The sequence below is a fragment of the Lagenorhynchus albirostris genome, chromosome 13 (assembly GCF_949774975.1).
Source record: "Lagenorhynchus albirostris chromosome 13, mLagAlb1.1, whole genome shotgun sequence".
Classification (NCBI taxonomy): Eukaryota; Metazoa; Chordata; class Mammalia; order Artiodactyla; family Delphinidae; genus Lagenorhynchus; species Lagenorhynchus albirostris.
The window spans coordinates 83,971,894-84,043,982 of NC_083107.1; positions in this window are offsets into that span (position 1 = coordinate 83,971,894).

Genomic DNA, 72,089 nt, shown 5'->3' on the forward strand with positions numbered 1-72,089 from the left:
CATCATGGTCATCAATTTGTTTTTTATTTTTAAAACTGGTGATTTCCAATAATGTGTAGTAATCTTTTAAGCATATAGACCTCAGTGTTTTATTGATTCACTTGTTGATTTATTTGCTCACTCTTGTAATCATCCATTGACGTATTCACTTGGTCTTCTTTCCTCATTTCTCAGTAAATATGTGTCCTCACTCAGTTAGGCTCTGCAGATACAGAGGTAAGAAAGAGCCCCTACCTTCCTGCCTTTGTAGAGTTCAGAGATTAGTGGGAAAGACCTGCATGGACAAGATCAGATGCGATGACCTGTGTCAGGAACTGAGATGTAGGCGTGTGTGCCACCACGGTGACACATAGGGGGGCCACAGTGCCTCGTGGAAACATCGACCAGACTCTCTGGCACCAGAGGCTGGAGTTATATTATTCCACTCATTATAAAAAATCCATGATGGGAGAGGAGGCTGTACATCTACACACCACCTACTAATGGTGGACCTGTAGTCACACCCAGACCTGGGCTCCATCTTTCTCATGATGTCTCCAGATTGATGAGGAGAGGTAGAAATTTATCACAAACTTGCTCCAAATTAGAGACTCATGTTCTTTTTTTCCCATAATCTCATTCATAATGAGCCAAGAATTCATGAAATCATTTCTTCAATAATTTTTCAATACACAGTGTTGAATAGTGAATATGGAGAACCACCACCTCCAACCGTCTTTCTCCTTGTCTTCCTAAAGATGACCGCTGCTAACAGTACACAATACATTCTTCTGGGTCTTTTTTAGGCATTTACAAAACGTGCAGGGACAAGCCCATATATACACATATCCCCCATGTCATTGTAAATCACACAACAGACTTTGAGGGCTTATGAGTTGATGAACAAGGCTCTATCTCTCCCCATTTCTTTTACCAATGTAACTTTTCCACAGGACAAAAATTATTTCTATATTTTATCTGCTTTGGTAGAGGTATCCTCAAGCAAAAAAGCAGGAGACCATCACAACCTAAGAGCTTGGCCACGTTTAACTGTTTGTGAGGGTAAAACAACATGTCCCATGCTGTATGTTCAATAATCCTGAGCATACATCTCCTGGGAGCAAAGGACACCCACTGTGCAAAAGTCTGCTCTAGTGGAATTAATAAATAACACAACTGCTTCCTTTTGATGCCACATATCCTCCAAGCCAGGTGGCAAGCTCAGGACAGGCAGCCTTTTCTCTTGGAATGCTTTGGTCTCCAGCCATGAGAGGTGATCCACTGGGGGATCCACACCTGTCAGACTGGAGTGGTTGTCATTGATTAGACCATCCCTCCAGGCTGGCTGGAGCCATAAGTGCATCTCATAGAGGAAGGGACAAAGGCTTCCCAGAACAGATGTTGCTGCTGGAAGAGAGTGAAATTTCACCCTCTGCCTAGTGCTGCTGGAGCCCAGCTGGGCTCACGAGCCAGGTTCCAGGCACACACATGCCCTGGGCTCCAGCCCCTTGCAGGTAGCCAGGCATGCAGAAGCCAGCAGATGAAAGGCTGTGCTCCAGATGTCCCCTGCTGAGGGTGAGACAGCCTGTCCAGATATGGCACGCTTGGCAGCTGGTGAAAACGTCCTCCTACTGCTACTGGCTCACGGCTCCTACGGGGCAGGAGAGATGCTTGCAATAAAGTCTCCTAAAGAGACAACATTCAAGGGAAAGTTTGGCTTCACTCATACTGATCCTAAGCTGACGATGTGATGTGCTTTCTTGGTATCTTGTTAATGGCATTTTATGTCATGAGAGCCATAGTAACTTTGCTTAAATGTCTATCTGATCATGTTATCCATCCATGGCTTCCCAGGTGGTGGGTGCCAGGAGAGAATTCAACTAGCTTTCAGGGCTGTAGTTACAGGATCGTACCTCTCACCCACTCTAGAGTCACATTTGTAAATCAAGTGTAGTCTTTTGATTTTCTTCCTTATGAGCCCTCACCCTGCTGGGCAGCAGAAAAACTTAAGGATTTGCCAGTTCATGAGTTTGCAGTCTCTTCTAGTCTGAACACATACTTTTCGTTGACCTGTTGTCTTTTATCAAAAATTCAACTCATTGCATCTTTCAGTGGCTGCTTTCAGATACTGTGGTGTCTTGTAAATGCTCAGATTTTTCAAGACGCACTTTCTATCTCTTCTCCCCGGGATGGCGCGTGGGCGAATGAGGGCACCTGCTTGTTCTCATGGGAATCGGGAAGAAAAGGGTCTTGGGTCTGTGGACCCTCATTTGTATCTTTGCTGTTTTCTGCTTCAGGGTCTTCCTGGTTTGCTCTCTGGACTGGTGACCACAAAGTACTATTTGGCCTTTTAAGTAATTTGCTGTCACCCATTGCAGATGCGGACCCACCTTTAATCCTGGTCTAGAAGCTCCAAGTATTTCATCCTCTCCAGCTCTGATCAGAAGCCTCTTTGTCCTCCCAGCTTTCCAGAACCTGTGCACATCCTAGTTGGGCCCATGGAGACTTCTGGATGCTATGTATGGCCATGGGGGCAGAAACCTGCATGCAGCTCATCCATCGGTCACCCCAGCCAGCTCCTCTGCACCACTGCTTCTGCTGGACCTGGTGCAGGTTCCCTTCTGGGTGTGCAACCTGCCCTACCATGTTCTTGCTCTGACAGGTGGGTCACTAGCCCGGGTGATTTTATGCTATTTTCTGCTTATCTAGATATTTCTAAAGCCAACCCTATTTCCCAAGATTCAACCCTGCCTGGCCTGATGGATTAAGAACCTGAAGTCTGACCTCACTGCATTTGTTTCCTTCCTTCTTCCCACAGATTCCTTGAGTTGATGGCTCAGAATGTGTCTAAACATCATGTCTTCTTTCCTAGTTCAAAGCTCATGGGTACTGGAGGAGAATCTGATTCTCAGAAAACATTTCAAAAATAATATATACATATGTATGTACATATGTATTATGTTGCTTTACACACACACACACACACACACACACACACACACACACACACGTCTACCTCCTTTAATTTCTTAGCCCCACCCCATCTTCCCCTCTCCTTCTCCCATCATTTGTGCTTTATCTGCACTGATTTTGCTCAGAGCTGCTCTGTGTTCTCGTCTCTAGGACGTCACAGCTGTTCTTTCCTCCTCATCCTCTGGCTCACTGCTTCTCACCCTCCAAATCACACCAGAGTGGCTCTTTTCTAGGTGTCCTTTCCTGAACCAGGGGAGGCTAGGAATGGGCTACGTCCCTTCCTGACTCTGTGTTCCCCTAAGAAGACGCATCCCACGCCTTGTTGGCATTGTTCATGTAACGTCCCCATTAACTGTCCAAATAAAGGGGCCACTCCTATTTTGATGACCTCCACATTACCCATGCCTGATATGGACTGGCCTAAGGACACATGAATAAATAAATCAAAGAACTGACACAAGTCACAGAGAGACAGTAGTGGTTGTGTCTACAGGGCTCATCCAGGGGCTTGACCAGGTGGTGGTTTTTAGGAGTCTGAGCGGGTGGGGGGAGAGGGGAACTCGGATTACAGAACGTCCTTGTGATACAACCTCGAGGACCTTGAATGTCTGGTTTTCTTTTTTTGTGGTTGTTGTTGTTTCCTTTTTGGGGGTTTGTTTCTAGAAATGTGAGTCAAAAACTCGCCATCACCAGACAGCTCATTCTGTGCTCGGGGGTGGAGGCGGCAGGTTCCTCTGCGAAGTGTGTGTCCAGCTGGAATCTGGTGGGAGAGCAAGGGAGGGGCAGGAAGCGAGGGCCGAGGTGGAGAAAGGTACTGGAAAAGAATGTGACTCACAGAAAACATTTCAAAAATGATATGTCATCATAATTTTCTTCTTAATAATTTTTTAAATAAAACATTTCACATCAACTTGATAAGAAACAAAAATTTCAATCTGTTGCTATTTGCCTCTTTAGTTTTCCTTGAAATATTAAAAAAATACACTAATAGCTAACACTTAATTGATGTTTGTTACCATCCTAAGTATCTTATATTCATGTATCATGTAATCCTCACAACTGTTTGAGGTAGGTCTTCTTATTACCCGTTTACAGATGAGGAAAACCAAAGCACAGAGAAGTTAAACAACTTCGCTGAGGTCACACAGCTAATAAGTGCTGAGATCATGCTTCAAACATGGTGATCTGGGTCAGAGGCTGTGTTCCTCACAGACTTGCTATATTGTCTTTCAAGAGAAGATTCTAAATTATGTCATTTCCAGGAGAGTGGCCATGACTACTGGTTAGTTTGCTCTCTATGGGATGAGAAAATGAGCTGGTGTCTTTTCTCTCTCTGCCTTTTAAGGGGAGTAGCTAGATGCTTTATAATAGTCAGGAAACCCAGAGGCTCACTGAGACAGCCCCTAGAAGAAGCTTAATAAACCAAAGTTCACACATGCTACAGAAGGCCCTGGGGACCAAAACACAGCTCGAGAGAAGGACTTCCTTGTCTCTTGGCACTAGATCCTACATGCCAACTGGAAGGATGCTCTGCCCTGAAGCAGGATGAAGGCCCAGTCCCTCAAGGTTGGACCAATGGGCATCAACTCTGAAGTGGGGAAGACTGCACACACAGCACAATGGAGGAAGCAGGGCCAACTGGGAAGGTGAAGCGGGGATTTCCCATGAACTGTTTCACTCTGCACAGCCTGGTCATGGCTTCCTGCAGTGGAACCATTCCGTCCCAGCTGCATACTTATTGTAGTAAAAGGTCTGAGTAGGAAATGACCAGCGTTCTTGACAGGCACAGGCAAACGGGCATACCAAGGTGGGCCTCTGTTGTCTATACTTCTCACTCACATGGAGACCTTCGTCATGATAATCATGGAGAGCAGAATAAGGACCACGGTATTTGTTCCTTTTTGCCCATTCCATGTGTCACATGGCAGGCTGGATGCTCTCACAGCAGTGGCTACATTTATTCACATCACAACTCTCTAAGGTGGCATCACTGGCTTCCTTGTCTCGGATAAAGAAACAGTCTCAGACACTTAAACATCACATCTGAGTAACCAAGTGTCAGAGCCAGGATGAGCTTTTCAGGTCCCACAGACCCCAAACCCCTGCTTCTCCCCGCTTACCACGAGAATAACCCAGAGTAAACAATGGTGAAGGATGGAGGGTTTATTTTTCTATTTTAAGAGGAATCTGAGCCCCTCAAACCAGAGCGATAACACTGATAAGCTCTCCCTCTTCTACAGAGAAACAAAACTTGATTTTCTCCAGGCCTATTAATTCTCCACTTCTGTGTTATAGAGAGATATGACACAACAGAGGAAAAAATTAAAAAGACAATAAGTGCTCACACCCTCCGTGGCTGACTCAAAAATTTCTACAAGTGCCCTGTATTTATAGCTGGAAAGAGGGAAGCAGAGAGAAGCAGCTGCTAGCTGTTATTTCGAAGAACTTCAGGCTTCTGACCAAAATAGTCTCTGAACTTTTGAAACTCCCATTCTAATAGTCTTGAGGAGGAGTGAACCAATATCCTAGAATTTGAGATGATATTTTTAGTCTTGAAATCATTTGTGCACTTTCCCCCCTCTCCTCGTCACTATTTCCTCCGGCTTGTGCTGCGCTCTGTGGTTCTACAGGGAGGAGGGTCTCTTGCGGGACCAGTGCCGCGTGAAACGTGGATTAGGGCTCCATTTAAAGAAAAAAAAAAGAAAGAAAGAGAAGAAGACCTCAAAATATTTGTAAATTAAAACAATGCTCTGTTGAGTCAAGAAATAATTTAAAATATGTTCATTGAATGAAAAAAAAATAAGTAGGAAAGCTTGCTTTTAAGCTTAATAAAAGTGCCTATTAAAATAGATTTGCAGATGCTGTGGTCCATATGCATATTGCATATCTCTGTTCCCTATATGAATATATTAAGCTCAAAATGTTGTATGCCATATGCACATATTCTTTCCTTTATTAAAGGCGGTACTAGCAATAGGATTAAGATGAATCGCATGCAACTGAGTCCATTGATTATCATCTTCGGCTAGAAACACTGGCATCATACTTTATTCTTCCCCCTTGTTAACTCCTACAGGTAGCCCATCAGTAAGACCCGCCGATTCTCCTTCTAAACACTTTCAAATCTGCCCTCATGTATTTTCCTCCTCTGCCATCTTTTAGTTCAGGTCACCTTTAGCTCCTGCCTGGATCTGTGAAGCAACTGATCACTTCTTTTCCACTCCTGATTCTCTCCACCCCGTTATCCCCAAATCAGTAAACCTGATGGCAGTCAGTGCTGACTGTGTTTGCTTTCTATGGATCACAACTCCTGATTTGGGCAACGACACTGTAACTGTCCCTTGAGAACTGTCCTCCTCCACTGCAGCAGCCTTAGTGGGGCTGTTGACTGAGGAGCCCCCATCTCCTCCTCTAGCAGAGGGTGGGGAGCATGTGATTTAAGTTAGACAATCAGATGCTGATTCTGGACCTGGAATCTGGAGCAAAGGCAGCAAGAGCTGGAGGTGTTTGAAGCTGAGGGTCCATTCTTCCTGCTGCTTAGATGCCCAGAGTGCCTTGGTTCCCAGACTTTACAGCTGCTTGTTCAGAGATTTTATCATTTCAGATTTCTTCCCTTTATCTACCCAGAGTTGATTTCTTTTGTTTGTAATTGAAAACCCTAACTGATCTAGGAATCTTTGAGAATGTAGCAGGGAATATTACTCCTCTGTTCAAAACTTTAATGGCTTCCCAACGTAGAATACAATGCAAGTATTATCACAGTGAGGGATGATCCGGCCCTGCCTATGCCCCCTGTGGAAGAGTTGATGATCAGATGCCTTCAATGTCTTGTACTAAATTATACAACTAACTACTACAAGCAATAGAGCAGAGATTGAAATCTTTCTGACTCCAAAATTATATTAGTCGAGAAAAAGAATGAATAGATTATATCTATATCTCTATATCTACAGGTTTGGAGACCAAGAAGTCCCATGGTCTGTCATCTGCAAGTTGGAGAACAAAGAAAGCTGGTGGGGGGGGGCGGTCATTCAGTCTGAGTCAAAAAGCCTGAGGACCAGGAGTGAGGATGACTGAGGGCAGGAGAAGATGGATGTCCCAGCTTAAGCTCAGAGCAAATTCTTTCCCTCTACCTCTTGTTCTATTCAGCTCCTCACTGGATTGGATGGTGCCCACGGCATTGGTTAAGGAGCTTGTTTTTACTCCATCTACTGATTCAAATGTTAGTGTCTTCTGGAAACACCCTCCCAGACACACCCAGAAATGTTTACCATTTGTCTGGGTATCCCTCAGCCCAGCCAAGCTGACACATAAAATTAGCCATCACAAAACTCTTCGCTCTTTTTTTCATTTCATAAGATATTTGGTCTCTTTTTCTCACTAACTATTCCCTAGGAAGAGAGCACTGCAAGCCACATTTGAGTTTTGCATGTGGCAGGTCTTATTTTCAGAGGTTCTGGAAGAACTTATGTATCTTTTTTCTACCAAATTCAATGGCTGTCAAATGGCCCCAAACTTCAAATTCCTTGAAAGTTTACCCTCATATCAAGTTACCTGTTTAGTTTGTGTAACATTTTTGAAGATGCTGTGTAAATCTTTTTAATTACATGGACAATTATGTTTGTGACAGAGCAATTATGGAGGAATTAGTTCAACATGGCACCCTTTGGGGGTATGAAATAGGCATGGTAGAGACCATGTCACAGACCTCAGAGTGTAAGGGCAATGGCAAATGCTTCCACACTTATAATCCCTAGCTTTCCTTTCTTGGATACATTATTTGCATAAAAATTTAAAGAAGACTTTATGGGAACCAAGGCTGGGAACAAAATGGGCCACGTCTCTGCCAAATAATCTGTAAATTATAGTCCATTGCCGTTTTTTCATTAATTGCACATATTCTTTTTCATTTGGCTGCAAATTCCATCACTTTTGCCAAAAATGTGTACTTCTGCGACAGCACAAAGTAAGCACTTTGAAAGGACAAGCAGTTCAGAGAGAGTAGGTAATTATACCAAGGAAACCAAATGCAATAGGAGAATAAAGCCCCCAAGACTGAAGTGAGAGAAAATGATTAAATACTATGAAGTCACCTTACAGCATTTTAAAGAACCAGATGAATGGGCGAGAGTGAAGGGTCAAATGTGCCTGCTTGCCTCCCTCCCTCGTCTTAGTGTTTCCTTGTCTGTGCAGAGGGATTCTTCCCTTTCATCATCCTTTCTCTAGGAACAGGTGCAACAGAAACAACTTTGCCTGAGAAATGCAGCATTGGATCCACCCCAGTGGCTCTGGGTCATCTTTGAACACCTTCCGCATGTGAAAGACTTCACTCTGTGCCGTGTGTGCAAAGCAGCCTGTAATTCTCTCCATGAACTGAGTATTAGCCATGATTGTGACCATCTTTTTTCTAAAGAGAAAATTGAGAGTTAGAAACACTAATGAATTTTCCCAAGAATTCACTGAGCAATCTGACAGAATCAGGCTTTTAGCCTGGATGGTCTGACTCCAGGGCTGGGAAGACCTATTACTTGAGCTCTGAATGCCTTTTTCTTCTCTCATTGAAAATCCCCAGAGACAGTGCTGGATGACTTGGGGAAAATGCGTCGGCTCATTTTTCCAAAGAAGGATATCTATGTTTCAAATCAGCCAATTAAATTGTCTTGTGCTTTTGAAGGGGTGTGGGTGGGGCAGGGTAGGATGAACTGTGCTCTATCTTTATTTTACTGCCTTTGTCCAAACTTGCAAACTCTACATTGAAAAGGTGAAGTTTACTCTATGAAAATTATACCTTAATTATAAAAATAGAAATAAACATCTCATGATTATTCCTTTTTAAGAGACAAGACCAGAGCTGGCCAACACTAGCCCTGTTATTGAGCAGAGTCTGAGTCGAGTTCCCACAAGAGATGAAATCATCCTTTGTTCCACGTCTTACCCCCTGAGCCTGGACACCTTTGCAAACTCAGTCTTGCTGGAAAAGAATACGATTTATAGTTGGTTAAAAGCCAATACAAATCCTCTAATCTGTAGTCCTGGTCCATCCAAGAGAGAAGAACAATTTTTTTTTCCTATTTAAACAAACTATTTGAGTTGCATAGGATTAGTAGACTGGAAATGTTTTGCAGGACATTACTTTCCCATGTTTAATCACATAATTATATGTGTTTTAAAGGAAAGCTAATTTGTAATTTCTAAACAATCAACATCCTGCTGGGTAAGGGCTTTGGGAACAGTGGAGCAGTTTTCCTTGACATAGTACACTTTTCCCAGAGTGTACAGAGCTCATTCCACAATACCAAGAGAGAAGGGAAAAGCCATTTTATGTTTCCATGTAACTTCTCACTCCTTTTAGAAAGTTCAGAGTAGAGAAAGACCAATAATGTCTGAACTTTACAGACATGTTGGATCTTTATGGCTTCCTAAACGTGAAACCTTATTGAAAAAGAAAATGTGTGCACACAACTTCCAAATGCTCCAGGGATAAGAGACCTGATACACCATGAAATGTTCTCAGGATAATTTTCTAAGCCAACATTGATTTGCTTTTTATTGGCATTCACTTCTTTTACTATGCTGAGGGCTTTCCTTCCTTAAGACCTTCGCACATCATATTGGTGTGGGTTTGGATAGGAAAATAGAGCCACGGTAAATATTCTGGGAATAAAGGTGCTTAACATGGACATTGGAGCTTACAGGACGACTGGGAGAACTCTGGGAGAAAAGAGAGGGAGAACTCCAGCTGGAAGATGAGAACAGACCCTGAGGCCTCAGCCTGAAATATCCAAGATGGTTGTTTCCCACAGCTCCCTGGAAAACGCTATGATTTTCAAAAGTGCCTGAGAAAGCTCCTGCTAACTGCCTTGGTCTGTGGCAGTGAGGCAGTGTGTCCCAAATGCCTGTGGAGAAGCCTCTGTGAATCCCACCTCTGCTCTCAGGTTTGATGCAACCGCCTTTGGAGAACGGTGGTGTCAGCTCCTCTTCTGTTTCCAGAGCTTGTCCTCCCATTGAAGAGGGGGCTTGGGTGGGCAATGACTTGCAACTGATCCTCCATCACACACTTGCTCTTCCATCCTCATGGAACACTGTTCCTCTCACTCCTACCTGTCAAGTCTCACCGTAACTTACGGCAACCTCCCTGGACAACCCAATCTAATGCCTGTACTTTCTGTTAAACTCTCACTGAACCTTAGTTTTTCCCACATAGAGCTTACTGCAATTTGCAATATGTGATTGCTGGTTTATTGTTTGGTGTCTATCTCCACTGTAGAATGCAAATTTCCATGAGGGCAGGTACCAAATTGGCTTTGTCTAATTCATAGCACAGTATTTATAAACAAATGTATGTTGATTAAATTTCTGAATTTTATTTTTTAAGGTATATGTACCTATCTAAACAGTGTAAGAAGATAAGAAGAACTATTAAACATCACTTATTTGCAAGACAATCTTCTAGATACTATAGGAGGGGACACGCAGAGCCTAAACAGAACATGGTTCATGTACAGCTTTTAAGTAATTTAGTCTTGAACACATTGTTTCCAGCATAACTAAAGACCTCACCCAAAGAAAGCCTTTTAGTTGTTTCCTAATAAGTTTGATATGGCCTGTATGTTTCATAGAAAAATATGACTCTTTAATATATGTAGTTTCTGCAATGGTCCAGAGTAGAAGAGCTTACATTAGCTTCCAAGTTTGGGAACAGAATATATGAGCTGAGACATTTGGAATCAGTCTGTGTAGCCAGGGTTTCTGACCAACACAAATACTATTGCCCAGAAAAAAAAAGTGCTTATAAAAAGCATCCCTATGGTGCCAGCTTGCTGGGTCTTGAAGCTACATATTACTATTTCAAACTTAGTTTCAGTCACGTTTAGTTAGTTCTTGACTTGGGGAGAAAATGAATATCTTCTTTGGTTTTTGCATAACACAGAAATACTGTAACTTCAAGTTGTTTTTTTTTTCCTGTGAGAGTGGGGGAGATTAAAAAAATGTCTTTCTTCAGATGTGGTATCATGGCATCTACCCACCAGGTTAGATGTCTATCTAGTTAAGAGGGGGATTTTAATTAAAGAACATAAAATTTAAATGGTTTGGAAAATGTCAACATGGTTTCCTATTTTGAGCCCAACACAGATGATAGAACAAGAGGGTATAAATGAAAATTAAAGAAAAACAAATTCAGAACAGATGTCAGGAAGTGTTTCTTTTTTTTTTTTTTTCCCATGCGGAGAATCATAACTGTGTGGAATAGCTTACCAGGCAAGATAGTTAAGGCAAAAAGAAAGAGGTCATTAAATAAACAATTAGATTGCAAATAGATTGCAAAAACAATGAGATGTGGTCTATCTCTTTTCGGTGTTTGGATGTTTTGGGATAAAATGAAACCTTTGGCCATCCCTCAAGCCTTAAATGTCTAGAGCATGCAAAGAGAACTTGCAAATATTCTAATGTCTTTATTTCTACGCTTCCAGTGTGAGATTGTTGAGTGTCATCTTGAAGATTTTCATGTTGGAATTCTTCCACTCAAACACATGTGCCTCAGGAGAAACACGAAGTGTGAAAACATTAAGTTCCAAGTAAGAGACTGAAATGATGGATAGAGATAGATGGAGAGCTGCATCAACTGCCTCAATTAAAGAATCATACTTAATCTTAACTTTTTAGCTAATTACATTTGTGATTATTCATGTTGAAGTAAGTAACATATTGACAAAACATCTACTAGTAATGCCTATTGTAGGGTTACATGTCCTGTATTTAATGATTTTGTCTTGTGTCCTATGCTGACTTTGTCAGGAAGTCCTAAATGTTCCCTATTCAGCTTTTATCAATAAATTTTGAAAGTCATCAGAGTTAATTTCCCACCTCAGTAATTGGGGCTTTGATTACAAATGGCCTCACTAGCTGACAATCATATCTCTACACAGAGATTTCTGGACAATCTTTGTGGTCTCTCCCACAGGTTTGGCTGAGGGAAAACCAAAAGAGGGGAATGAGAATAATTTAAAAGACCTTTTTTTTTATGTTTAAGAAAGGAAAAGATTGTTCTTTGGCCTAAGTCCGAACTTATGAACAAGTAACCATTGTTAATTAAAGATAACCTTACATCACTACACCTGTTCTGTAAATTAGCCAATCTATACCACCTCAGTCCCATGTGGGGTCATGCTTCTGAAAATCAGCAACTCGATAGCAGCCCCACACTTTTCTAAGTCAACCAAAGACAGCTCTGCAACTGTAGACAACAGTCCATAGCAAATGCTTCATTCCAGGGACCTTGCTTCTAAAAGCCAGCCTTACTCCAGGGGTCACAAGTGGCACAGCTGAAAGTTCTCAAAGCCAAAATATGTCCATCCACTTCTCAAAGTCCACCAACCCTTGCAGGTTGGTCCTCCCCAAACCTCCTACAAGACCAGCTCCGACTTTGTTTGGGACACTGTGTACAATTCTCCCTTGCAAGTGAGCTGGGAAGTTCACTGCTTTCCCCTCAGATATAGAGATTAATTTATTGTTAGTTTGCAAATTTTCAAACCTTTTAACAATTCATTCAGCCCCCGTTTATTGTTATTTATGAATTCAGACTTGTGAGTGACAGACAAATTGATGTGGTACTGATATGCTCAAATTCAATCTTTTCAATTCCTGTAGTGGATACTATTTTCCTTTTTTTAAGACATGATTTTTTAGAGCAATTTTATGTTCACAGTAAAATTGAGAGGAAGGTACAAAGATTTCCCATATAACCCCTGCCATCACACATGGACAGCCACCCCATTATCACCATCCCCTACCAGAGGGTACATTTGTTACAACTGAGGAATCTACATTGACACATCATAATTGTCTAAAGTTCATAGTTTACATTAGGGGTCATTCTTGGTGTTGTACATGCTACAGCCTTGGACAAATGGATAATGACATGTATCAAGCATTATGGTATCATATAAAGTATTTTCACTGTCCTAAAATTCCTCTGTGTTCTGCCTATTCATCCCTTCTCCATCCCCCAACCCCTGGCAACCACTGATCTTTTTACTGTCTCCATAGTTTTGTCTCCCAGAATGTCATATAGTTGGAGTCATTCAGTATGTAGTCTTTTCAGATTGGAATCTTTCAGTTAGTAATATGCATTTAACGTTTCTCCATGTATTTTCAAGGCTTGATAACTCATTTCAATTTAGCTCTGAATAATATTCCACTGACTAGATGTACCCACAGTTGATGTATCCATTCACCCACTGAAGGACATCTTTGTTGCTTCCAAGTTTTGGCAATTGTGAATAAAGCTGATATAAACAACTGTGTGCAGATTTTTGTTTGAACATACGTTTTCAACTCCTTTGGGTAAATACCAAACAATACAACTGCAGTGTTGTATGATAAGAGTGTTTCATTTTGTAAGAAACCATTAGATTGTCTTCCACAGTGGCTATATTTTGCATTTCCACTAATAATGAGTAAGAGTTCTTGTTGCTCCACATCCTTACTAGCATTTGGTGTTGTCAGTGTTCCTGATTTTGTCCATTTATATAGGTGTGCAGTGGTATCTTGTTTAATTCACATTTCCTTGATGGCATACGACGTGAAGTATCTTTTCATGTGCCTATTTGCCATCTGTATATCTTCTTTGGTGAGGTGTCTGTTCAGGTCTTTGGTACATTTTAAAATTAGGTTGTCTGTTTTCTTATTGCTAAGTTTAAAGTGTTGTTTGTATAGTTTGGATAACTGTCCTTTATCAAATATGTCTTTTGCAAATATTTCTCTCAGTGTCTTGTCTTCACCTTCTCTTGATACTGTCTTTCACAGAGCAGACATTTTTAATTTTAATGAAGTCCAACTTACCAATTACTTCTTTCGTGGATCATATCTTTGGTGTCATATATAAAAAGGCATCACCATACCCAAGGTCATCTAAGTTTATTGATATTGAGTCTTCCTATCCATGAACATGGAATATCTCTTCATTTATTTAATTCTTCTTTGATTTTGCTCTTCAGAGTTTTGTAGTTTTCCTCATATATGTCTTATATTTATTTTGTTAGACTCATGCTTTAGTATTTCTTTTTGGGGGAGTATTAATATAAATGGTATTATGTTTTTAATTTCAAATTCCACTTGTTCATTGCTGGTATATTGGAAAGTGTTTGACCTTTGTATATTAACCTTGTACCCTCTATAATAACTTATTAGTTCCAGGAATTTTTCTTGATTTTTTTTTACAGATTTCCTGTATAGATGATCATGTCATCCATGAAAAAAGATAGTTTTATTTCTTCCTTCCTAACCTGTAAACTTTTCATTTCTTTTTCTTTTCTTGTTGCATTAGCAAGAATTTTCACTACAATGTTGAAAAGGAGTAATGAGAGGGAACATCTTTGACTTTCACCTGATATTAGTGGGAAAGTTTCACGTTTCTCACCATTAGGTATAATGTAAGCTGTAGGTTTTCTTGGTAAATATTCTTTATCAATTCAGATCATTCCCCTTTGGTTCTAGTTTATTGGGTTTTTTTTTTATTTTATTTTTTATCATGAATGAGTGTTGAATTTTTAAACACTCATCAAATGCTTTTTCTGTATCTGCTGATATAATCATGCAGTTTTTACTTTTTAGTCTGTGATATAATGGATTACATTGCTTCTGGAATGTTGAAGCAGACTTGCATAACTGGAAGAAATCCCACTTGGTTGTGGTGTAAAAAAAATTTCCACATTGTTGGGTTCAGTATTTTGTTGAGGATGTTTGCATCTATGTGTATAAAAGATATTGGTCTGTAGTTTTCTTATATTGTAATATCCTTGTCTGGCTTTAGTATTAGGGTAATGCTGGCCTCATAAAATTAGCTAGGAAGTCTATAATGCAGTTTTGTATCTGTATATCTGAGCTCCAAAATGTAAGTGTAAACTTAATAATGAATTTTCTGAACAATTAACGTTATTAAACAAGAAAACGTCCTTCTGAAGTTTTTTATACAGTATACAATTTTTCATGGTAGAAAGTAAGATACACACCAACAAATACTAATAGCTAAACATACAATATGTATAATTTCCTCAACCAGTATCAAAGAAAAAGGTAAATAACAAATTTTTTGCTTAAGGGAAATTTAGACGAAGAAAGGAAAGAACAAGAGCAGGAAATTTAATGACCTTACACTATATCGTCATCAGTATTTCAGTTTAAATGTGTATTTGAATGTTTTTCTACCAAAAGTACTTCCTGATTCCAAAATTGCAAACAAATTTTTAAGTGCCAAGACAAAACTTACTTCAATAATAAAGCATATAATAGTTCCACTTACTATTACAGAGATTATCAAAGATCTAAATGCCTCACCTTTTTTATGGCAAACCACAGGTGCAAGTGATCACAATGTAGAAAAAATGTTTTCTTATGCAATATTTTTTCCTTTACAAAATGTTATTCTTATAAGGCTATTGAAAGTAAAAATCCTTCCAGATGACTCTTTAGAAACAATAGTAAAATTTTGCAGAGACTCATGTGTAGTGTTAAGGAAGGGAATAAAAACTGGTATATATATATATATATATATATATATATATATTTATTTATTTATATTTGTCAGTGAATAATATTTTTAAAAGTTGATCAAGATATTCAATGTAATCCTGAAGAATAAAATTTTAAAAAAGTTATGCTGTAAAAGATGGCATTATGCACTTGAGCAAATCAAATTTGAGGAGCAATTCTCAGAGTGTCAGTGTATGTTCAGTATATGGTTTATAATACTAATATTGAGTGTGATTTTCAAAGCACAAAGAATGAACTCAGTTGGCTATGACCATTGTAGGAGCCAGGCTGCCGTGTAGATAGGCAGAGACTTTAAATGGAAGGAGTTGCTATGAAAGTTTCTCAGGAGCAAGTCATTGAGGCAGAGGAGGTGGATGCTTGCACGGGTGAGACTGGGTGGCAGTTGGGACTCCTCACTGTGGTTTACAGGTGAGGTGAGAGTGTTACTGACTATGGGATAGATTTTGAAATGGACAGTTTCCACAGTCTAGATTGGAGGGCTATGTCCAGAACTTTGAGGGCTCTGTTTGAAATTTTTATCTAAACATTCTAATTAGGAGAGAGCAGTCTAGAGCTGGAGATGCAAAGACAGCAAGCGGAGTTGCTGCTATGAATCCTCCCCCTGGTGATGGTGGGAGATGCTGAGTCCCAAGCAGTTTGAGAGACAGAAGGGCAAGGATGATAGGATCTCTACTAAGTCCAACCTTGGAGGCATTTGCACTGGAGTGTAAGACAGAAATATCCTCCTTGTGCCATCCCAAGTGTAAGAATATTTTTTTCTGTACCCAAATCAGTATGCCCCCAAACCCCTGAACTGATGTCAGACTCGGTGTGTGGGAAGTAGGATTCCTTAGCATAAGCACAAATGCAGGAGCAGAGGCTTGAGTCGTCTGTCCTTAGTAAACTGGCCTTGTGTTTCTATCCCACTGTTTCAAGCACCAATTCGGCCCCACCATTTGTGGCAGCTCCTTGTTTTGAGATCAGTATTATAGAATTATGGGCTCTCCAGGAAAATAAGACATATAAAAGAAAGTAGTGAAAGATAGAGCCTGCTACTCTGATATTTAAAGGCGATTAACTTTGTCTAGAGATCTTTATAAACAAGGCCAGGAACAATTAGGGAATAAAATATCTAAATATCATGAAGTTAATTGTTCATTCCTGCTCATACCTTCCAAGTAAGTATCTCAGGCATTTCTCAGAGATTGCATTTTTTAATTTTGAGAGTTGGTTTTTAGGGGAATGTTTTAAACATTGATTCTCACGTTATCATTCTCCTAATGCAATCTGCCAGGATGTTCCATTCAGCTGCCACAATCTGCTCATCCCTGTTTTATAAGGGGGAAGCTATTCTGAAACTCTCTCTCTCTCTCTCTCTCTCTGCACAAAGAAATAAAGGTGTCAAATTTCAATTTTCTTTTAATCTAAAAATTCAAGCATTTCCTAAAACCTGTCTTTAGATGATCAAACTCAAGTTGTTTCTTTATATATTTTCTCCTCTTTCTTAGGTATCATTTTGCCTCATCATATACTGTTTATTATTTTCATTAAATGTAGACGGCCCTTACTACGTGCAAGACCATAGGCACTATGCCAAATACTGGGGTCAGAGATCTTAAAAAGTTATGTTCTTTCTTGCCATGGAACTTCTGGTCAAGGGGAAAAATACTTCCTTCATTTATTTCTCTAAGAAAACTTGTTCAGTTAAAGAGAAATCCAAAAGAGCAATTTAACCCAACAACATACAAGAGTTCTCTTTGAACTCTCACCTGAGTTCCTCAAAACTGAGCAAAAGAGGCTATTGAAACCGATCTGAAGTTGGACCCCATCTGTCACTTAGCCATGCACTTATTGTCACATTTAATTTCTTAGAGCCTAGGTTTTTTAAATTAAAATTTGGCCACCTTGCTCTATTGCTGAAGGAGGTCATACAGACGATTACCACAGTAGGTGATTAGTAAATCTTAGTTATATTTTCTCCTCATTTCTGCTCAAAGAATTCTAATCATATCTTTACACCCCACTTTATCCTGTTGATATCACTTATTTGTCTGTCAGTACAACTATTTTATTATGCTACTATATAGATAAATGCCTTCAAAATATTGATAATTACTGTATCAAAATGGGAAGACAAGAAATATATCATTGAGCTACTTGAGCAATTCACTAGGGTATGAATCATTACCAACGTGCATTTATATGATTGAAAGAAATATATGATGCAGTGCTTTTTCTGCTCTTAACAAGCTTTTGATCTAGTTTGTAACTATGTGCACAGGAAGTTTCCCACCCACAAAGATTTCACTTATCCATTCAACACATTAACAGAAAGACTATGCTGATTTATTTAATAAATATGTATAACAGGATATTAAATAGAATTTTACTAGTCTAGATACCATGCCTGGTGCTCAGAGAAAGGAGTCGTAATTAATCCTCCACATTCAAAAGGGAGGTATTAGATGTCTCCTCATTGGGCTGAATAACACAGAGCTCACTGTCAGGGCAGCCTCACCCCTCCACTCCCAGCAGCCTGGGGGATGAGAGGCCAGGCAATGGTGAAACCAGCAGGAGGTGACCAGTATGCCCAGTGGAGAGACAGTGATGTGGGGTTTTCCTGGGCGAGGTGGGTGCTGAAGATAATAGTCAAGCTTGACCTTCTTTGAAGAGGTGAAGACCAAGAGCACGTCTGGTGCTATGAGGCTGTGGGGTAGACTTGCAGGTGCAGGAGTTGTGGTTGGAGGGAGAGCAGAAGTGAGTTGAAGAGGCCTCCACGTGTGTCTGGGAACCAAGTCAAGTTCTACAAGTCTTCTGAGGAACCCACGTACCTGCACTTAAGGAAAAGCCCAGCATTTGGACATCTATTACTATTACCCCAATAGTCATATTATAACAAAACCAATCAAGTTAGACTTTGGTATGTTTTCTCAAGTCTCCCCTCACCCGCACCAGCCTCAGCAGTAGGAGGAGATAACTAAACATGTTGAGAACAGCCCACATTTTCTTCCTCACTGAAGTCCCCTGAGTCAGGGTCAGACCTGAGCTGGGAATGGGGAGAAGGCTTGAATCCGATGAGAGGGACTTTTACATACTTCAAAGTGAGTCTTATTTTCCCAATGAGATGCTCATAATAGAAACTAGCCAGAAATTAATGGTAGGCTGGAAAAAAGGGTGATGCTTCAAAGCAGGTTGGAAGGGAGTAACTGAAGAAAAGTCAAGCTCTTTGCTTATTGCACCCATCCAAGTTCAGGCCCCTCAGTACAGCGCTGAGATCTTCACTGAACTCTGATTATTGACCATGATGGGCTCAGTCTGCAGATGCTACTGGAGCTGAGAAAATCAACTGACTCAGAGGAGGAAACAGGCTCCAAAGTGGGTTCACATCCTCCCTACCATTGTGGCCCAACCACTTAAAACCTCTCACTCTTCATGCAGCTTTTTGCAAAGATAATCAGACGTTGTATTATTTTCCTCATCCTTCACATCAGCCCAAAATGAATATTGTAAGACTTGGGTAATCAGAGCTACATAACTAGAGACACTTATTACTCAAGAGGTGAAGGAAAAACCCAACTCTATTTCCCCACTTCTTCCTTTCACATTACACCCAGAGCCTTGGATCCTACCGAGGGTGCTCTGGGGCTACCTGATGATATTTGTAGTTCAAGAGACCCATTTCCTTCAATGCAGTGACGTACACTTATATTCATTGTATTCATTGATTTGCAAGAAGAGAAAGTGTCAGGAAAAAGGATTAGCCCAGAGGTGGTAGAAACCTGACAGAAAGACCGACAAAACCACTCTTTCTATAAATGTACTGCACGTGCCTTCATTCCACCCTGAATTCTTTAGAAGGAGGGGCTCAGGAAACAATTGCATACTTAGAGTTTTAGGCTCCAGAAACAAAATATTTCTGCTAATAGTCATATATATTTTTTAATGATTTACTAATACACTTTATAAAGGAATAATAGGGAAGGTAAAATATATCTGAGAATAAAATAAAAGAGAGAGAGAATAATAATTTCTTATTCTGTGATCGTAGGCATAGTTGTTAGTATGTACAAATTGAATAAATATAAACCTCGTATTACTTTACATACCTGATTTCACTTAGTCCTCATAATAGGCATTATCCCTAGAAGGAGACTAAAATTTAGTCTTGTAGCTAGTTGGTGGCAAAGGCTAGGTTCTAGTCCAACTGTAGCTGATTCCAAAGTGTATGTTCTTAGCCACAGTTATACCACCACTCATACTTGGGTGGAGCTTGGGGCAAGACCTCTTCAATTAAACCTCAGAAGGACGCCTTGTCATTACTTCTTAAAACAGTTGGCCTCAATTAAAAATATTTATTAGTTGCCTACTATTGTAATAATTCGCCATCCCTTACAATCCATTTCTCTAATCAGATAAACTGAATGCTTCTTACTCAATTCTCACGTCTCTTAGAGAATTTTCGTTGCTAAGCATTAGAGTTGCAGGTTATCTCTACTGAGGGAAATAGCAAAGAAGAAAAAAAAAGAGGGAAGTGGCATCATCAATAAAAAAGAGAAATAGAGTGGATGAGAGAAAGAAGGTAATGTTTGCAATGAAGTCTTGAAAGAGAGAAAGAAGGAAGAATAAGGTAAAGGAATCCAGTCTCAACATTGCATGCCTGAGTCACCAGGGAAGAGAGGAGGAGCTGGGACTGACCCCGGGGGTCTGATGGCAGAGGCTCTAACGTGCATTTACTTGGAGAAAGTTAGAAAAGACTGGGAAGAGGTTGAAAAATACAAACCTTTTTGGATCTCACAAATCCACAAAACATACCTTATTGGAAATCATGACGTAACCCAGGAGGCAGAAAGACAATATTCTTAGACATAAGACAGAGAAATTTATTGAGCATTTTGATGAAGGACCAGATAAAGGCAAAATAAATGACCTTTAATCTGTTTACAATCCACAGCTAAAGCAGATGAATAAGGCAGATCTCATTAACACTACAAAAAAACAATTGATTAAACTGGGGAGAAAAAGAATGATAAAAAGAAATTAATTTACAAAACATTATTACTTATTTAAGATGATTAGCATGACATTAATATTGATTTGTCTGGTGTAGGTGCCTTTAAGATTGTGTTTTTGTTTTTACTTTATAAAATATACATAACATAAAATTTACCATTTGAAGAGCACAGTTCATTGACATTAGGTACAGTGACATTTTTGTGCAGACATCGCCACCATCATCTCCAGAACTTTTCATCTTCCCAAACTGAAACTCGGTCCCCATTAAACAATGACACCCTACTATCCCCTCACCCCAACCCCTGGAAAATACCATTCTATTTTTTGTCTTTATGAATCTATGAATCTGCCTACTCTAGATACCCCACAAAGTGAAATTATTCAATATTTGCCCTCTTGTGTCTGGCTTATTTCACTGAGCATCATGTCCTCAAGGTTCACCCACGTTGTAGCATATATCAGAGTTCATGCCTTTTTTTTAAAGCTGAATGACATCCTATTGTGTATATATACCACTTTTTTTCATCTACTCATCTGTTAATGGAAATTTGGGTTATTTTTACCTTTTGGTTAGAGTGAAGAGTGCTGCTATGAACAGCATCTGTACAAACATCTGTTCAAGTCCTCATTTTCAATTCTTTTGAGTGTATACCCAGAAGACGAATTGTTGGATCATACGGTAATTCTATTTACATCTTTGAGAAACTGCCATACTACTTTCCATAGTGGCTGAACGATTTTACTTTCCTACCAGCAATGTCCCATGTTTTGTTTTATTGGTTGTGAAAACATTTATTTTTTAAGGATTTGCAAAATTTTGCACAGGCCCCCCCTCCCCATTACATTTTCCCCACACAGATTCTGTTCTAGCCTTAAAACTATAGATTCCTCTTGGCTGGTGGCAGAGGATGGGGGCTATTCTGGAATAGAATTTCTGTAGTAGGAAACAAAACACTCTAATGGCAGAGTACTTACAATCTTTCAAACTTTTTTCACAAATATTATTTTATTTGATTTTCACAACACTGTGAAACAGGCAATTATTATTATGAGGATTTTCATCTTACAGGTAAGTTGAGGCTGGCTGGCTTCTGTGACTTACAACGTGTTGTGGAAGAAGTGCGGGGTTTGAAGTTGAACAGATCTACCTGGCTCTGCCACTTAGATAAACACTGTGTGACGTCCTGCTATGGTAAGGATCTACCTGTGCCCTGTGGCTGGGATCCAGCTGAGTCAGCCTGATACCTATGCCAGTAATCCCACTTCTATGTGGTTTGTATCATGTGTACTTGCTGTTAGATGCAGTCACTTATATTCACTTATTAAAAATTTTGTTCTTTGTGAACTAATTGCTCCTAACCCCTCCCCCCGACACAAAAGCCAACTGTTAGTGTGTATGATGAAAATTAAGAAAAATTGAGACAAGCTAAGCCACTTAGGATTCTTTGCCAGAATATAAAAATGAGTAAATTAAAGAGAGAAATGAATTCAGCGGTAGCTCAGATCTCAGGAATGAACAAGTTCACCAATTTCTCCCTACAGAAATGAGAAAAAGACATTTGTGAAACTGTTGCAAATGATCCAGCCAGTGAAAAAATTGCTCATCAAGTGAGAGATAAGACTTAAGTGAAAACTGAAAAGGGGGTTAATGTGTAGAGTGAGAATATGCACAGGAAACACAAGACTTATGATGGAAATGGGTCTCGGCAGAAAGCCCAGATCCTGTACAAACATTTCCACGAAGCAACAGATGGGGAAGACTCCAGTGTGGCTCCTCAACCAGACTTTGCTGTGAGTGAAGTTGATCGGAAAGCTTGAAAAAGCATTCCCCCCCCCCACTTGGGTGATACAAAGTAAGTAGGAGAAATGGCACCCATAAACCTCTTGGTTGATGACCAGTTTTCTCCTACAACCAGAAACGTTCTAAAAGAGAAGCATGGTAGACCAGAACAAGACTCCAACACTGGTTTAAAAGCCTTGATTGGAGTTAAGGTGTCTTCACGAACAGAGAAATCCGTGAGGAAAGCGAACACTAAGACTACAGGCAGCCAGAAACAGTCTTCTGGACTTTGAGAGTTTAGTATCTTTACGGTTAAGCCAGGGTTGCTTGACCATTCCTCAAACCCCAAGGCACTTACAATCAAGGACAATAGTTGCATGTCCATATAATAACAAGGCTGGACAAACTATGTGGGGTACATGACACATTTCCTTTTGTACAGACAACAGTTTTGTCAAAGTGGAATTGGGGTTTCTAAGGGCTTCAAGACCCTTGCCCCATGTTATAGATAGGGATGTGGGAGGACAATCACATTGGTAAAGGATGACTGGGCCATGCTTCAAATACAAATCACTTTGACCCCAAAGCCTATGTTTTCCCACCATTCCCTGCTAAATTTCTGGAGTTGGGTCCAGACAAACATAGTTCCCCAAAATTTGAAATCAGACCTGGGAAGTGGAGAGATATGGAGCCCTTTTCTGGTCCCTGCCAATCCATTATTTTCCCTAGTCTACTGCTGGGGAGCAGTATGGCATTGGCCAAACAGTACGTCAACCTGGGCACCTCATATATAATAGAGCAAACTCCCCTAATGTGATAAGCTCCATTTTGATTTTATATGTTTTAAAGATATTTTTCTATCAATACTGTTCACAATTTAATTACAATAATTAACATAGTTTTCCAATATTATTTTTGCACTTGATTATACGCCTAAAAATGTTGCAGCTGTGTTTACCTATATGCCTTTTGTCTTAGCCTTCATTTAAAATGAGAAATAAATATCATTTTTATATATAGCTTTCTACTTGCTTTGTGAACTATTTTCATAATACCCCAATTTAGCCCCACGTATCCTCTGGTGTGCTCAAATCTCTCCAATTAGGGTAAGAGTGGGACAGAAATCAGGGGACAACATCAGTTCCCTGGCCCTAGCAGGCGATGCTTCCAAGTGCTAGGAAAATAAATATATTTTTCTTCATAAAAACAATGTAGATAATTTGTAGTCATATTTGGCTACCCATAGCTTTGCAGGCAAAATGGAACAAAACAAAATCCTTTTTGGCTACTCTACCTCAGAGGAGGGAAAAAGAAAACGAGTTGCTGACCAGAAGCCAATTTCATCTTGACTGTTCAAAAAAAAAAAAGAAAGAAAGAAAAAAGAAAAAGCCGTTTAAAAACCACATGGCGCAGTTAAACAGCAGAGCAGAACATAAAGCTGCTTCTCAATTTAGAGTCTGGGTTTGGGCTGAAACTCATTGGTGGTTGATATACAGCAGGAGGAAGCAAAGATCACACCTGCCAACTCAGCTTACTTCCCAGACCTAGACTGCAGGTGTTAGTACCTGAAATTATTCACAGAATTCAGGGTCCTGAATGCAGATACTAGTGACTAATTCAAACCCATGTAGGGAACTTTGAACACATTCATTGCTGACTGCGATTAATTATTTCAGTGAAGGTTGAGGAGACATATAAATGCATAAAGTGCTCTGCGGTGACCTAGATGGGTGGGATGGGTGGCTGGGAGGGAGGTCCAAGAGGGAGGGGATATATGTATACATAGAGCTGATTCACTTCGGTGTACAGCAGGAGCTAACACACCATTGTAAAGCAACTATACCCCAATTCTAAAAAAAGTCAGTCATATACCCATGAAACATACATAAATAATACATTTGCTAGGAAGCCTGGGAAGTAGAGTATTTGTTCTTAAGCTATTAATAGTTCAGTTAGTATTTCAAACAAGTATAATGTATTCATCATGGTTATCACAGATTGGTTTTACATAAATCTGAGATGGAAGAGGAAACAGAGGTAGGGCTAGCTTGGGCTATAGAAGGTGTGCAGTTTGGGGTTGAGCGGAAGGAAGAAAGGAACTGGAGAGAAAGCCAGGAAGGTGAGAGGAGCAGGTTGTACACACGCACACACACACACTGAGCTCACAGGCATCCCTGCCAGCCAACAGCTCCATAGGGGTGTGACTATGGCACTTTGAATGAGCAGTGCCAGGGTTCCCCCTATCTGCACATTCTAGAGGCTCTTGTGCCTGAGTAGGCCTCCCGTACCCCTACCCCACCAAGTTAAGGCCCAATGGAGGGGATATAGCTGTTCTGAGGATATTTAGAACCTGCAGCTTCCAGTTTCAGTTTGGAAGATAGGAGGATAGTTCTGGAACACAACACACTGAGGTTCAATTTTTGATGCTCATACTTAGACTGTAACTTCCTACTGTGTGATCCCTGGCAGGTCACCTTAGCTCCTTGAAACTCAAGTTCTTGGCTGTATAGTGGGGATTGAAGCTGTACAGGATATGGTGGGAATTGAATGACACATTGTGTGAAGACTCTGTTTTATGACATCTCGGACTCAGGAATGGTGGCTATTCTAATCATAAGTGTTCGTCAGACACACCCAGACAGTGGGAGTGAGACCTCTGGGAAATTTACCCCTTCAATCAACCTGATTATGGTTATAAACTCCTATAACCTAATTATGGTTATAAACTCCTATCGTTGATCAACCTCGTTGTGGTTATAAACTCCTATAAAGGAGCTGAGAAATATTTTGACCATAATGAAAAGACAGTTGAAAGACCTAATGCATGGTGTTCATGGGTATTTTCTCAAGTTATTTGGACATTATCATGTAAACATGTAAATGAACATATTCAGAAGACCTGATTCTGTGGGATGTGCCGAAGTCTTCCTGAGTGAAAGTTTATTGGACAACTCACTTCTTTTGGAATAACAACAACTCTCAGTGTTTAACAGTGTCAGAGAAATATTCCACCCTTCCTAACCACATGTGGGTAACAGGACTTGGTGCTGATTAGCTAAAACTGAAGAAATTAACTCTTTTATTGGCATAGATGCCTTAAGTGTTCAGCCGCATACATCCTTTATCTAACTGGTCAAAAACATCTCCCTCTTTCTCATTAAGTAACTTATTTTCAGGCAGTCATTTAAAAAAGAGTTTAATTCTTTTATATTTGCATTATATAAATAATCTATGATTTAGTTGCACAATCTCCTTTTAAATTGAAAAATCTTTTTCATTTGTCTTTGTAGTTATCTCTACATATTTGTGCAATGGCTTAAACTTCTAAAAATAAATTTGTGTGAGAATAAAATTGAGTTGATTTAAAGAAAAATAATATGTAAATATAAGTATGCACAAATTTTGCAGAATTGAGAAGTGTAATAACAACTAGATTTTGGCAGCAGTAATCAAATATATAACATACACTATTGATTCAACAGAAGGCTCTGCATATTATTTTTTATTCAATTGATTTTTTTAACTAATACATTCCCTTTTTAATACATAGAGTTTAATAGGGTCCTTCTACCTCCACAAATTAACAGATAACGTATACAAGTGTTTCCAGTCATACTCTTTTTATATAAAAGGGATTGAACTATGCTCATTGCTTGCAACTTGCATTTTTTATTTAGGCTAAATCTGAGACATTCTTTAATGTCTGTAAACATGTCTTATTTAATTTTCAAACGCCTACATAGTATTCTTTAATATAGATGTGATGTAATTTATTTCATTACTCCTTTTTGATGTGTATTATTTTCCAATTTGGAAATATTACAAATAATGTTACATTAAATTAAATATTATTATAAAATGTGTGCATATAATTAAATATTTCTTTGTGAGGGGTTCTTAGAAGTGGATTTGCTGAGTTAAAGATTTTTCTTTTTTTTTACTCATATTTAAAATTAAATTGTCCTCAGACGATTTTGCTATTTACACCATTCCAATAGTGCATGACACGGTCTGATTTTTCACCTCTGTCTTTATTTATTGTTCTTCTTTCAATATTTAATCAGTTTAAAGGATGAAAATAATATATTCTTAATTTTAGCTTTCCTGATTATAAGAAAGATGGGCCACTGCAAATATCCATATTATCTATTTGGGTTCTTCATCTATAATGTATCTATTCATATCCTTTTCTCATTATTATTTACATTTACTATGTGTTTACTTATTCTTACTCCGTATATGCCATTTCTTTTTAGGTATGTTTGGATACACATTCTGTTTGTGTGTATTTGTGTGTGTGTGTGTGTATGTGTGCATGCTTGTGCACACAGGTACATAGCAAAGATGTTTCTAGAACAGGAAAATTATTTTTTTTTAGCTTTAATATGTCTTTCTTCATAAGAACATTTTACATTTTTATGTAGTTCTGTCTGTCATTCTTTTTATTTAATATCTGAATTTGGTGCTTTATAAATATAAAAATTCTTGTCTTACCAAAATATTATTAAAAAAATAGACCCCTATATATTTTTTTAATATTTTTCTTACAGTTTCATCAGGACTTTATTTTGTATCATATGAAGGAAGGCTAACTCCATTTTACTCTAAATTGTTCAACACTTTCTTTTCCTTACCTAGTTTCTTCTTTCCCACTGATGTGAGATTTAATAAATAATCGCTGTATTAGTCAATATAGTTTTGGTCACACTATGGCAATATGTTAATTCCAGAATCTCAGTGGTTACACGTAGTCAGGTTTCCTTTTCTTCTCTCGATTGTACCAATGTCCTTGGAAGACAGAGTGGGTTCAGCTTCATGCAGTTGCTGGGAGTGAGGCTGATGTAGGTTCTGCCACCTTCAGCTGCACAAAGAGGACTTGTGGCCCCCAGGGTCATGGGTCCCAGTACCACCACGTAAGTGAGACTGAGGATCTGGGGTGCTCTCAGCCGGGGGGCGACTGTGGTGGGTCCCTTCCCCTTACGTACATTAGACAGAATCAGCCTGAGGGCCTTGCCTGATGCTGAGGAGATACAGAGGGTAAGATGGGACTTTTCCCTCCAGATCCAATCTGTTCTCCTCCTGAAGTTGGAAAGTAAGCATTCCCAGAGCACACTCAATGGTGAGAAAAACTGTCTTCTCCAAGCCTCTTTGGTCTTTGAGTTTTAAAAGCAAGTAGAGAGGATTCTGATAGTATGGAGTCATCCAAAAATTGATCTGAATTTATTGTTTTTGGATTTAGAAACTAAGAGTTGGGAGAGCAGTGATACCTATGCTTGGTGAAGATTGATTTTTCTACCACAATTGTATATAAAAAGAAGTAAATATATAAATGAAAACCAAATAAAGTGATTTTTAAATATAATCATTAGTTGTGCCCATGATTTGATAAACTCTTATTTTCACTTAAAATTTTTAGTAGTTCACTGTTATCCGATTTGCAAACTCGAATTACTTTTGAACATTTATCTTTCATCCAACTAATAAAGATCTTTAATTATATGGCATCAAGAAAGCTATTAAACTTCTCTGTGTCTTGGTTTTCTCATCTGTACAATAGGAATAATAATAATGTATCTGTATCAGGATAACATTGTGCACATTAAATGAGTTAATATATAGAAGGAAATTGACACATAACATTATATAAGTATAGAATATATATGTAGAATAATTATAATAGTTTTAGGTTGATTACTTTAAAAATTCTAAGTAGAAAACAATGTTCAAAATTGGCGCCTCAGATTGGGTTTTCCAGAAGCAGAGATGGATTTCTAGAGAAGGTGTGCTGGGAAGCAGACCAGGAACAGGGAAAGAAGCTGGGCAAAGATGGGACTCAACTGTGGTCCAGCCTCAGTCTGATCCCTCAGGACCTTCTGGATGGTGAATAGCATCATAGTCATGTGACCTGGAAGCCAGAGGGCCTTTGATACCCTGCGTCAGTTAGTCGATGGCTGCAGGCTGCCCCAGATATAAGGTGGATCCTGCAGATATTTCTGAGCATGTGGCTTTCCTTCCACTAAGGACATTTCTCAGGAGGCCAAGGGCAGCTGCAAACTGTTGGAAGCCAACACTCACAGCCAGTGGTGGGGGGTTGGAGTGCCCTGGCGGGATGGGAGACCTGGGTGGGGCGCCACCAGTATTGCTTACAGCGAGGTTCTCAAACTTTAGCACATGTCGGAACCCCCAGAGGGCTTGTTAAAACACAGATTCTGTTTTCTAGTCTAAGAGTCTCCGATTCAAGTCTGGAATGGGACCTGATGGCTTGCACTCTGACAAATTGACACCATTGATACAGGGCCCACACTCTGAGAAACTCTGTTCTATGCTTTTCCATACTTTTTTTTCTTATCTCATTTATGGTTTGCAACTTCTAGTTTCTGTGACAGTGAGCATTGTTTTCTTGTTGCTGTCCTTGATTGTTTCTAATGATTCATCCTTCCTGTGATTTTTGTTGTGGTTAACTGGGAGATTCTTTTCAGCAGGCTTAGAAAATTCCCTTCTGTTTCCAGTGAAAGCTGCTTACCAGGAAGAGGTGCTGAATTTTGTCAAGTGGTTTTCCAGTAACTATTATGATAATCATGTTTCTTTTTTCTATTTATTCAGATTACCAAATAGTAAAACTTCTTTGAAGTCCTAGTTTAAATCTGCTTGTTTATATGATGGTTTATTCTTTAAATATAGTGATTAATTTGATTTACTGATATGTATTTTAAGGATACAAGTACATAAACGGCAATGACTTATTGTTCTGTTTTCATTGCTTCCCTTTCCTTTCTTCCTTCTTTTATCTTGCTTTCCTTTTTTCCTTTTGGTTTTAAAATTTTGCTAGCTTCATAGAATGAGTTGAGAATTAGCACACCATTCTCTATGCCATGGAATATTTTGCATAGTATAAAAATGACCTGTTCCTTGAATATTTGGTAGAATTTGCCTTATACAACTGTGTAGGTTTGGCGTCTGTTTGAGATATTGATTAATTTTTGAATATCATATCAACTTTTCACAGCAGGAATAGACCCCACTTGGTCATGATGAATTCTCCTTTATATCTATACATTGTTGGATTTAATTTGTCATTATTTTGTTTAGGATCCTTTGAATCAGTGCTTATGAGGGATATTTGTCTGTCATTTTTTTCCCCTTGTATTGTCACTGATAGACTTTGATATCACATTTACTTGTCTCTTCAATTTGGTGTTTTCTTAGCCTAGATTCTAAAATGCTAATTGGCCTGACTTGGGCACTGAACATATTTTTTTCCCTGCATGCCTACCCAGATGCAGACTTCCAACCAGCTCTGGTCTTCCAACCAGTTCTGCTTCATCATTTTACATGCATCAAAATATTCACTGAGCTCCTACTATGCAACAGGCGCTGTTCTTGACACTTGTCAGAAGGAGCAAGGGAAATTCAAAATGAAAAAAAACAAACAAGCACTCAAGAAGTTTATATCTCAATGATATTTTAAATGGCTCTTTGCCAGAAGTATTCTTCTGGTTGCACCCTAGCTCAGGGATTTGATGTTCTGTTGAACATGTATAATCCTTGTCTGTATCCTCTGTGCCATTCCATAACCCCACTTCCGTTTGAGCCACTTAGCTTTGAAAAAAGGACTACCTCATGCCCATTCACTGTTGTGTGTGTTTGCCCCACTGCTCACTCTACTTTCATATTCCTCTCACCCAAGGTCTTAGTGATAATAAGTTACCCAAGCATTGTACCTAGGGAAAACCAACACAAGCACTCAAATAAGTTAGGAAAGGGCATTCCCAACCCTGACAGCTAGACAGTTCGTAATGACTTATTTACTGATCCAACAAATATTTATTGAGTGCCAACTACATGCTACATCTAATACTAGTATATATCATATTAGATCCTGGCAAAATTAATATAAATAAGGGAGGAAATATTCATGCTTTCCTAGAGCTTACTTTCCTTTGCGACAAGACAATAATCGAGACACATACAGTTTCTAATACTGCCAAATGACATGAAAAAATAACCCAGACCAATATTCATAGATTATCATGAAATGCCTCCAGAGGTGGCATTTTATTTGAGACCTGAATAATCAAGAGTAAGTTTATTCAAGTGCCTGGGGGAGGAGATTCCAGGTGAAGCAAGTGGAAAAGACTTGATGTGGGAACAAACATTGTGTATTATAGGGACAAGAAGAAGGCATGTGTGGTGGAGAGCAAAGGGGGGAGTGTGTGAGGGAAGAACAGAGCAGAGGCAGAGTTTTGCAGTCACAGTGAAGAGTTTGAAGTTATTTCTGAGTATAATTGGAAACCATTGAAGGGCCTTAAGCCAGGACATGAGCTGAGTTCCTCCTTAGACATTTTAAAGGATGATTCTGACTGCTGGGCTCAATGAATAAAGAGGATTCCAGAAGTGGAATCAGAGAAATTAATGAGTAGCTACAATAGCGGTCCAGGTGATTGAAAGCATCATGGCTTGGTCTAGGGTGATTTCATTCAACACAGAGGCAGACAAGCTTGTGATGTGATATATATTTGGGAGTAGAACCAATAGAATCAGATGATGATTATACGTGAGGTGTGAGGGATAATAAATAATTTTAAATGACTGCTAAATTGTTTGAACAACTGAATCGGTGATGGTACCATATACTGCAATGTGGAAGGCTCAAGAAGGAACAGACTTGATGGTTGCATGAAAAACTGGGAGCCTTATTTTGAAAATGTTAAGTTTTAAGACCTATTAGACACTCAAGTGTATAGTGTATGTCAAGTAGGCAATTATGTTCACAAATCTGGAGTACAGGGGACAAGTCAGAGCTGGGATGTAATTTTGAGTTATCAAGGAGATGATATTAATTACTATACTTGCACTACACTCCTTAAGTATAATCAAAATTGCTCTTGAAATTCTCTATGGAAGATGCCTTGCTTTAGACAGAAGATGCCTTGCTTTATTAAGTCCAGTGTAGCCAGATTTTCCTCTTATGCTGGAGCATTTAACTGTTTTAGCTCTTTTTTGGTGAAGTCACTGGCTCGTGCTTAGCAGCCATGTGGAAGGAAAAATACATATCTTAAGACATTATCATCATATCCAGCATGAAACTCTAATAGACATATCAACCTAAATATTTCCAAAACAGAATTCATTATTTCTTTCCAAAAACTCTTATCTAATTTTCTACCCAATGAGTTCAGCTTAGTAAATGGTACCTCTACGTACTTTATGGCTCAAACAACCAATCCAATAATAATTGTCTCTTTGGGAGGTTCACGGAAATGGTCAGATTGAAGGACCACTGAAGATCTTACTTCCTCTTCCATTTGTTTTGGCCATAAGCAGGCAGATGTGGCACCCAGCCTTCAGCACAGCACCTAGTGATGCCCACCCCAGTGTTCACACCTTTGTGTGGTCCCTTCCCACAGTGCACCAGCTCTGGTCTGTGTGACCAAATTGAAAAAGTAGAACTGATGGTATGTCTCACCCAAGGTTAAATTATGAAAGACCCCAGTTTCCAACTAGAGCTCTCTCTCTTGGATAATCAATCTTACAAACTAACCTTGGATCTCATCCTGTTCTGGGAAAGTCATCTGCCTTGTCTTGAGGACACTCAGGTGGCTGCCCTGTGGACAGACCCACGTGAAGAAAAACTGAGACTTCCAGCCAATAGCCAATGAAAAACTGGGGGCTCCACCCAACAGTCGTGTGAATGGAGGTGCCTTCCCCGGCCCTTTCAAGGCTTTTGATGATGCAGGACTGAGCAACAACTTGACTGCAGCCTCATGAGAGACCCTGAGCCAGACCCCCTACGAAGCCACTCCCAGATTTCTGAAACTGAGTGAGGTGATCAAAGTCTGCTGTTTTAAACCAGTGTTTTGGGATAGTGTGTTACGTAGCAGTATATACCACTATGGCAGGAGAGAGTGCTGGTCTACACAAGTTATCTCTGGCTCTGACTTTGACGTGGTCTCTCTCTCTCTTACCCTCTCTCTCTTTCCATCCAGCCTGCCACATTGTCATTTATGTCCCTGCTCCACTCTAACACTGCCTCTCTGCAGCCATCCTTTTATATCTGAAAAAAAAGTAAACACTTCACTTGGCTTTGGCTGAAGGGCACCACACAATGGGTTAGAACCAAATCGCTGGTTCCCTGGACTGGCTCAGTGCCTCAGTTGCTTTTGTAGCACGTCGATGAAAGAGAGAATGGTAAATAAATTCTCTTCGCTAATAAAATCAAAGAGCTCTTGGGTTCTTCAAAATTCAGGTTTTTTTCTGAAAATTAGCCCTTTCCTTCCGAAAGAAAGCATGGAATGTGCTAACTGGAAAGGAAGTTGGAGGTTATTCAATCCAGTTTCTTCATTTTTTTCAGAGGGAGCCACTGATGTCAGAGTAAAGGGAGTGAGCGATCAACACTCCCTCAGCCACTGGGTGAGAGCTGGGATGAGCACTCAGGTGCTCCAGTTCAACCCTTCAACCACACTGCCCTGAGTACTGACCTGGAAGGTAGGCGTCATTATCATCAATGATAAGAGCGGCCACAAAGACCTCACACACTTGTCATAGTAATCCCGTTAGTTAGGTGTTATTATTCCCGTTTTGCAAATGAGAAAAAGAGACACAGTTAAGGTTAAGTGACTTGGCAGGGTTTGCCCTCTTCCTAATCGGTGAGTCTGAGATTTGAGTACAGGCAGTCTGATTCCAAAGGCTGCCTTTCTGTATTTATATTATCATCATTACTATGAGAAAACTTTGCTTTTTCTTCTCCACATTCACATGCAGCAATATATTATACACTCTATTCTAAAATGTTCATCAGTTCTGTGAGTCTAGGTTCAAACTCTTTCCACCATTAAAACTACTATATTATTTGAAATTGGAAACAGCCAAATTTTGCCTCAAACTTTTTTTTTTCTAGTTAGAATGAGGTATTTATGCATTTCTTTATTGCAGGCAAAAAGTAGTAAATGGTGCAGAAAATCTCCTGTGAAAATTATTTTTAGCTTCTTTCAAGTAGATGGCAGTAGCTTCTGATTTTGGTTGTCTTGATCAATGTATCTTGGAGTGTGGAGGGATGCTTGTGAAGTTAGATTGAAGCCAGTTACAAATCACCTCTCAGGGCTGGTTCCTAAGCCAGACTCTAGATGCGGTTTCATTAATGCACCTTCACTTTTGCTCAGAGTTCTGTGCTGGCCCCTCAAAATGCATTTTGGAGAGCTGGTGCTAATTATAATATGGTGCTAATGGCCTTGAAAAAGGTTGAAATAACAGAAGTAAACTTGCTTTTACTTTACATTCAGGTCCAGGAGGCCCTGAGGCTCATCTACAAATTCACCAGCCATCTGTCCAGAGTGATCATTTTGTTTTTACCTTCAGCTCTTTCATTTCTCATTTAGTAATGAGCTTGGAGATTGCTTTTTAATATTGGCTGAAGAGCTGTCTAGTGTGTGGTCTGAAGAGAATAAGGATGATTTCAGATTTGCCTAAAGAACAGGGGTTTGTGGAAAAACAGGCAATTCTGCTTTATTTCTATACACAGCAGAAGGATCAAGCCTGATCCCTTCCAGGGGGGCTGCCATCCTTCTCTGATGCCAGCCTGCCCAGTTGGACTCCCAGGGACTCAAGATACTGTCTCTCTGAATTTGCCTTTGAATGAAGCTGGAGTGGAGTTCTTCTTGCTGAAGTAATGTTTACTGAGAATATACTGGGGCCCGGCTCTGTGCGAGATGCCAGGGAACCAGCCATTAGAATGACAGGGTCCCTCTGTGCTCAGAGCTCACGGGCTGACACGCAGAAACTGCCTGGCCCTCCAGTCATATGGGGGTCACTTTTCGCAGGCAAGGATCCCAGCTGCCTTTAACATGCATATAAAGTATGGCCTCTGAACTTGGGCAGTTTACAAAGCAATGAGACCAAGTTAAACCCAACAAGAACTCATGGTATGAAAATAAGACGCATGAATCCCATCTCCATACATGCATAAGTGTATTCAGCCCTGTGTGGAGGCCCCATGCAAGGCACTGCAGGGAATTAAACAGGTGACAGGCTGACGCATGGGAAATTCGTGTTAACAGGGGTGCCCTAGAACATGGCAATGAAGATTGTGTGCCTTCATCTGGGAAACTGGAGAAGGATTCACACCAGACTTAACAGTCACCCTAAGAGTAGTCACTGATTGGAGGATTTTGGGGGAAGTATCAGTCAGGGAGCCAGTGACCCTTTTTTTAAAAAAATACTGACTCCTTTGATGTAAAGTTAAGATATTGTCTCTCAAATACATCTCTTTAAAGTTTCATGCTTATTTGTAAAGCTGAAAATCGCTGCTCTTTGTATGCCCTTAGTGATCTTCTATTGGAGGTGTTTAATATTTTGGCATTCTTAAATGTTAGTATTCTTGTGACTATGTCTATGTTAACTCTAATAAAAATATTATACTAACATATCTTCTACTTATTTATTATGTTAGATCCTAACTTCCTTGAAGTCAGCGTTCATACCTTATACCTCATCATATCACAGTAGTGCCCTGGTGTCCAATAAACACACAGCAACTTGAAACAACAATGACAATAGCGGCTGCTGGTTAATATTAGCTGCAGACATCTGGGTCAAGTTATTTTCACTCAAAACGGAGTGGATTTTAACCCACTTAGAAGTTGGACAGCCTCTAAAACGTGATAGTCCAGGAGCAATTTTCTAAAAGAACTGTTTTTAAAAATATTACGTGCTCTGGAACGATGTAAGAATCCACAAAGGGAAGCAGATGCGAGGAAAGTGGGGGGCGGCAGAGGGGCGCTGTGCGCAGGAGGCGCAAGAAAGCACAAGTGGTCGCATCTCTCAGGAGCACTGAGCTAAGGAAACAAGACAAGATGCACGATCCCTGGGCAGAGGTCGAAGGTGCCACTTGCCTGGTTCTGTCAAGAAAGCAGATCCAAGCCGAGGACATTGGGACACATGCTCCCCACATCCTGATGGCACCAAAGGAGGCACAGATGATGGTGAGACATGGTGAAGTCCACCTAGGAGGGACACAGAGGATAGCCCTGAAACATCATCCTCAGCAGCTGGCAGAGGAAGAGAAAAGACCAGGAGAGATTCCAAGGAGATAAACAGCTCTCTATGTCGTGATTCTGCTTCTGTTTCATAAATAGGTTCATTCATGCCATATTTTAGATTCCACATGTAAGTGATAGCATATGATATTTGCCTTTCTCCTTCTGACTTACTTGACTTAGTATGATAATCTCTAGGTCCACCCATGTGGCTTGCAGATGGCATTATTTTCTTCTTTTTTTATGGCTGAGTAATATTCCATTGTGTCACCTGAAAGATGACACAGCTGCGTTTCTAGAGTTTGCATAATGACTTCTTATTGCCTGTCACCTGGTCACCTCCCCCTTCCTCACTGGAATTCCATTCATTTGGGTTTCACCTACTGACATGGCAGGAACTTCTTGTTGAGAAGAGTGAAACTGCAGGGAAACAAATGATGTAAACTTGCACATCCACGCATCCCCTTCCCTCCCCTGCTGCATGGAAGGATGCCCTCACTCCCGTCTCCATCTTGGCTCTAGGTCCTCACCCTTTAGCCTGGTTCTGGGCTGCTGGATTGATGCGCTTTCCTCGCCTGCATCCGAAGACTCTCTCCTTTCTCGTTCTCAGCAGCTCCAAACATGGGCAATACTCTTGCATCTTACAAAAGCCTTGCTCAGGGAGGGATAAATTCGGATTTGGGCATTAATATATACACACTACTATATATAAAATAGATAACCAACAGGGACCTACTGTATAGCACAGGGAACTCTACTCAATATTTTGTAATAACCTCTAAGGGGAAAGAATCTGAAAAAGAACAGATACATATATATGTATAACTGAATCACTTTGCTGTACACTGGAAATTAACACAACATTGTAAAACAAATATACATCAACTAAAAATAAAAAACAAAAGCGAAAACACTCTTGCTAAATTTCTCACTGCTTCTAGTCACTACCCTGCTACTCACCTCTCCTTCACACTCAGGCCTCAAAAAGGGCTGTCTACACTCCCCTCTCTCTTCACACAGACACACACAGGTACACACAGGCACACACAGGTGTGTGTATATATGTGAGTAGAAAGTTACGGTAGTACAAATGAATCCAGTGCAAAGTCAGTGTCTCTCTCAACAGAGGCTCCTAGCCACTCAGGTTCTCTCCCAGATGGAATATTTTGTGCATCTTTCCAGAGCTATGACATCTATACACAAGTATATACACACCACACACTCACACATACACATTTCCTCTATACACACTATGTCATACATGGCTATTTTCATTTAAGGATATGTCTAAGAGATTGCTTCCTTTCTGCCTATGCAGATCTTCTCCACTATTTTTCATGACTGCCTAGTATTCTGTTGTAGGAATGAACCACAGTATACTTCACCAATTAAGTATTGGGGGACATTTCTTTTCTTTTTTAAAAAAAAAAATTTATTTATTTATTTATTCATTTTTGGCTGCATTGAGTCTTTGTTTCTGAGCGTGGGCTTTCTCTAGTTGCGGCGAACAGGGGCTACTCTTCATTGCTATGCACAGGCTTCTCATTGCGGTGGCTTCTCTTGCTGTGGAGCATGGGCTCTAGGCGTGCGGACTTCAGTTGTTGTGGCACCCAGGCTCAGTAGTTGTGCCTCGCGGGCACTACAGAGCAGGCACAGTAGTTGTGGCGCACGAGCCTAGTTGCTCCGCAACATGTGGGGTCTTCCCGGACCAGGACTCGAACCCGTGTCCCCTGCATTGTCAGGCGTATTCTTAACCACTGTGCCACCAGAGATGCCCCAGGGGGACATTTCAGTTATTCCAGTCTTCAGTTATTACAACAATGCTGCAATTTATATAATTAATATATGTGTGAGTGTATATATATATATTATATTATATTATAATATATATATTATATATAATTTCAAACATGTGCAATTATATCTGAAGAATAAATTCCCAAAAGGAAATTGCTAGATCAGAGTATGTGCATTTAAATCTGATAGATGTTATTAAATTACAAGTTTCTATCATTACTTCAATAAGAAAGGACTTTTTCCCTATACCATTACTAGCAGAATGTATTGTTAAACATTTTTACTTTGCTAATATGGTAAACAAAAATGGTATCTTGTTAACTTGCATTATATCTTATTATAAATGAGGCTGGGGCTTCCCTGGTGGCGCAGTGGTTGGGAGTCCACCTGCCGATGCAGGGGACGTGGGTTTGTGCCCTGTTGCGGGGGGATCCCACATGCCGCGGAGCAGCTGGGCCCGTGGGCCATGGTCGCTGAGCCTGCGCGTCCGGAGCCTGTGCTCCGCAACGGGGGAGGCCACAACGGTGAGAGGCCCGCGTACTGCAAAAAAAAAAAAAAAAAAAATGAGGCTGAATCTCTTAAAATGTTCAAGAGCCATTTGTGTGTGTGTGTTTGTCTATGTATTTGTATAGCTTGTTCTTTGCTCATTTTTCTATTAGGTTCTTTGTCATTTTTTAAAGTTTATTTTAGGTTGTCTTTATAGTTTAAGAAAATTAGTATTTTTTAAAATTTCCAAGTGTGTCTTTTATCTTTAACTTTGTTTAGGAGTGTCTTGTCATCAGAAATATTTTATTTTTATGTAGTCTGCCTTACCAATCTTTTCTTTCTGGCTTCTGCTTTTGTTCCAAATTTTAAAAGGTCTTTCCCGTTATTTTTTTAGGGGGGGACATTTTTCTATTTGTTTTCTATTTGTTAGGTCAAACACACCTAGACCTTGGTTCAAACCCCAACACTATCTTTAGCAATGGCTGTTACTCAGATGACTATATCTTTTAAATCTCAATTTTCTCCTCTACAAGCTGAGGATAATTGTACTTCTTTACCAGGGCAAATGGAAGAAGTGAATTAGGGAACATGTAAGCGAAAATAGCAAGGGCCTATCACGGAACAGGTACTTAATTGCCTTTTCCTTCCTCTCCTTCATCTGTGCTCTGGGTCTTAAGTACTCTTGCTCAGCTCATGTACATACATTTCTTCTCTCATGAAACCACCCAAATCCGCTGTATATCCCTCTAAGCAACAAATTTCTCAGGTGAAATGGTCCATTTGTATTCTCATTCACTTTGCTACTGGTTTCCACGTAACTGTAGTTGGCAAGTAAAATATTCAGAGAGCAGAAAGGGCCCAGGATCCATGGTCTTGGACATCCGTGCATTCAGAGTAAGAAGACAACCAGTGACAGGTGTGGTGGGAAAGGGAGCTGGGGGCTGGGGAGAAGCGCATTCTGCATTGCGAGCCTGGGGATTGGCACTCCAGTCAATCTACGAATCTTTTGAGAGGTTTACACCATTCCTTCTCCACATCACCTAAGCCACCCCGTAGAGGAAAGCTTGTGATGTTTCTCCTCCCGAATCTGATTCGTGTGCAGCTCATTTCAAAACATCTGGGCATGAGACCATACCTGATTCAAACATCTAAATTTTACCCTGTTTTGAGAGAGAAGAGCATCCCTAAGTAGGTGAAAAACGTCCTGGAGCACGGTCCATATATTTGTACTGCATCCAGGCTCTGGCATTTGCTTGCTGATGGGTTGTGTTGTGTCAATCATTTGCCTTCTCTGGGCCCATGAGTCCTCATCTTTCAAATGACAAAGGATGTGCCCTTTGATCACTATGATCCCTTCTAGGTCTGAGGAGCTATGAAACTAAAGGCCTAGAGGTCTTTGTAACATTGCCAGGGCTAGTACTGGTATTCCAATCCCAATGTGGATCCAGCTCTCATATTAGCAAATTTCACTTTTTTATTATTTGCATCTCATTGTGCAGCAAAGCATGCATCATTGGTAATTAATGCTGCCAGCACAGCACTCTGCTAAACGATTGTTTAGCCTAAAGTGGAATAAAACACTACAATGACTAGTACAGTATCATTATGTAACAGAAAATTAAAAATCTGATAATTTGATTGGAAGTCTCAGGTGAGTTTTTTGGTATAAAAATGTTAACCTCAAATAGCTATAAGCAGGTAAATGTTTTATTCATCCCCCTGATATGAAATAAATACTTGTGATGTAAATTATGTATAATTAATACTCCTGGGATAAAAAAAAACTGTATGCTAATAGGATGTCAGTTAATTAAGAAAAGAATAGGAGGTAAACAAAGGTGATTACAATTTATCCTGGGACCATAAACAGAAATCGTGCCTTAAATAATCTCTGTAAAAAAACACATTATACAGCAAATCTTTCGTTTACATCCAGAGCAGCCGTCTAATGGTTCACAGCAACTGTTGGTGGAGAAGTTAAACGAGAAAACAGCTTGTGATCGCAGGCTGGGCTTGGCCCTCTCAGCCACTGGGACTCAGCTGAGATGGTCTTTGATGAGCAGTCTTGGTCTCTTCAGGGACATTCTCCGAAATTTAGCTTTTTTGGAAGCCAGAGGCTACATTAAAAAACAAACAAACAAACAAAAAAAGGCATCCAACTAATGATAACTTGAAATAGTATACATAAACTAAATGACAGTTTTATGCCTCTGGGCTAATTTAATCCTCTTCTTTGAAACTGGGTAACAGATTCACGGCACTTGCCCAACGTGTGTCTGGATGAAGTCACAGTGATGGACGGTACAGATCAGAAGATACGTCTGAGAGTCTCTGAGCCCCCTTCACTATTCCTTCCCTTCTTCATTCATTTTACATTTACTGACCACCTGCTCTGCGCCAGGCACAGAGGCCAGAAATGCACTCTGGTTGTTGCCAGTCCTGTCTTCTTTCCTGTCTTGGGTGGCGGTCCTCACTAACCTAGGGGGTCTAGATATTCTGATGAAAATAGGCAGCAAAGAGCTGGATATGGAAATTTGAAGCTCTGGGGAAAATTCTAGGTTTACGTTTAGGTTATCAGAGTTGTATGAGCTGAGGACCGAGGGGAGCTATCCAATGATCATGAACATTCAGGTGCAGGAAGAAGCAGATCCAGGCCGGGAAGGAGGACCAGCCAGCAGATCAGAAGGGTACTGGAGACTGAGGTATCACAGAAACTAGGGAACAGGAAGACTCAAGGAAGACAGAGTAATCCACGATCTCATTGGAAAGGAGTGGAACGGTCAATAAAGAATGAGACGTTTTCAATGAATTCTGAAACTATATGGGCTGAGCAGAAGCGGCTACAGAAAATTGAAGACTTGACTGCATCATGTGAAAATGGTGCATCCAAAACCAGTGAAAATAATCACTGGATACATTGGAATAAGCAATGGGGGAGAGGTTTTTGGTGGTGAAGTGAATTTAAGAGGCATCAGTGTAGACGGTAATTCAGTTCTACACTGAGTGATACATAAGGGAGTGACATAAATTTGGGGATTGAAAAGACACACTTAAAAAAAACTGGTAGAAAAAGTCATTGGAGGAAGACGGGAAGGCATTAAGGCACAGAGAGAGGGCTTGTCTTCCAAGGGCATAAGGCCTTCTCCAACCTCTGAAGCAGGGTAAAGAGTGATGGGGAGGATGAGGGCCTCACTGCAGGTGTATGAGCAGAGGGGCTGGGGATGGCCAATGAGCCTCAGACTCCTCTGAAGTAGGAGTTCAATATTAAATGCTGGAGGGAGGTGAAGGAGGTTGAAGAAGAAGCTAGGGCCATGGTGAACGTTCAGACTTGTCCTTGAGAGGAAAAGGAGACAAGAAGAGGTCTGCTCGCTTCTCCTGAATTGATCCTTAAACTTTATACAAGTGGAATTATCCAGTATGTATTTTTTCATATCTGCGTTCTTTTGACTGCAATTCATCCATTTGTTGAAATTAGTTATTTAATTCTCATTGCTTTATAGTATTCCATTTATGAATATACCGTAGTGTATTTATTGATGGATACTATTGCTGCTGTGAATATGCTTGAGTATGTTTTTTGTGAACATATGTGCACATTTCTATTGGTATATATGTAGGGGTAGAATTGCTAGGATATAGAACACATGTATGTTCTCTGTCTGACTTACTTCACTTAGAATTATAATCTCTAGGTCCATCCATGTTGCTGTAAAAGGCATTATTTCATTTTTTATGGCTGAGTAATATTCCATTGTATATATGCACCACATCTTCTTTATCCATTCCTCTGTCGATGGACATTTAGGTTCCTTCCATGTCCTGGCTACTGTGTGTGGAATCTAAAAAGACGATACAAATGAACTTATTTACAAAACAGAAACAGACGGACAGACTTTGAAAGTAAATGTATGGTTACCAAAGGAAAGAGGTGGGGTGGAGGGATAAATTAGGTGTTTGGGATTAACATATACACACTACTATATAAAAAATAGATAAACAACAAGGGAACTCTACTCAGTATTCTGTAATAACCTATATGGGAAAAGAATCTGAAAATGAATGGATTCATGTACATGTACAACTGAATCACTTAGCTGTACACCTGAAACTAATATATTATAAATCAACTATGCCCCAATATAAAATAAAAATTAAAATAAAAAACCGCATGTGTGTTCAAGTTTAGTAGATAATGCCAGTTTTCCAGTGTTTTCCAACCACATGTAGGCATAGTTGTTCTGATTTACTCTCCTATAAATATGTGAATTCTATTTGCCCCAAACACAACACTTGGTCTATCTGTCTGTCTTTCATAGACTTTATCTAATCTGCACTGTGGTTTTAGTTTGCATTTATCTGATGACTAATGAAGTTAAGCACCTTTAACGTATTTTCTTGCATATTTCTAAAGAATTTAGATATTCTTTTTTCAAGTGCCTGTTCAAGTCTTTCTCCTACTCGGGCATGTCTGCCTTTTTCTTACTGATTTGTAAAAGTTCTTTTTATGTTCTAGATAGCCTTTTGTCAGATATATCTCATATAATATTTTTCTGTCTGGTGGCTTGCCTTTTCCTTCTCTTAATGGTATCTTTTGATGTTCAGAGGATTTTAATTTTAATGGAGTCCTGTTCATCAATTTTTGTCTTTTATGGTTAGCTAATGTGTGTGTGTGTGTTGTCTAAGGTTTGCTTCCCCCAAGCTTATGAAGAAGTTCTTGTTTGTTTTCTTTTAAATCTTTATTGTTTCACTGTTCACATTTAGATCTACAAGCATCTGGATTTGACTTTTATGTATGGTGTGAGGTGGAGGGTCAAGGTTCATTTCTACTATCCCTCCACCGTGTATATCCTAGTGACCAGAACAATTTATTGAAAAGATGACTCTTTTCTCATAGGAAGGTTTAACAAAACGCATGGGAAGGGCTAAGGGAACAAATGATTGTGAAACCATTGCTGAAGTTCTCAGCTGGCAACACTAACTCATGAGATGTGCGGGAGATTGCCTGAAAGCTACTGAGAAACTCACAACCACTTTCTACCCATGCTTTTAGCTAGGAGGCGGGCTATGCTTCGAACTGCCATGGCTACTAGAGAGTACTGCTTTTTCCTCTCTCGCTGTCATACTCACCTGGAAACCGATGGGGAAAGGAAGTCTGGAAATGTCCTGCTAGAATTCTCCTCCAGAATTTAGAGAAGGCTGTAGAAGGGGCTCAACTGGAATATAGTTCAGCACAGTCACTTAATGTGTTTGTGTCTCAGATAAGGAAATTAAATTTGAAGTCAGATTACGGAGTCTCAAAGGACTTCCTAGCACTAACATTCATTAAAAGCATTGAATATTAGAAAATCTCCCTCAATATAGTTCGTTCATTCATTCAGGTGTGGACTAGGCTAAGAATATAAAAATAAAAGAAGCTCCTTTCATTAGAGGCACTTCCAAAACCACTGAAATAGGGATATACAAAGAGATGATACAGTGCAAAAAAGTGGTGGCTATGGCTGTAAATATACAAAGTGCAGCAGACTATAGGCAAAGGAGCAGCTAGATCAGCCTGGGGTGGCTCCTGCCGTGATCCTAGAAGGCTGGATGAGGTCCTGCCTGGAGGAGCAAAGCCTGCCTGTGAGCCCTGAGGAAAGAGCAGCAGGTGCATTCAGGAACACCATGATATTACCTGGGAAGGATGTAAACTCAAGCTTTGCTTCCTTTTATCTTGAATTTTTTGAGGAAAACCACAGGTGCCTTCAAGGAAACAGATGGAAGTTGCAATCTGTTTTGTGTAACAGAAGCATTAGGCAGTGTGTGGGGGGCTTTGGGCAACTTACTTCCTTTTTGCCATACGACCTTCTCTCTCAGTGAAATCTCCAGGATTCTCCGCCCTCCACCCTCCTTTGCAATTGCACAGTGCAAGCATCTCAGCTTACTAAGTAGATTTCAGTGGTGTCCAGATTGTCCTTATCTCCTTTATGGCTTTCATTCCAGAATCCTTGGGAAGTGGGGTGCAGTGGTGGCAGAGAGGGGAAGAATGAACTCGGGGTGGGTGTCAGTCAATCGCAGTGGTGTTCAGTGATTTCACATGGATTGAAAAGTGTTGAATCTTGAGGAGGTTGGAAAAGGACCTGCTCCTCATGGGGTCTGGTTAATATTAGGAATTATTGCCTCAAACACTGCAGGTGTGGATCCATCTCTTTCAGTCCCAGTAAATGGGGCTGCAACTGTCTTTGACAGCCTCAAAGCTGCACAGTGCTCAGGCCCCAGGGCAGACAATGATGCGGGGGAGTTGCTGATTTTAGGATAGAAAATTACAATGCTTATATAGTAAACAGCACCTGGAAGTTTACTAATGATATTTACAATTAACAGCAGCAGTGTGGTCTGATTATTCACACGCGCTTTCTATGAAAGAAAAGAAAGGAAGCAGATGTTGAAAAAAGTCACATGGCTTAGATTTTATTGGGAGGTGGACAGTGGTGGTGAGAGAAGAGGATGGAAGGGTAGGAGCAGAAGGAAGGAAAGAGTGTGAGGTAGAGATTTCTTCCTGTTATTTTCTTTAGACCGTCATATGCAAATCGCCCCCTTCCAAATCTGGAAGGTAACCTTCAGATGTGTGTGATATAATGATTCTTCTCTACATTACACATATTTAAAGTCCTATATATTGAAGGGTAATTGGGCAATTTTATAGGAGCATTAGGTATTTAATAGAAACAAATATGACTGGGCAGTTTTCGATTTTCATACTGAGGGTTGGGTCGCTCTGACAAACATGCAGGATGCTGGCTGAATTCCTCCAAATTCCACCGGGTGGGCTTATGGTTAATTTTAGAGGACTCCTATTTTCAACCAGGAAACCATCTGTATTATATTTTAAAGCTTGATGACTGATTCCATTTTTCTTCACCCATCACTGATCAATTTTTTAATCCCTTGCTCAGCCTATGGTAAAGTCCATTTCCTTTATCTATTCTTGCATCTATTTATATATGGGAAAGAAGATGCAACAACCTTAAATAATGTTCTGAAGTATTACATGTTCTCTTATCTCAATACACACATGCAACCAGTAATTCACTTTTCATTATTTTATCCTGGTCTTTGTCTAGACAGACTTATTTTACATAGTTAACAACAATAAGAAAAATGTTATTCTGTATTTCACCTTTTTAAAAAATTTAAAAACACATGGAAATGTTTCTATTTCTACATAGAAAACACATTTTTTCATGTACAAAAATTAACAAACTATTGATGGGGAATTTTGCATAATTTTAGGCAACGCTGTAGTGAGTGCACTGGAGTAGATTTTTGCTTCTGTGAAATTGTCCCTTAGGGAAGATGCCAAATGATGGAATCACCTTGTCACAAGGAAGGGAAAACCATCAAGGGGGTTCTAGATTCTTGCTATTCTATTGCCCTGGAATGTGTTCTCAGTGTATGCTAAGTTCTGCACAGACTTGTCAATATTGGATTGGCTGTGGGTGTATGTTAACTTTTCTATCACAAGGTAGTTAGTTTTAATCTGAATGTCTTTGATTATTGGCTAAGGAATTACAAAATATATTTATTGAGTTTTCTTTCATATGTCAAGGGATCTTTCACATTTTTCCATTTATCCTACTGGAATCTTAACATTTCATTGAAAATTTTCAGTAGACAATAATCTCCATGAGGGCAGGAATATATACATTTTCTTTTTCTTTCAGTTTTGTTCCACTAATGCTTAGAATTATACCTGGCACAAAGATGGTGCTATAAAAGTACTTGTTAAATGACAGAAGCATACATATACATGAAATCCTCACCAATTCCTAGGTATTTGGGAACAAAATGGTTACTTTTTAAAATAAGCTGTCTGTTCTAAGCTTGGAAATTAACTACCATTTTTTAAATATTAACCTTGATTGTTCTCACCTTTTCTTTTTTTAATCAAATTAGCTTTCATAATCTTTTAACAATTACCTTCATTAGATATACTAAAGTATACTTCCAAAGTTCCAAACATTTTTGATCTCTGCTCCCCTAAGATTTTGGTAATATACCCAAGGATTATAAACTGTTGGCTGGACTTGCCCTCTCTCTCCCTCCCTTCCTCGCCCCCAACCCGCTTTCTCCCTTCCTTTCTCCATTCCTTCCTTCCTTCCTTCCTTCCTTCCTCCCTCCCTCCTTCCTTCCTTCCTTCCGTCCTCCCTCCCTCCTTCTCTTTCTTTCTTTCTTTCCTTCCTTCCTTCCCTCCTTCCTTCCTTCTTTCTTTCTTTCTTTCTTTCTTTCTTTCTTTCTTTCTTTCTTTCTTTTCTTTCTTCTTCCTTCCTTCTTTCCTTTCTTTCTTTCTTTCTTTCTTTCTTTCTTTCTTTCTTTCTTTCTTCCTTTCTTCCTTCCTTCCTTCCTTCCTCTCTTTCTCTCTCTTTCTCTCTCTTTCTCTCTTTCTCTCTTTCTTTCTTTCTTTCTCCCTTCCTTTCTTTCTTTCTTTCTTTCTCTTCTTTCTTTCTTTCTTTCTTTCTTTCTTTCTTTCTTTCTTTCTTTCTTTCTTTCTTTCTTTCTTTCTTTCTTTCTCTCTTTCTCTCTTTCTCTCTTTCTTTCTCTCTTTCTCTCTTTCTCTCTTTCTCTCTTTCTCTCTTTCTCTCTTTCTCTCTTTCTCTCTCTTTCTCTCTTTCTCTCTTTCTTTCTTTCTTTCTTTCTTTCTTTCTTTCTTTCTTTCTTTCTTTCTTTCTTTCTTTCTTTCTTTCTTTCTTTCTTTCTTTCTTTCTTTCTTTCTTTCTTTCTTTCTTTCTTTTCTTTCCTCAGTGTCTCTGCTTCCCAGGACCCCATCAGGAGTATTGCTTCTAGTTGATGTTCCCAATTAACAAATCCATATGGTTTGATTTGTATTTAGATCTGAGTCAAACTTGAATCAGATGCCAAACTCTATGCTGCACTTAGAAGGGATGACAGATATTTCTGTGCTTCTGATTTTTTAACTTATGGTAGATCTTCTGCCATCTCCAATGGACAGTTTGGTTTAGCACATCACTGTACAGCTTTGGAATTTCTATAACTGTCTTTGCAACATCTGTGGATCCACAGTGAAGAGGAAATCGTGTGTAAGAGATAGTGCCATTCAGAGCCTGTCTACTGCATAAAGTAGCAGCATGGCGGCAAATAGTATGGTGAGCAATGGCTAATCACTGTCATTTCCCTTGTTCTCTTCTTTAAAAGGTAAAATACATTAATTAAGTTGGTGTTCACTTAAATGCTGTATTTCAGGCATATTGCAAAGAATATTCAATGGAAATTTCATAGGAAAAAAGAAAGAAAAATTAGTATCCTACATGTCTTTATCAGTGTTTGTCCAATGTATCTCAGTGCTCTGGACCAGTTAACTATCATCCTGGGACCTCAGTTTCTTCATCTATAGTTTGAGAATGATATTAAATGCCTCACTAAACACTTGGATAGTTAAATGTGAAAATGTGTACAAAGCACTCAGATAGTACTTAGCACATGAAAATCTCAGTAACCATTGGTTCTCTTTCCCTTTCTTAGTAGACAGATGGAGGGTGTAGATAACTTCTTGCACATGAGTTCTGAAACCAGCAGCCTGATGGTCTAAATATAGACTCTGCTAAGTTATGCATGTGAAGTTACTAGGTGATTGTCTCATATGCATGGGAAAAGCATTGGTCTTTGGTCATTCAGAGGAGTTAACATCTGGATATTCATAGTCACATAATTTTACCCCCAACAAAATGTCAAATTTTACACAAACATAAGGATGAGAATTAGAAATTGGTCTTCAGTCTTTCTGAACTTGGTTATACACTTGAGATAAAATCAGAGGACTATGGAGCATTTTCTATTTGACATGAAATTTCTTTCTCATTTTCATTGTTTTTCAACCCTATGGATTATAAATCAAAGCACCCCTACTAAGAATTGTTCCAGCTCCTTCTGGCAGGCTTCCAAAGGGGGGACTCATCCTTATTACTCCATATATACTAAATTCCACTGGTTTCACCATATTATCAGAAACTTGGTAGCAGGATGGGCAAACAAACTGGCAGTGGTAATACCATAATAGAACATTTTCTATTTGGTTCAGATTGGCCCACTAACCCCTGCCCCAGTCTTATCAGCTAACGAACAGTGTTGTCTCCGGAGCTGACAGGCAAAATATTTCTGCCTAATCCTTCTAGTTGGGGAGACAAAGGAGAGGCACCAGGGGAATATGGGATTGTCTGGGCGAATGACAGCCTACTTCTGCACATCAAACATATTCCAAACACAGATGTCTATTCCCAAAGTACTGTAACTCCACCAGATAAAATCTCACCACTGTCTGTAAGTGATTACTGTATCTAATTTTCATGTTGAAAACAAGTTTTCACCTTAAACAGACCACTATGTAATCATACAGTGGAAGGCTAAAGTCCCATTCTTCAGACCCCAAGACCCACTGCACCATGAATGGGACCTTGGATTAACGGGATGGCTACCAGTTTACTCATGACTCCAAATGTTCCTCACATTACGTTCTTCCAGGAATCTCCAGTCCAGGACAATTGATCTAGCTGTCACCACCTGCAACTTGTATCCTGGACTCTTCCATGGTGAGAATTATTAAATAGAGGACCAAGAGGTTCTAGAATAGATATGAATTATATGGGTGTTTAAACTCTACCCTTGAGAGGCCATGAATGGTATGTAGAGGCTGACATTATCTCAGAACTTTATAAAGCCTACAAAAATTGTGAAAGTCCCTTGGGTAGAGAGGAGGTTGTTGAGTTCCCGTGGTAGCAGCAGAAGGTGGAGGAGGGAGGGTATAGCAACCTGGGACCAAAGAGAATCATTGCCCACAGGCAAGGGGAGGGATGGACTGAGTAGGTTTTGATTTTTCTTTTTTTAACTCTAGCTCATGTTTCTCTAGATGGATGTCTATCAGCCTTGACATCAACAACAGTAAGACAGAATTCATCAGTCCACTCCTAGATAGAGGTGGAAGGGTGACATTAATTCAGTGCTAGACCAGAGCATGGATAGACAGTCCACAGCAGGCAGTGCCTCATGGCTGCCATATATATATCCATATATATATATGGATATTATCAGAAAGAATAGGAAAAGTATTGGAAGCAGGGACAAGTATACAAGAAGAAGACTTGGCTATGGAAAATGAAATAATAGAAATAAAGAACTCAGTAAATGGATTTTTACAGAAGAATAGGTATGGCTGAAGAATAAATTAGTAGGTTCAATGCTGCTTTCAAGTAATTCTCCCAGAGTACACCTGTAAGCAGTAGTGTAATATGATGGTTGGGAAAAAAGTTAAAAGATATGGAACTAGAAGTGACAACACTAATTTCATAAAAATTCCAAGGACAAGAAATGAGTCATTTGATGGAAGGAAATACTGTCATTATATATTAGAATATTTATCCTCATTTCCATTCTTCAAAGTGATTATTAATTTGTATCTTCTCCTTTAGCATTGCATCATCTGTATCCTACCTTCATACAAGTCAGAAGTCCTAGTTCCTTTCATCTCCTCTATCTCCCTGCCCCATTCTGTTTTCTCCAACATTCCGTGTAAGTGTTTTTGTTTTTGTTTTTTGGTTGTTTTTTTTTTTGCGGTACGCGGGCCTCTCACTGTTGTGGCCTCTCCCATTGCGGAGCACAGGCTCCGGACGTGCAGGCTCAGTGGCCATGGCTCACGGGCCCAGCCGCTCCACGGCATGTGGGATCTTCCCGGACCGGGGCACGAACCCATGTCCCCTGCATCAACAGGCGGACTCTCAACCACTGCACCACCAGGAAAGCCCAAACGTACAACATTTGTACTATGAATGTCAGTCAGCTGAATGAGTGGACCAATTAAGAAAAGGAGAAGAAATGCACGTATAGATTAGAAGGGAAGAGATGAAATTGTCGTTATTTGAAGATCACATGATCATTTCAATAGAAATCCGAAGAGAGGTGAGGGTAATCAAATGGTTCATCAATTGAAGAGCCATTACTATTGTGAAGTTCAGCCAGATGGCCAGAGAGATAGTCAATCAGCACAACCCAGCAGTGTTCCTTCACACCAGCTAGAAATTTGACACCCAGGAAATGGTATACAAAGTCATAGAGATGCAATGTATAATTGCAACAAAAAACATAGTTTTTCAAAACAACAATGTACAAAATCATTATCAAGAATAAGTAACTCCAAAGATGAGAGAGAGAGAGAGAAAGAGAAAGAGAGAGAGAAAGAGAGAGAGAGAGAGAGAGAGAGAGAGAGAGAGAGAGAGAGAGAGAGAGAGAACTGCACAGGAGTTCCTTGATTTGATGAGCGAGTTTTCAGCCCTCTGAATTTGTCATCCCACTGCTTTCTGGCCTCCATGCTTCTGAGGAGAAATCACCTATTTATCTTATTGAGGATTATTTGTATGTGAAGAATTCTTTGAATATGGGTTTGGAAGGCACTCCACGCCGGTTCTGCCTCTTCTCGTGGTTGCCAAGCTACTGATTTTCATCGTTATTGTAGAGTATTGGTTTTCAAGGCTCTCATAGGGCTGGAGAAAGGAGGAAGGCAGTAGGGCAAGTTATACTACAACTTGCTTTTCTTACAGAGATACAGTAATTTTTCTTGAATAAATGCTCCTCAGAATGCTTCAAGCCCCAGGCTAATTTCTAGAGTTCTGACAAGGTTGATTCTGACAATTTTTTTTTTTTTTTTTTTTGGCCAGGGTGTTTACTACTTTCATGGAGGAATTTCCAAATGTCCTCACTCTGCCTTTTTTGTTGACATCACCGCTGTATGAGTTAATCTTAAAACTATATCTTTTCTATCAGTGCAGTGCAATCCTAAGTAAATTCTCAGTACCAGTTTTGTTTTTTTGTTTTGTTTTGGAAGTTGGCAAATTGATGTCACAATATTTTCAATAGTTAAGAAATGTTAGAGAAGAGAGGAGGTAGAGGCAAACCCTACCAGATAATAAGATGTTTCAAAACAATCATAGAATTTCAAAGCCATAAACTGTAAAGGGAAAATTAATAGATAGGACTACATCAACATATAAATCTGTATTTAATCAAGGACATTGGAGACAAACTTGTAAGAAGAGATACAAGTGAAAAGATATTTATAAAATATTAAATTTACAAAATAGTCACATCTAGACCACATAGGAACTCTTGCAAATCAGCAAGAAAAGAAAAACCCATCAGAAAAATGACCAAAGTATAAAGAATATGAATAGTCAATTTACAGACCTGGAAGTATAAGCGAGTAATAGATAAAACAAATTCAGATTCAGTGGCAACAAGAGGAATGTTGATTTTAAAAAGCAAATGGGGACATTCATTTTAGTTCTGTGTATGGTAGCATATGCAGGAATACATGTAATAAGTACTACTCAGTAATCTGAATATAAGATCTGAAAAACTTAATATTGAATTTAAAAAAAACATTGAATTTATATTTAATGTGATCATAAGTCTCAGTTGGGCTAGGATAATCCCAGTTTTTCCCTGTTATCTCGAAGTAATTATTACTAGCTCCCCTTTTAAAATCTCAAAGTGTCCTGGCTTGGAAAATAAGTTGTATGGTCACTATACAACTTATTATACAATACCATTAATTAAATTAAAATGCAACAGCCTCAGAATATATTTGTCAGGAAATATATTGGTTTTATAAATGTGAGATCCAAAGACAAAGAAATGACTAAAAAGTATCTTGGGGGGGACTGAGGGGGTGATGGAAGGAACAGGAAATATTTAATAATAACATAGGGAATCTGGGACTTGGTGCTGAGGTTTGAAATTCGGAGTTTCCTGGCCCCTTCTTTCCACAGTCAATGGTTAGTTCCCAAATTATGTAAGTGCCACCCCTACTTCTTTGGATAAACCTGAGAAAGGTGATACTTTGGGGTACATAATGGAGTCCTTCCCAGAGTAGTAAAATGGATCATTTTTTAAATGTATGTAGCATGTATCCAGGAGCCAAGCACATCTAATACATTAATAAGAAGTCTCAGCTGTATAAACCAAAGTTAAAGATTTTAAATTCTGGAACTCTCCTTTTACACTAAACAAACACGGAAAAGAGTTTAATTGGGTCCTAATCTCATCAGATCCTATTGCCTTCTTAGGTTCACAAAGTTGGGTTGAGGGCTGGCCCATGGAAACTTATGCTGCCTTGGGACCTTTGTCTATTCTTCAAGAGTTGTAACAGTTGGAATAAAAGTTTCAAAGACGTATAGGGAAAGATAAAACTCTCAGAGGTATCAACTCCACATGAAAGAGGTCTACAAAAGGCAATTTTTTTAACACTGTGGGAAAAAAAAATAACTCTTGGAAATGGCAATTTTCTCATTAGGTAGAATATTTATTTTCCCTTGATTTTATAGGCTCTACTGTGTGCCTTCATTTCTTAACTCATTTAATTCTCTCAACAATCCTATAATGTTAAGACAAATCATTACCCTTACTTTATAATAAGCCTGTTGGAAGGTTGGTACATAAACCCTCATCTCTTAAACATCAAAGTCCCTTATGTCACATTCTTTTATTAATCAGGATTTGGTCACAAATAGAGAAGCAACTTTGTATTTTAGATAAGGGAAAATTTAGGCACACATTTTTCATCAAAAATTAAAACAAAATAAAGCAGCATGATTTCCAAGCAAATAGTTTGTTAAATAAAATGTTTGTAAGCGTTGCATTATTGTGTCTATTTTTGCGGGTCTTTGGTCTATCTTTCGGAACAGACTGTGGCAGGGGCAAAAAATTGTATTCCACACTTTGTGCCTTTTCCTGGGATCCCAAGAGAAAGACATTTCTAGCCACCCCTGCAGTTAGGAGGGGGCTGTAGGACTCAGTTCTGGCCAGTGGAGCATAGGGGGATGTGAAAAATCCCAGTTCCAGGTGTCATCCTCACCCACCTCTTACAGTGCCTACAGTCCCCTTTTCCCTACCATCAAGCCCCTCTCCAGATGGCTCTCTGCCATCTGGAGAACCTGGAACCCAAGCAGCTACAAGGCGGGGGAGAGCTGCTTTACCTGCAGGAGGCTCTGTGGGAGAACAGACACATTTATTGTGCTGAACCATGTGGATGCAGCTACCTGGTATTAATTGCCTTAACTCTCAAAGGGATGCCAAGACATGGTATATTTTATCTTGCTGAAGAACAAGGATAATTGTCAGTCTATTTCTTCTACTTTCCATAAAGAGAAAAAAAATCAACACATTAGGTAATATTAAGGGGTCCCTGACTAGTGTGTGAACTCCTTGTTGACATGGATTTTGTAACATTCACTTTTGTATTTTTGTCCCCCTTTCTCCAAATGGAGAACCTGACATGTGGAGGTTGCTCAGTAAGTGTGTCCAGAGGCACTGATGGAGGACGAGTCATTATTTTTTAAATTTTATTGAAGTAGAGTTGATTTATAATGTTGTGTTAGTTTATTCTGTACAGCAAAGTGATTCAGTATCCTTTTTCATATTCTTTTCCATTATGGTTTACCACAGGACACTGAATATAGTTCTGTATGCTACACAGTAGGACCTTGTGGTTTATCCACCTTGTGACTCATTATTTTAATATGTTCTCATAAAGTGAAGCCTAAAATTTTTGAAAATACTTGAATAGTAACTATGACTTAACCTGTTGATTTACTCAAAAATGATAAACCACTGAATAATAAGCAACAAAATGATAAGTAAAATCTCATATGTACAAATAAAATAAATCTGATTTTATTAATGTTAAAATTTCTACTTTTGATTAACAAATGGTTCTGCACCATTTGCATTAACTGAAATTAATACAGCCTCCACACATATGGAGTTTTGATCACATGTCATCCTTCTAATAATTCTGAGATATTCTGTGCCCGACAATCTTCCGAGTTTGCTTAAGCATTAATATCTCATTATACTACGAAACCAAAGGAAGTGTATGTCAGATCTTTCTCTCTTTCCATTTACAAGCTTGCTTTGGAAATGGGTTAGCTTTGATTAGTTTCATATGTGTGTTTTGTCTTTTATAATTTAAATAGTGTGTGGATTTAAAACCATTAATCTCACTTCCTAAACTACTTTCTCTGTGTATTTTTCTCTCTCAGTTTTGAACATCACTAGAGATGGCCAGTATACAGTAGCCACATGACCTAATGTAAGTCAGAACAACCCTATGCGAAATGAAACTAGACTGGCCCATCCCCTCCCCTTAGTGACCCCTTGAAGCTGTTTAGAGAAGATGAAGGAATAATTTTAATGAACCAAAGAGCTATTGCAAAGCCACATTTCTCACTGTCTGCCAGAAACTGGCACAGCTAAACTATTCCAGGGTTTATTTCATGCAAACAAGACAATAAAAGTGACCAACATAATTGCCATTGTCTTGTTTATAAGCATCAGTGTTTTCACAGAGAAGCCACTGAGCCTGCTCAGTCTACGTTTGTCCACTCCTTCTCCCCGGCTCTGGCAATTCAGTCTCTAACAAGCATCTGGAGGGAGGAACCATGGGAGCTTTCACTTACCTGTCTGTGCTAGCACTGGATTGACCAGCAGGTTGGTGTTTGGACAGGCTGGTGAGGGACCCAAAGGAGGCTGAAGGAGAAATGGTAAAGGCAGATATGTGTTAACTGCTTTTTGGGAACAACTGTGACCTCTAACAAGACATTAATAATTAGCAAGGACTCAGAAACTTGACTCTTATTTGCATTCCTAATAATTGTTACAAAAACAATAAAGAAAAATATAATAAGTATAAGAATATGATAGTGCTAAAGACTTGTCCACCAAATCTCATCCTTTTGGATGTTTGTAACCACAGTGATCTAATACGGATGGATTAGGAACCTGAAATGATTAGGAGATATTCATTCATTTCATGCATATTTTTTTCACGCATATTTGCTGAGCCCCTTCTAGGTGCCAAGGAATGTAAAAGGCATTGACACAAAACCAAGTGAGCTGGTCTGCCCTTAACTGATCAGATTTAATGTGAATGCAATCTTGAGAGCTCACTGCTTCAGCAGGAATGGTTTTCAGGTCTTACAGTACTGCTCTCCTGAGATATGACTCAGCCCAGAGTAAATATGTGTGTTGCTCTGAAGGATTTTACTGTTAGAAATTATCTTCATTGTTTTCACTGATGCCCAAGTGCCCCAAAGTGAGTGTAAAAGTTTAACTTGTCCTTTTATTAAATACAAGCTTGCCTTTCCAAGCAAATAATAGAAACTAACAGCCAGTACAAGGTATAGGAGAATATAAAACAATGAAATTTTGCTATTTGCTGCAACATGGATGGAACTGGAGGGTATAAGTCAGAGATACAAAGACAAATGTATGTTTTCATTTATATGTGGAATCTAAAAAATAAAACAAACGAATATAACAAAACAGAAACAGACTCACAGATACTGAGAACAGACTAGTAGTTACCAGAGGGGAGACGGATGAGGGAGGGCAAAATAGGTGAAGGGGGTTAAGAGGTAAAACTACTAGGTATAAAATAAATAAGTTACAAGGATGTAATATATACAGCATAGGATATATAGCCAATATTTTATAATACTTTATAATTATTTTCTGGAGTATAATCTATAAAAATACCAAATCACTAAATCACTATGTTGTATACCTGAAACTATTATAAGCCAACTACAATTTTTAAAAAAAAGAACTACAATAGACAATGATGTCTTCTGCATTGTGGTTGTAGCCATCAAAGCTATGAGCGCAAAAGGAATCACAAGCCTTCTACTGACAAACGTCTAGTGATCTCTCTCAAACGCTGCTGGCTGCCCTGCTATACATTCTTAGTTGTGAATTCTTCTCCTGGATCTGACCCCACATCATTCTTTTAGTTTTAGGGGAATCTGTCCCTAAAGTCTGACTATGGAAGAGGACGCCACCTCTTGTGGCTGCAGAGATTGGTCCACTTATTTTTATATTTTAGAGATTGAAGCACAGACCTTGGGGCCAGTAAATCTGGATTTGAACCCTATCTCCCTCACACTAGTTGTGTGGCTTTGGGTGAGATATCCACCTTCCTGCAGACATTCAGCTTTAGCTTTCTCATCTTTAAAAGCAAAAATGAAAGAATGCATAGCAATGCATGCAGCGGGCATCTTGGTCCCCAGGTCAGTGTACAGCGGGGCACCCCAGTTCCCTTCTGGTGCTTCTAGCCTCCAGCTGCCGTTTCCCAGTCCAAGATGGGCTTTGCTACGCCAGGCCAGGGCAGGGCTGGAGGGAACCCATAGGGCATGATCCAATTCATCTCCATCTCTTTTTGCAAGACGTTTCGCACGTTGGTTTTACGTTCTCATTTTGTCACTTTTATTCCCCAGTGCTGATGCTTGGCCATCCATGTTGGCTGAGTTTCTCCCTTACAGTTAATTTCATCTGAAGCTTCTCATTCTGTCTCTTCTTTAGTTTCCATACAGATTCACCTTAGTTGTCATTATCTGCTTTTCACGTCTTTATAACAACAAAGGGGCTGCAATGTGCAATGAGCTCTAGAATAAGTTTAAGTTTGAATCTGGATTCTATAGACTGGCTGTGATTTAGGATGAGTTATTTAAGCCTTTCGTACCTCAGTTTACTCATCTATAAAACGGGGTTAATCATACTGAATTAGTTTTCCAGCACTGCTGTCATGAAGCACCACAGTCTGGGGGCCTTAAACCATAGAAATGTATCATCTCTGCACTTCTGGAGGCCAGACGTCTAAGATCAAGGTGTTGGCAGGGTTGGTTTCTTCTGGAGGCTGTGAGGGAGAATCTGTCCCAGCCTCTCTCCTTGGCTTGGAGATGGCTGTCTTCTACCTGGGACTCTTCCACTGTCTTCCCTCTTTCTGCCTCTGTTTCCAAATGTCCCCGTCTTATAACGACATGAGCCAGGTTGAATTAAGATCCACCTGAATGCCCTCATTTTAACTTGATTTCCTCTGTAAAGACCCCCGTCTCCAAATATAGGCACATTCTGAGATACTGGAAGTTAGAAGTCCAATATATGAGTTTGGGGGAGATTCAACCCATAACACATATTAATCTCCATTATAACCTCAGTGGGAGGCAAAATGATTGCAGATTTAGAACAGAGCCTAGTTTGTGGTCAGCAGAAGAAGAGTGATTTATGAATAATAAAGTGGTCGTCCTAGTTCTCCTTTAGGAGAGAATTTTGTACTTTCAGTCTTTTTTCTAGGTCATTTCTTAACCACTCAGCATCTCTAGAGTTCTCCTTTGAGCTCCCTCCAAAACGCTTGACTTTTTAGTTGCAAAGCCTAGAAATGGGAGGTGGAGGCCAAGAGATAGTCTGAGAGCCACACTGACCTTCCAGAGGGTCTGCTTGCACGTGCACACAGGGTGGCTTATGGCTGTACTTGGGCTTTCGCTCTCCTGGCTGCTCTGCCATGCTTGCTCCGAATACCCACATACCATCCGCTTCTACACAGACCACCTCCCCTCTCACAGAAGGACCTGCTTGGCCTTATTGTCCCCTCAGTCTTGTAGGACACCCACAAAGTGGCTCAAGTCTTTTAAACATGGAGAACAGACAGCCTTGCCTCTGCCTGACACTCAGCAGGACAGGAGACTGGCTTGCTGATTTCCTTATTTTCTGATATCGACCCCCTAAAGCAACTGGATCTTTGGGTTGCATGTACTAGTGACATTTTACACATATGAGTGAGCTGACAGCTTCAATGAGCTGCCCTGTCATTTCAGAAGAAGGAGAACTCATCAGGAAGTCAGAAATTCTGTCTCAGCATCCGGATTCTGCCCCCAGGAAATAAGGCCCCTCCTCTCTCTGGGATGCGGGTGTCCCTCTACACAGGGGGACCCACAGTGTGAACGTTTCCTAGCTCACATCCTCATGATAGGGTGGACATCACACCCTGGAAAAAGACGTAAAGTTCAAAAAATTGTCTAATCATTCAGTTTCTAGCTCGACACTGGGATGTGGATGCCCAATCACACTCTTCCCCTGTGGCCGGTCTTAACTTTAGCTGGTCTGTGGGTGAGATTTTATCAAGTCACTTTACTGTTGTTTGGTCTTTGGATGAGGTGAGAAGGAATAAAGAAGAAAGGCTGAGACACCTGTGCAGACTTTCAGAAGAAAAGGACTTTTTGGACCCTTCCTTCCCTACTCAACAACAGTGCTGCAAACATCTTTCTTCCTTGTCTGCTATTCAAAGCAGCGAATACTGGAGAAAACTTCGCTGCAAAATGCATTTGAATTCTATTTGGGAATAATGTTTTCAGATTCTACACTTGAGAAGGAGCTTAGTGTTACACTATTTACTTCCCCAAAGCAGTTTTATTGTCTTATTAAAATAATTACTGTGTTACATTAGGGAGACCAGACACTAGTCTTAGGCAGAAGCCTAAAATCTGTTTTATTGATATTTAACAGAATAGTACTTGATACCAATTTTATACTGTAATGGACTGCTCTCTCTCTGAATGAGTGTCTTCCACCTTTTTCAAACTTCTATTACTGCTCTTAAATATGCACACACATCACATACATACACACACCACACACACATCACATACATACACACACATCGCACACACATCACCTACACACACCACACGCAGCACATATATATCACACACATACATACACATCACATACACACATACCACTCACACAGACACACCACACACACACGTATGCCTGACATACACATACACCACATACACACGTACCATATACACACACACCACACACAAACCCAGTTAAAGGAAAGAATCGGCCTGTGCTTTGCAACTCCCCAAGTATCCACACCAGTGACTCTTGATTCTTAAATTCAGTGTGTATACAATACCCAGCAGTCTGTTAAAATGCAGATTTGGGACTCAAACCTATAGATGTTGATTTAGCTATGAATAAGGAAGACCCCTTGCCTCTGCATTTTTGCCAGCATCCAAGTGATTGTAATGCAGATGGCCCATGGGCTTTGCTTTCACAAACACTACTCTACACCAACAAATTCCCTACCAACCAGTTCCTGAGGCCACCCTGCCTGGAGCAAAGCCTTCTAAAGGGGCTTCCCCTGCACTGGGGGGCAGCGGCTTTCAGGAGTGGATCTTCCAGTGTCTTGGTCAAATGTGTGAGCTCTTTGGTCACCACACACCCTCTTCTGGTCTGACTCTGCCCCACTTCTCCAGGACTGCATTGAAAATAAATTCTCCACACCTCTGATTCCTCCTCCTCTTGACTTAATATTAGATGAGTTCCTGTGCAGACCTGACAACCTCTAACCCAAGACATAGCCTTATGCTTACGAATGAGAGACCCTAAATCAGAATCCGGAATGGTCGGAGCACAGCTGACCTGGTTCCCATTTCGAGGATTGAGCCTGAATACTATTTGTGACCTGCCTAATGAGATCTCTCAGTTCTGTAGACTTCTGTATGTCCTTCTTCTGCGGCACTTGGCACTCTGCCATGGATTATGGTTCATTTAGTTCATGCTCCTGGGGCCTTTATGAGACTTAGTGTCCACCTTACTTAGTATGGCACCAGGCATCAACAGTAAAACCAATAACTGAATCGATAAATTCATTCAAATAAAAAGCAACCGTACTTTCAAACCCTCTGGCCTCTAAGAAGACAGGCTAATAATTCATGCCCTCACTCAACCAATGCTAAATCTCGATTTAGTGATTTTCTCATTATTTGAGTATTTAGGTATTCTTCAAGGACAGTTGATTAGTCAATGGATTGATTTGCTTGAAGGGACGCATATTTCTGCTCTATTGTCCCAAACTGAATGGTTTTCACCTCCCACAGGCTTGAACTCTTCCTGTTGGAGGATCATTCTTTCATTTTGTCTCATGAGAAATGTGTATTGAACGGTTACCCTGTGATAGGCAGTGGCCTAAGCAGGAGGGAGGCAAAGAAGGAAATAAAGCATCTCTGTCCTGAAGGATCACCTGTAGCACGTGGTCAACTCTTTCTAGAGGGCTAAGGAAAAAATTGAAAAGACTCTTAAAGAAGAAGCATGGATCTGTGGGAGAGGACATTCTGGGTAAATATAAACCTGGAATTGAAAAAAATGAACAACATAATGTAGCAATCATATGTGACTTGGGCCTGGTTTCCCAGGAGACAGCTTGTTTAGATGGAGATGTGCCTGTAACACATTTCTTGAGGGTTTCCCCAGGATCTTCTATTGGGGAGTGAGGAAGTAGGATTGGTCAGAAGGGGCCTGTGAACCGGGCTGCAGCTGTAGTACAAGCCAGTCTCAAAGCCGATGGGGACGTCCCTTCAGAGTTGTCCTGCTTAGGGTCAGGGGCCAGGATCTTATGCCGCCACATTGAGCCATCCTAGGGCTCAATGCCCCTACCCTGAAGGGTGTTACTTTCATCTAGGTAGCTGTCTTTGGCTGGGGACGATTCTTGGAGAGGGACTTAGCTGAGAGCTGTCAGTTGCCGATATTCCCAGCATCCAGAGAGCGAGTGCTTCAGTCCTCCCCCAGGTCTGGGCTACACAGCAGCATCAACTACAGTCAGGCCAGGAAGTAGGAGTGGTGAGAAGACAGCTGCCTGTGCAGAGGTGACAGACAGTGAGGTGGGGTAAGGATCAGAGATCAGATCCAGAAGGATGCTGTTCATCAGAGGCTTGGGTTTATCCTTAGAATAATGGGGACCACTCAAAAGCTTGAAGAAAACAAACAAATGAACAAATAAAAACCATGATCAGAAGGCTCTCTGGGTTGGGTAACATGAAGATGGCTTGGAAGTCAGGAAAGTCTTGAAAATCTTGAGAAAAGTGATAGGAAAGAGGCAAGGATTGGCGAGCTATTTGGATGGGAAAAAAACTAAAAGTGAGTGATTGATTCTTGTGATCAGTGAGGGAGAGGAACAGAGTTATAGAAACTGACAAACAAAAAGAACTTTGATGTCCACAGTAAAGAAATAGGGAACCCCATGCAGTGCCTCTTAGTGTCTGGAGGTGAGTTCACTTAGGAGGTCAGGCTGAAGAAGAGATCCACTATTCATACGATGCATTCCTTACCCAGGTACACAAGAATGAAGAATATGACGGTTCAGTACAGGGAAATTTTCTTCTTCTTTTGTCTCAACAATTCATGTATGACAAAAAAATTAAAGTAAAAAAAACTATTGGAGGTGATTGGTGAGCATTTGATGAACAAATTCATATTTTTCAAGATAACCAACCCAAACTAAAGTAGAATCATTACTAATGAAGAACATGTGAATAAATCCAAATACCTAAGTGTTTGTGAGGCTTTATATTTATTATCTTCATGGTCTCAGACTAATAGATTCCTCAGCTCTACAGCAATTCTGTTTGGGGGTTATCTAGTGGAAGAAGAAGCAGCAGAGGAATTAAGGAGAGAAGACGTGCAATTAATTAAAAGGGTATTAGTTCTTGCTCCTAATTAAAATCAAGTAAAAATTGGAATTTGACAGGTGTTTGGTCAGAAAGAACATATTAAACAATTTTCAATCTTTAGGGAAAGAGCAGGAAAAACCCCCAGAAAGCGTTCAGAGGACATTTCTTAAGTGTTCTTCTTTGTAATATGATGCTTTCAACACTTTTTAGAGGTTCCCTTCCTTTTTTTCCAGAACCAGTGGGCACCTATTCCACTCTGCATGGCTAGATCAAACCTTTTCATAAAGCATCATCCAGAAAATCAAAGTTTTTCATCAACTACCACTAGGATGTAAAGTCCATGAGGGCAGGGATATTTATTCTTCCTTGTTCACTGATTTATCTTCAGTGCACAAAACAGTGCTGAATCAAAGAGTGCATTAATTTCTCTTGAAAAAGGATTATTCAAGAGGTTGGAGTGCTGAGGGCATGAAACTGTAATTTTCAGTGTGTCCAGATGCTCTTCCCATTTTGACACCAACTGTCAGACTGCACAATGAGGTAATGGCATGAGCTCCCCGTAACATCTGTCACTCATCTCTCCCACTCCCCCCGCCCAACCTCTCTCCATCTCCTGTGTCAGCTTCTGCTTCTGATCCCCCTGCTGACTTAGACACCTTAGTTTGCCACTTGATTACTTCCACCGTAAATGCATTCACAGCAAGATCTGTGCGTCTTCATGGATGACTTTCAGGGTCATAGCAAAAGGTCTTCTTATCAGAGAACACATGACAGGTCATGCTTTTGTAGGAATGTCCCCATATTTCTTCCTTAACCACCCTTCTAAAGTGCTCTGCACCCCACGTATGTGGAATTTTCTAGACACAGGATCATTTCTTCCCTATTTACAGTTGGACCAGATAAGCAGAATCACTATGTGTGATACAGATTAAAGAATTGCTTATATCTTATAAAGATATAGGTACAGAATTTGCTATTGACCTCATGGATTGTTGGAGCTGGTGAAGCAGTCCACTTAGGGCAGTTGCTCCTGTGTCTGGTGTTGAGTTTGAAGTCAGCAGAGTTGGTGGTTGGGAAGGAAAGGTAGATATTAAGTGGGAGAGAGCAAGGACAGATTTGGCCTGGTGTGCCTCTCACCCCCTCCAATCTTAGGGATGCTGGTGCAGATCTGCTGGTGCCCTTCACCGCAGAGATGGGCATGAGTCTGGCCCAGGTTCCAGAGAAGCTGGAGGGGGAGGGGAGGAGGAAGCTGCAGGAGGTGCTGCCCCTCACCCACAAGGTGAGCCCATGGATGAGCAACGATGGGCAGAGCTGCAACAGCACCAGGCCGCACACAAACCCCTCAGGCAGAACCGTGGCTGCTCTACGTTTTGGCTTCCAAATCGCGCGTGGACTCCTCTCGTGGCAAAACCGGAACATTCAGAAGTGATTCTGAGACAGCAGCTCCAGGGCAAATCCACGCGTTCCCCAGCTTCCAGTCCCCAGGCAGACCCGCCAGACCATCACCGGAAGATGGTGCGGCTCTTCTATGTCTTCAGGAAGCAGGAGGAGGCTTGAGGCCACCTTGGCTCTCACAGATAGCTGGTGACAGTGACGTGGAACAAGGGAAGGCCCAAGGAGTTTTAGTTCAGTTATTGTAAAGACTGAAGGGTGGGAAGTTGAATGTGGAGTGATTGCGTTTCGGAGATCTGTATATCGGCACCGACACATCCCACTTGGAGCTGCCATCAGAGCTGTGTCTGCTCCTTCCCTCCACTGATGGAGGTGATGGTTACTGAAGAGCATTGCCAATTTAGAGTAGAGATTCAGAGAGTGTAGAAGGGAGGGATGTGCAGATCACAGGGGCTAACTTACCTGAATTTCTCAAGTGTACATGACTTGAATGTTTGATTTGATTTAAATTTCAAGTACCATTAATAAAGAGATGAAGTTTGTGTGTTTATAAGAGGGGACAGGGCTTTAAGAAGTTTTTATATATAAGTTAAAAGGATTTATGAAGGGAAGCCTGAGTTCAAAGAAGGTGAATCTTTTGATTTGATTTAATCCCTTAGAGCCTACTTGTTAAAGTCTGCTTTGGACATATGGCTCAGGGCTGCTCTTCGAGTTGACCCAGCGAAGGACACTTTCATTAAAATAGGCACAGTTTATTACATACATGTTTCATAGGTTTTATTAGTGAGCACTTTACACATACACATTCAAGGCCTCACCACAACACTGCAATGTTGCTTTATAGTTGCTTATTTTGTAGATGAGAAACTGGTTGTCACCAAGGTTAAGTGACTTGCTCCAAATTACCCAGCCTGTAAATGGCTAAATGAGGAACCACATCAATTATCTGCCTCTGAAACACAAAGTTTTTTTTTTTAACATCTTTATCGGAGTATAATTGCTTTACAATGGTGTGTTAGTTTCTGCTTTATAACAAAGTGAATCAGTTATACATATACATATGTTCCCATATCTCTTCCCTCTTGCATCTCCCTCCCTCCCACCCTCCCCGAAACACAAAGTTTTAAAAGAATCTCTCTCTGATTCTTCCCTTTCTCAAGTTCCTGGGGCCAGCCTGAGGCTCATCTGAAGAAAGAGTGAGGAATGCTAAATTCACTGTGATTTATTCTGTGGATACGTATGCATTGTGTGTGCGTGCGTGTGCACACACACTTATGTATGCAAACATACACACAGAGGACAGGGACGATGTCTAGCCAAGGCATTGATGTATTCTAATGCTTAAAGCAAAAAGTATTAGATTATTTGTCCATATGTCATGTACTGGGTCAGGTGCTGGGTAAACCATGGAGAACACGATCAGCTCCTACTGTCAGTGGCTGGTAATCAAATGGGGGAGGGAAAAGTAATCAAATGCTTCTACTAAGACATATATAGTTACAATTTATCTTATTGTAAACTCAGCGCAACAGAGATCTATGAGCACTTGTTACAAAGGAATTCAACCTGAACTGGGAAAGTCAAGTAAATTTTCCTTAAAGAAAGAGGGCAGCCTCATCAAACAGGGAGGTCAGCTCGGTGCTTTATGACCACCTAGAGGGGTGGGATAGGGAGGGTGGGAGGGAGGGAGACGCAAGAGGAAGGAGATATGGGAACAGATGTATATGTATAACTGATTCCCTTTGTTATAAAGCAGAAACTAACACACCATTGTAAAGCAATTATACTCCAATAAAGATGTTAAAAAAAAAAAGAGCGTCAAGTTCATCTGAAAGAAGAGTCATGGGCAGTAGTGCTCTCTGTAGAGGAATACTAAAGACAGAAGAAACAGCATGTGTTAAAGGCCTGTGTCAGGAGGAATGAATGGATGTTTAGTAATTAATCCATTTAACACCTGGAAGCATGGATACCAGAGCTTCTATTGGCAGGATGCTAGAGTCACTTACCATTGCCTGCAGTTTACTGGGCGGCCCCCACCTGGGATTTTACGGCAGTTGGAATAAATGACACAAAGGCACCAATGGGTGTGAAATAAAGATTACTGCTCACATAGCAAACAGAAAAAAGGTTCCCTAAGCAGAAAGTCAAGAGTGAAACAAGGGCAAGGGAGCAGGAATCAAGCTTTGGGTTTTTACCACTAATGGGGCTGGAGCTGGGATCGGGTACCCTCCCAGGTAAGTGCTTACATCGTTTGAAATGTCCATCGCTCAAGTGATGAAGGACACAGACACTGCTTCTTATCAAGTTGTCCAGATGTGGGGCAAAGGGGAAAGGGGAAGTTGAGCCTGGAAAGCTGGCAGCAGTCGTCAGAAATAGACTGTTGATCACATAGTGTAAGTCACAGCAGAGTGAGTTTTCATAATTTCAGTGCAACATCAGTAAGTCACCATCCAGGGTAAAATGCAGCCAGAAGTCAAAGTCACACAGTCAAAACAGAAAAAAAAAAAAAAAGGTTTTCCTTTTGTCAAAATAATTATCTGAAAAGGAAGGAAATGCCATGGGTGATTTAGGGTGTGTGTGCGTGTGTGTGTATATGTTTGTGTGTGTGTGTGTGTGTGTGTGTGTGATGTATATGAAGACTAAATTGATTTTTAGAGAAGCAGATTGATGCAAACATTATTTACATCAACACTTCTTCTGGCAATGGGATCACAGGGGTAAAGAAAAAAGGTGAAGAAAATAAAGATAAATTAGATAAAGTAGTAGTTTTTTGGTTCTTATCATATACTACTGCCTGCCCGGGGCTTTGCATAGGTCAACTCTTTAAACCTTCATAAAAATCTATTATGTTAATATTCATTTCATTTTGCAAATCAGTAACCTGAAGTTCAAAGAGTTACGAAGGTTAACTCAATAAGTGGTAGAGTTGGGATTTGAATTTATAGTTGGGTAATTATGAGATTACCACTGTATTTAACCAATTGTTTCAAGTGTGCTGTGTTGAGTTTATCTAGATTTTTTTCCTCAAAAACTCATTAAAAGTTTGAGAAATTCCCTTCAGCTTACTCTTACTATTGATTAATTGAAAGGAATTTTCCTGCCAGTACAAAACTTTATATTTCCCAACTCGCCCATGAATTCAAAGTTATTTTGAAACACAAATCTTCTTAAAACTCAATAAACACTTTTTAATTTATTCCAGGAAGCCATACAGCATAACTATTCTCACTCTCAGAAATAATCATAAAATGCTAATTTGGTTAATTTTCCTCTATAATTTTTTTTCAGAGCTCTGTTTAGGAAATATATTGGCATTACTTATAACTGTACAATATTCCGCTGAGAACAGAAATCAAAAAATATAACCTAGCCCTGAAGTCTCAACACATTTTTCTTTTCTTTTCTAGTTTCATTTTGTTTGTAATTCCATTCTAGTCACCCTTCTTCTCCTTCGCACCTATATTTTTATACCCCTGTTGGAAGAGATGAAGTTGAGACTTCAGGAAACAGAACATTTGTCTGTTTTAGAAATCCCTTAAGAGATTTAAGTCAGAAGATTCTTCTTTCAAAACTTCTTTGTTTGAAAATGTGGTTTGATAATTTGGGGGCTCATAACTTGGTGAAGTCATTTGCTTTGTTGATACAAATTATAAGATGCACCATTTTTTGAGAGTTAGAAAATATAGCAGTATCCATCCATCCATCTACCCATCACTGTGCAATATACATAGTGCTATCACAAGAACCAATGCATGGGTCTATGTGCATCCACATCTCTGCAATCACCTTCAGTGGGAAGGAGGCATTAAAGGGAGAGAGTCTTGGGGCAAAGAGGTTAGTTTGGAAACTATTGTCTTTTCTCCCAAACCCATAGCAGTAGGCTGTGTATTACTCAGGTTAGAGGTGGACATAGAGTAGACTCGTGGTCATGATCTCAAGTGGCCTACAGGAGCCAGAAGGTGACATTCTACCTGACTCAAACCTGAGACACAGGGTGAGGAGCCCGGGGCTTAATGAAGAGTATACCCCACACTCAAGGGCATGCACATTTAGTTTAGAACAAAACAAAAATGCTGCACTTGCCACAAAAATCTTCAGGACAAATTTTGCCCAGGGGTTACCAGCTTACAAGCTCTGGTTTAGAGAAACCTGCTTAAACAGTCACAGTGACGCTCACACATCATACAGGGACATGGAGTGTGAATCAGAATCAGAGAGAATTAGATATTTTTGACTCCCTTACAAGCCTTCATGACTGGTCCACTGGAGGAGGAAATACTCTAAATTAGGGGATTTAAGATGTGGACACCTGAGTGTCTTCACTGAACACAATTTGTTTTTGCAGCACCCATGTAACAGATCTCACAGATAAGGCCATGGTATGGAAAAGCCAAGTTTCATTCACCACAAACATGACTTCTAAACCACAAGAGCAATGTGAGTCTTCAAAAAATAAAAATCATTGTTGAAGACTTACAGTATTCCAGAAATTCTTCCACATATTATTTAATTTCATAATATTCCTCTAAAAGAGGCATTATTATACCCATTTTATACATAACAAAACTGAGGCTCAGAGGGGTATGCAATACACCCGAGGTCACACAGCTGGTAGATGCAAGAAGTCAGATTACAGTGAGTGTCAAGTCCAACACTTTTCCCTGTATGTCCTAGTTTTCCATCCATGTCCCAGGCAATTAAACAGTAATCTAAATCTCTTGGAGTCTGTCTGGGCTAAATTATCGACAATGCTGAGTTTGACCTTGCTTCTCTTTTGCAAACACTAATGGGCACCTTTCTGTTGCCTCCCTGTATGGTGAATTTGACGTGTGAACTGGGAGGGTAAGGTAGCCTCCTTCTCTGTTCCATAGTGTGCTGGGGGCTGCAACAGGAATCCACCTTAGACTCGGAGTCAGTTCCTATTCTTTGAGAACCTACTACTTGTCTGGTGTGATGCTGGTGGAAGTTACTCAATAGCTACATTTTGACTGATGATTAACATCTCCACCAAAAGTCAGCCACCCTCTCTTTGTGCTCCCAGGCACTCTTTATTTCGCTATTGTACCTTTCACCTCATTTTGGTTTAATTCACGTGTGTACGTGGCTGTGACCTCTTGTAGAGGAAGCTCCAAAAGCTCCCTATTTTTCAATCCCCTTCTTGCTTAGCATAGGTTCTGGCCCAGAGTTAGATGCTCCATTTCAAAAATTAATAAACAAAAATAAAACAAAGAAGCTTTCCATTATATACCAACCTTGGTCTTTATGCCCTGTCCAAGCCACCTTCTCATAGCAGAATAATTCTATTTTGGCATGGAAGGAGCAACCACTCATGGGTATTTTTCTTCTCCTACAAGGGTGCGGGAGAAAAGAAGAAATAAATAATATACTTCCACAGGCTTCTCATTATTATTTCTGGGAAAACATAATAAAGCTACAGCTGGCAGGCACTTATTTTTTTCTTAGCATTTAATAATAGAATTAATTGCTAAGTGGAAAGCTTGCAAGCCCCTTTCTGTTGTGCATTGCCCTCTGCTATCATTATGAATAGATGTAAAAATCAAAGCTAATTATCATTCAGAATGTTTGAAGAGATAGACTGAACCACACACAAAACTCATTTTACCCCTACCACAGACCCAGGTTACAAAGTTCACACACACACACTGTAGGGCAGAGTATCACATGGGTACCCAAGTATTCCTTGAACTTATGTCCTTTTGCTGTAGCCATTGACTGTAGTCTGGCTGTTTCATGTGGCTCTGATGTATCACATTGTTTCCTAGGAGTTGGATCCATGTCAGCTGGAGGTCAAAGGCTTGGGTTGTCTTGAGAAGCTCTTTATAGACAAGTGTAGTGCTTCTCTGCCTCCAGCATGATGTGAGTGACCCTCTGAGTTACCATTGCCACTTGGCAACATGTAATGTCAAAAGGCAAGAGTGGAGGCTACAAACGTGGGAGAGGGGAGTGGACAGGCAAAAATCTCAATTTAGAGAGGAAAGAGCTGTAAGGGGGCAACAAGTCCAGGGAACAAGGGGGTTTAGAAAAGGAAAACCTTTTAATGTTGTAGGACACGCAAACATGACAGAGAAAATAGATCATGATAAGATCATGAGAACACTTTCCCCCCATAGCTCTAGAGGCTCTGGAGAGCCCCAAAAGAAAGCTAGAATCAGTAAAACCTATGAAAAACAGCTTTTGTAGGAATGGAAGGCTAATTTCAAGGTTGTTTTTAAATTTATGTTCCGTTAGAGACATTGAAATATAATTTTCAAAAAGTTAAAGTCATTGTTCTCAAGTAAATAACAAATAAGCACAGATCAAAGATTTTATGAACTCATTAATTAATGGGTGAACCAATTAATTAATACACCAGATTCAAAGAGTATATAAGAAGGTAAATATAGATACAGGCACAGCTACAGTACAAAAGTGGTTAATGTCCAACAGGGCCACAGAAACTGGGGTTATATGTTCCAGCAGAGAGAAATTACTACCATCTCTAACGGGCATACATTTATAATGCATCTTCACAAGTCTGAAGCTTTTAATTGATGGGAAACAGTGAAACTCTGCACATATTTCTAGATGTTTTGGGTGGCCTCTGCCCCCATATGACACTGAGAGGTCATGGTACCCACCTCTTGGCCTCATTTTCAGATTTTGGATCAGTTTTCTGACTAAACTTGGAGTATGCTGCCAACAGTTTATGGGGGCAGGCTTGGGAGGGGTTGGTTTGTGCATGGAGCTGCTGGCCTCTGGAAAGTGATTGCAGGGAGAATGATGTGGTGGGGATATAGCAGTTCTGCTGCATGTGATATTGAGCTTCATTGTAAAAAAAATCTGTCTTTCATACAGATGACCCATAGGCACATGAAAAGATGCTCAACCTTGCTAATTATTAGAGAAATGCAAATCAAAACTACAATGGGGTACCACTTCACACTGGTCAGAGTGGCCATCATCAAAAAGTCTACAAAGAGCAGGGCTTCCCTGGTGGTGCAGTGGTTAAGAATCCGCTTGCCAATGCAGGGGACACGGGTTCGAACCCTGGTCCAGGAAGATCCCACATGCCGCAGAGCAACTAAGCCCGTGCGTCACAACTACTGAGCCTGCACTCTAGAACCCACGAGCTACAACTACTGAGCCCATGAGCCACAGCTACTGAAGCCCGCATGCCTAGAGACCGTGCTCTGCAACAAAGAGAAGCCACCACAATGAGAAGCCCGCGCACCGCAATGAAGAGCAGCCCCCACTCGCCACAACTAGAGAAAGCCTGTGCGCAGCAACAAAGACCCAACGCAGCCAAAAATAAATAAATTAATTAATTAAAAAAAACCCTACAAATAGCAAATGCTAGAGAGGGTGTGGAGAAAAGGGAACCCTCATACCTGCTGGTGGGAATGTAAATTGGTGCAGCAACCATGGAAAACAGTATGGAGGTTTCTCGAAAAACTAAAAATAAAGTTGCCTTATGATCCAGTAATCACTCTCCCTGGCATGTATCTGGGGAAAACCATAGTTCAAAAAGATACATACACCCCTGGGTTTGTAGCAGAACCAGTTATAATAGTCAAGACATTGAAGCAACCTAAATGTCCACTGACAGATGAATGGATGAAGAAAATGTGATATATATACACACACACACAATGGAACACTACTTAGCCATATAAAAAGAATGAAATAATGCCATTTGCAGCAACGTGGGTAGACTTGGAGATTACCATACTAAGTGAATTAAGTCATAAAAAGAAAGACAAATACCATATGATATCACTTACATGTGGAATCTAAAATATGACATAAATAATCTTATCCATGAAACAAAAACAGACTTACAGACACAGAGAACAGACTTGTGGTTGCCCAGTGGGAAGGGGGGTGGAGGAGGAATGGATTAAGAGTGTGGGATTAGCAGATGCAACTGTTATATGCAGGACGGATAAACAGCAAGGTCCTACTGTATAGCACAGGGAACTATATTCAGTAGCCTGTAATTAACCATAATGGAAAAGAATACGAAAAAGTGTGTGTGTGTGTGTGTGTGTGTGTGTGTGCATGTCTAACTGAATCACTTTGCTGTACAGCAGAAATTAACACAACTTGGTACATTAACTATACTTCAATAAAATAAAATTTTAAACTGTCTGAAATTTTCAACACATCTCCATGACTTGCTAATGTTTTGTATAGTCGGGTGGGAGGCAATCAAGTCCATCCTCAAGGTGGGCACCCCAGGACCAACTGGGGGGCTGCCCATGGGAGGCGTCCATGCTCCCTGTCCCACACAATAGAAGGACCAGGAGTTTTACACAGTACATTAGATCATCAGTCCTCATAAAAGGTCCTGGAGGTGGATTTTATTCTCACTGTTTTAGAGATGAAGTAGCTGAGATACAGAGTTCTAGTAACTTGCCATACGCACAGCAAGTGCCAAGCCAAGATTGAAACTAGGTCTACTAACTTCTGTATCTGGGGCTGCCTTCCTCCCGTGGACTTTGCAGACAAGAGTCGGGGGAATGAGGCCAAATGTTGCCGTTTTTCAGCTTGGAAGTAAAGCAGGCTAGTGGCATTTTATGGCACATAGTCCATGAAATAAATGTAGCACCGCAGTCATTTGAAATATCACTTCCTGTATTTTCCCTCAGCCATTTTGTCACAAGCGCTAAGCCCAAAGTCTTGGCTGGTTACCCCAGACAACAAACACCACCCAGAGCCTTCGCTCAGCGTCAAGTTTCATACCAGACTTTTAAAATTTGATGGCGAGACAATAGCATTTCAAGAGAGAAAAGGTTTTGCTAGAAACTCTTAAAAGTGGAATTTTGCTCGGTAGTCAAAGCTGGAAAATGTCCCACGGAGTAACATGCTAGATGAAGGTGAGAGGGGAAGGAGAAAAAAGCTTCTAGGTGTTAGCAGGGCTTCCAGTGACTCCCAGTGTGCTAAGAAGACAGGATGACGAGAAGGGTCTAAAAAAGAAGGTTCCAGAGCATGGCAAACTGGTAACCAGAAGTAATGGAAGGTTTAAAATCACTATCGGTGGGCACATGCACAGCACAAAAAGGAGCCGGTGGGGGTGTCCCTGGTGGCGCAGTGGTTGACAGTCCGCCTGCCGATGCAGGGGACACAGGTTCGTGCCCCTGTCCACGAAGATCCCACATGCCGCGGAGCGGCTGGGCCCGAAAGCCATGGCCGCTGAGCCTGCGCGTCCGGAGCCTGTGCTCCGCAACGGGAGAGGCTGCAACAATGAGAGGCCCGTGTACTGCAAAAAAAAAAAAAAAAAAAGGAGCCGGTGGGACCAGCCTTACACATTAGTCTCTTGACCATCTTAATCTCCCACTGTCTTCCCTTTTCTCACAGCTTTGTAGGAGTCTCTCTATGTGATGGATGTGAGTCCTTTCATAATTAGATATGTTCAATGCTCAGCAAAATCTCTGGATTTGTGGCTCACTTTCTAACTCTTTATGGTTTCTTTTGATTAACATCAAATTTTAATTTTAATATAGACCACTTCATCCTTCTCTTTTAAGGTCAGTGCTTATTCCATTCTACTTAAGAGAATACTCACTATATGTAAAAGTATAGCTGATTCACTTTGCTGTACAGTAGAAACTAACACAACATCATAAAGCAACTAAACTCCAATAAATTTTTTTTAAAAAATAAAATAAAGCTAACAAACAAGGGAAAAAAAGAGAGACTACTCACTACCCAAGGCCAGGAATATGCTACACTAGGTCGTCTTCTAGAAGCTTTTCTGCTTTTTACTGTTGAGTCTAT